Here is a 72089-nt window from a genome sequence, read left to right on the forward strand (position 1 = left end):
AAAAAATTCTCTGAAAACAGTATTGTCTTATAATAGAGGTCGTATTTTATGCAAAAGCGTTTCTGCACCTCTCTTTCTCCATGAATCCACTTGTAATATTCTGACTTCTTGGAATACTTCCACAAAAGGGCAGGGCCATGGCATGGACCATGGGGATGTCCCCGTTACGCCAATCGAGGGAGAGAGTGTGTGTGTGAAGTACCTGGATAATGGAGCTGATACCAGCAAGATGTGGCTGAAGAAAGCAGACAGAAAAAGAAGACAGGAGAACAGGAAGAAGCAGAGCTGGGAAAAGGAGATATGGGCATGGAAGCGGTTGGCGAAGAAGGTAGGGAGACACAAAAAGAGAGAGTGAATGAGAGTGTGAGAAAGCAAAATCAGTGATTTTGATTTTTTTTCCTAGTAGGGTATTCAGGCCTTTTCTTTTTTTCAGATGAAAAAGTTTAGGGTGTCGTCTTATAATTAAGCAAATACAGTAACTGCATTATAATATTTGTTGCATGAGAGAAACTGCCGCCATCACCAGCAATGTAATAAAAGAGGAGGATAACTTAATGATGAAGAACAGTTATGCAGATTCCAAGAACTATACGTTGAGATGGCCGCTCCCCTGGCATACGCTTGAAGTGGATTTCTAATAATTATATAGGTGTACCTATTTTTAATCTGTAATAGCATTACACACTTATTACATGCTCTGAGTTATATAATGTAAAAATGTAAGAAAATTAAAGATAGCACAAACTCAATAAATAATATTGTGACAGAATGACCTGTCATACAGGGGCCCAAGGTACTCAGAGATGGCTCCAGCCTGGCTGCCAAACAGGCAGGAACTCCATCGTTAAACTAATCCCATTAACAGGATTGCTGCCAGGGGGGTATTCAGTAGCTAAAGGGGATTGAAGGTTGGGTTGTCTACATGTACCTGTTTATCAATGTTGATTTATGTTAATGAAGTTCTGTGGATATATGAGTCTATGTTTTACAACAATAAACTGTTCATTCCTGCTGTACTCAATTCAAGGTAGTTGTGTCTACTTATTGGGTACTCATAGCAGGGTTCCAAGGTGCGCATGCTGACTGGTGCTGGAAGTGATTCCGGGGACAACAGGAGGATACATGTGGGTGATCTCTGGGAGTTACTACAGCTCTCTTGGTGAACCCGTTACAAATATGTTCATTCATAAATTTGAAATCTACACTCTAAATTACATCTGAGGGCCCCAAAGTGGTCTTAGACAGGAATGAATAGAGAGATCATGAAACATATGTAGTCTCTTCAGGTCTTAGATACATTTCTTGCACATCGGGCTGTAGATCTCAAACATGGTTCTTCTCCAGGACTGTCCTTTTCTTTGTAAACGCGTGGCTAATAATTGAGGTGTATATACCATAGATCATGTATCAGGGAATGAAAAGGAACTTTGGCATAATTTGATTAGAAGAAGCTGTTTTAAAGATTAATCCAAATACTAGCACTGCTTATGAAGTCTTTGGTTGATATATTTCATTTTTTTGTAAATAAAACTGACCAACACTGAAAATACACATACTGTATAAAAATACCCAAACATATTACCAAGAGTGTAATTTGATGCGGGTATTAATCAACCAATTTTACAACCTATCAAGAGTAAACCCTATTCATATGAATAGAACTCAACCAATCATATCCCCATTGGACAGGAGCCTTGTTTTCATTACCCTTACATTATCATTGAAGCTTATATCATGTGACTGAACATAATGAGTTACATGACTGCAATCATAAAATAATTATATTTCATCACATCGTCTATGTTTCTTCACCAAACGATAGTAAGGTGGCTATGTGATACTACATAACATTAGATTATTGTTTTATGGCCTTTCAGCAGCAACATAATTAAATGTGCTATTTGGGAGTGAATTGTACTGACAGTGTCCATTTTAAGGGATCTTATAGCATGCGTCACATTGATGGAAGATTAAAGAGTACACCTACAATTAAACAGCAGTGCCTTTTCACAATACCAGAGCCCAACTTGTTAACTCATCTTTAGAGCAATAAAGGATTCGGAAACATCAGCTACCAGTAAACATTCAAGACCGTGATCATGGAAAATGAGATGCTAAGTTTACTGAACAAAGATCCCATTAAGCAGAAAATGGAGAAAGGTGAAAGGAGGTATCATTTCACTGTCATGGCCCAAGAAAGATAAACATATCGACCTTGCTGGCAGGTGTTATGTGACGGCAAGCATAATACAAAGTGCTGGAGCTATTATAGAGAATGAAAGCATGTGCTGTAGCGTTCATAACCCATTTGTGGTCATTTAAAGAAGAAGGAATCCAGAGTGCAATATGATATTTGAGTCCTTTGTCCTGCCAGCAATATAAAAAACCTGTACCAGCAGTTCGGTGTGCTTGTTAGATCATGAGATGTGTTGGACTCATTGGTGCCTGAATCCTTCTGGCTAAACAGAGATTACATTGTTTCTGATCAAGTTAGTATTCAACATGCGACTGACCAAACCCTTTGTTTAGCCTGGAAGCTAAACCGCCCCTTCAGGTTTTTAAGGTGAGGTACACCTTAATGTATAGGTGGGGTGATTTAAATACTTTACCAAGTAAGTAGTAACAATAATAAAACAAATATTGGGACCATTATCATTAGCACAGATAAGAATATATATGTGTATATATTCTACATTTTGCTAGCCCCCTTTTCTATTTCTTCCCCTGGTATCAGCAATGACGGCCTCAGACATGGTGGAAGATTTATTTCTGCTAATTTTTCCAAAGGACTTTCGGTAGGGAAAATAGTGCTGGTTACGTCTAATAGTTCAGGTAACCTCAATAATATGAATGAAAATATTGTTCTTTCTACCAGCACATACAATTATAAATGTTGACCTTATACTATTACTTTTTCATTATTTCCCTTTTATTTACTTGCTGAAATGAAACAGTGAAAAGTCACACTTTTTCTAGTGAATTCTGAAAAAATTTGGTCGGCGGTCCCAATTTGAGCATTTTATCCCCATTTTCACTCCTGTGCGAGAACTGTATCCTGCTTGTGGCAATTCTTCTAAATGTTTTAAGGATATTACTCTTCATAACCTGTACTTATTTAAACCTGTTCCTTTATTAAATGTATACATAGTTTAATGGTATAGACTTAACATATCCCAATACATTTGATAGACATGCCCCATATGCAAATCAAATTTTCCCCTCTGCATCCTGATTAAAGCAGTTCAATGGTTATAACTTGACAATTATGTTAACAGCATTGCAATAAACATTGCAATAAAGCAACATTCATTTAGACTGAAATCTTTCTTACGCACATACATTAATTGTCTTCACATACATTTCAGCATTTTAAACATTTCAAATGCAATGAAGGATCAATACTCATTAGGTGGCACTACAACTTTATATATTAATACATATTCGTAGAGATCACTGTGGACTGTGGTGTGTCTTTCAAAATATTGTAATAAAAGGTATGTGATATCATCAATGATGGCATCCCAGGTGGAACTAGGAATAAAAAGGTCTGAGTGCAATTCAACACCCTCCCCCCCGTTTTCTGTGTATTTTTGCCTGTAATTCAGTATTTTTAAATAAGACACACTTTGACATGATTCAGGGAAGGGTTTGGGCATTCAATAGTATTTGGAATTATTTTTCAAATTCTGTATTTAGTTATAAAAGCGTTAAACTCAGCAGAGTTGGCGGGACCATGAAATGCTTAACATTAGGCTTAAAGTCAGATTACGTAACCAGCAGTACTGGACTGGGTATTAAATTCAACCCTAATAATTTAATGCCAGTTGCCAATAAATGACATACGTGGAGCCGTCTGCTTACATTCCACGGAATAAAAGACTGGATGTGCGACACGAGCGACAGTAAAGGTAAGAGAGCAGTGCCTTTGGGCACAGGCCCAGCAGGCATGGTAACCAGTAACCCATATTTTAAGAGACCATGTCTTAAAATGTTTTTACCTTTACATGTTTTATATTATGAAAGCTGTGTACATTTGCAAATCCATTTCCAAGCTACTCGTCGTTACAGACCACCTGGTTTCATAATATAAAAGATGATGGTGTGAGATTTTTGGAGAAATTTCTTCAAACAGGTTCTTTTACACACATATATATATCCTTATATTTCCTTTTCTTATTTGGATAGACAAATAAAAGAAGCATAGAATCTCCTTTGGTTTGACAAAATGTTGCCATTAGCCTTTTTTGTATTAATCTCCATTAAGATAAAGTGCTGCTTCACTCTCTATCACACACCACCAGATGAACATGGGCTGTGAGTATACTCCATTGAATACAAATATTTATATCCATACAACTATGTAAGACAGAGTCCGATTGGTTTGATCCCATAAAGAAATGAAAGCAGGTAGAATGAATTGAGATTTGTAGCCCTTAATGATGAATGTTGTAAAGAAGGTTTCAGTCCTGGATGGCAGCGACGAGTTACTGAAAACAATAACTTTTACAAATATACTGTGTTTCTTTTTTTCATAAAATGAATGTATATATACACACATATTCATTTTTTGATTTTATGAAACAAGGAACAGAAGAAACGCATTGTCTCCGTCCAAACCAGGCTGCCTTCTACTTCATAATAATGAGATTATCCGGTGAAATGAGCACACTGTTATTTTTGCCTAGGCGAGGTGTATTGCTTCTTCCTTGAAAGGACTGGAGGTCATAACACAGTGACAGGGCGAAGCTGTTCCAGCTGGTTTTCCAAGGCTATCCTTTCCTGATGAACTTCCTGAAAGTTGCCAAAACGATAACACACAATTCACATTTACAAGTATTATGCAAGAGAAACACTCATCCAAACAAACTGTATTTGGAATAAGTATGAACGTTGTATACATATTTGTATTGAATCTGACGTAAAGAGTGGAATCCACTCCAAGAGGTATGTATATGCCAAAAGAGTCAAAATAATGGGAAAGGGATGTCCAAAAGTCTATGGAATTCAACTTAAATAAAACCTTCTTGGCTGCTCTATGTGATGAGTAAATGCATTTGGACAGAGACCAGAAGTGTCCTGTTAGATACAGATGCATATCTTGTGTTAATGAAAAAAGTTAATACATATTTTTGTATAGAGTTGGCTGCTGAAAGTTTGTTAGCTAAAACCTGAATGATTTTGTAGATCTATCATTTTATAGTATCCATCATTGTAGTGTTGCTGTCATGAGTAAGCCATGTGGAAAAATGGTATGAAGTAAGAAAATATGTATTGAAACGAGCATACCGCGTTAAAGTTGAACCATAAAAATCTGGTGTAGGAATCTAGCCCAAAGTATGAAAACTTTTACGTACATACTTGGGAATATTATAAAATACTATCTCACAAAAAAGAAAGTTTTTCCAGAGTTTCTCCGTGATTCCGCAGATGTTAACATAAGTCAAAACAGATTTACTGTGTGACTTTGCCTGTTTTTTTTTGTGTAGACCACAGATTATGCATGTGTTTCATAATACTCTAAAGCTGCTTAATGCAAACTGGTGATAAAAAAAACATGGTTATGGCTGCATGGAAATTGTACGTTTTCCAATTTCAACATTTTGTGCACAGTTGTTCCAGGCTTCAAAATGTATGAAACACTAGCACACAACGTGTTAAATGCATACATGCCATCAGATTTCTTTGTCTCTTTCAAGACTGTTTAAGTAAGATTTTCAATGCATTCCTCACCTTCAGTTGTTGCTGAAGTTCACTATTCAACCTGGCAAGAACAGCATTTGCCTCTTTGTTTTTCCGGATGGCTGTCTGGATTGCTTTCTTCTGCTTGGAAGGGTGCCTGTAAGGAAGATAAGCCCGTAAAGACCAGATCAAAGATAGTTGCAGTTTTACATAACACCAAAAGACCACACACCCATCAAAATATATGTCAATAATTATAATTCATCATGTTCGTTTCACAAATGTTATGGCGCTGTTATGGCGATGAATATGATAATGGGAAAGAAGTGTTTTCCTATAGCTTTGCAAATGTTAACATTAGATCCCATAAGGCTAGTGAATAATGTTCCTTGCGAAATTAGATCATGATTTTTGTGAAGATTACTAAGAAGAGCACTCTATACTTAGTGGCAGATTGTTTAGATGAGCTCATTTCCTAGTCTGAAGCACTGCGCTCCCTCCTCTAAAAGTAACATAACTTCACTATTTCTGTTCCAGAAACTAGTCTTATGCACACTAGCTATTCAATTGGTAATGCAGTGTGGCATCATTGTGTATGTCCATGGACAGTGTGGCAATTAGGTTGTCCCAAGTCTCCTTAGATTTGTGGGAATGACATAATTCAAATGTTGGAACTTTACTACAGTCTATACTAGTTATAGAACAACCCTTGTCTACAGAACTCACCAACCTCAATATAAACCCTACTGATGGGTTCTGTGGGACGGTTTATCAGACCTTTTGTGCTAACCATGGGTCATACTAACTACTTTCACTTTGGTCATTTAAACCACTGAATTGTGTTGTCTTCCTTTGCATCCCCACTCGAGTGTCAGAGGAGAATGTCCTCCAATTACCTATTAGATCTTCCACTGACAAACACAAGACCACACTGGAAACGAATGAATACATAATTGCAAAGATCAAAGCACGGCATTACCTACCGGATTGTGCTGTTTTAGATAAAGTAATCAGTATGAAGGCGCTTACCAAGGTGCTAAAACTGCTTTGTAGCTTAAATGATACAGCATTAGGTCATGTTTTCTTGGTGCAATAAGCTATTCAGTGCAAGCTCTGTTGCACATGTTGCTGAGGAAGCTGGATTCATTTGCAATGCCTTTTGGGTGTTTTAATCACTGTGATTTGCCTCCGTCAGCACACTGGGTTAACACATTCTGACTGTGATGCAATATCTATTCATTGTAAATATGCTTTGCACACGTTTAATGGGGCATCGCACTTTAGCCAATGCCTGCAGCCTCAGGGATATAAACTGTGTCTATTTCCTAGAATAGGGATATATGTGTTAATCAGGCTCTTTGTCCGTAGGATTTCACTAGGTTGCAGGCAGATGAGGATGTGCGCTTGCTGTTGTGTTCAGCTGGAATTGCCGGTCAGCATATCCACCATTGCTTGCTGATGCCTGAGTGATGGCTTCCATAAATTGTGAATATAGTAAGAAATGGAAGCTTGGCATTTCTTCCAAACTTAGTAAGAAAAAAAACACTCTTGGATCACCAACCACTAAATTAAATTATTTGTTTTTTGTCTGGTGGTTAAGGGTAGACCACACCAATTTCTGGTTCTAGCTTGGCTTCGCTTAACATCATGGGGCAATTCCACAGCAGCTACAGGTTCACTTGCCAGCTTTTCTCAATTAGCTAATACCCTTCAAAACATTAACCCTTCAATAGCACTCATGTTTGTGGTCATGTCAGTGTACACACACAAGGTTTTCAATACAGTTTACATGTAATCTGGGAGGCCTTTATATAAATACACCCAAAGCACTTAGCCTTAGCCATCCAACCATTCATTCTAACTCCATTCTAATGGTTTGCAACAGATGTGGTGAGTGGAATCCCCTTCATCTGGGAATGCAAAAATGTACATTGCAGTGCTTCGTGTAGTTAGGATGTGGAGGTGTACTCTCACATGTGCTGCATTTGTCACAACAACCGAGATATTACATATACTCAAGTCTGGTAATTACAGAACTGACAGCGTGGCATATTGTTTAGTGTGTGTAAACAACAGAATTAAATGTAGTCAACAGTCTTTCACTGTGGTGCCAGTGACAGAAGGATTCCCTTCTGGCAGTTGCATATGATAGCCTACGTAAAATCATGCTAATTCAATATTTATTGTAGCTTGGCAAGTATGCAGAGTGTATTTCTCTTGAAAACGTCCACAATGCTGTAAAACGGTCTTCCATTCCATGTAGAAGCAAAGGCACTTCTCTGGGCTAATCAGCAGCATTGCAATACTGTATTAAGGTTTTTTTTTATGTTTTTCCCATCACTATCCTATTAGCATAATAGTTAAAATGAATCTAAAAGCAGCTGCCTTGATTACTACGTAGGCCTCATACTAAAGATGACTATATTTAACTGAATACAGTTTGTTTCCATCTGCTTATAGTGATGCCATCTGATTTCATCCATACCATACATCTAACATTTCAGCTAATAATAATAATGTATGTATATATCTTTGCCAATGGTATGGATACAATAGGATGAAGCCACTCCAGCCATGCAGTACCACCACCCATACACCGTGAAATGATTGTTTGGAGAAGCAAATGACCCACAACTTTTGCATATAATTAGGATGCATGCTTCACGTCCGGATAACAGTACTTTTGAACCATGGGGTGAGACTTCACGGAAGAAGCGGATGATGAGATCACACTCGATGCAGATGACAGGTCGTGGTTTTCTATTACTTGACTTTCCGGATGGAATTTTCGTCGTAGGGGTTTGGCGGGTGGCTGGTTAAGCAGGATTTCCTTTCGATAAAAGAAAAAATATATATTTATATTAATCAATGAGAAGAATATATAATTTATATTTATTTTATTTAATCTGGACCAGATTCTTATTTTACACACCCGGCATGTGTCTAGTAACCCCACGTTTTAAGAGTGACGTAGGAGGAAAAAAAGCACGGAGTGTACTTCTACCTTTTTTCTACCCATACCGTTCCAATTTATGACAGTTTCCCCATAACTTTTGAGGCTATGGTGTATACCAGTAGCATACCTAAGGGGGGGTAGGGGTTTGCAGTCAGACTGTTTGGGGGCAGTGGTGGCATGGGCAGGCTGCTAAAGGGGCAGAGGTGGCACGGGCAGGCTTCTAAAGGGGCAGACGTGGAACAGGAAGGCAGTTTCAGGGGCAAAGGTGGCACAGGCAGGCTGCTAAAGGGGCAGCGGTGACACAGTCAGGCTGTTTCAGTGGCAGAGGTGGTACAGGCAAGCTGTTTTAGCGGCAGAGGTAGCTTACTGTATAGTGATAGGGGTTATGCTGCACTACTGTTAATGTCTGACTCAGTAATAGGAGTTATGATGTTCCCTATTTGTTCATAAAATTTTATTAATTTAAACTTATTTTATTTATTTTTAAGTTAGTAATTTATTATTTATTTTTTGACAATATTTTTTTTCTTTTGTTTAAGAGTTGTCACATACAGGATCCGCCCCGGGTGTCAAATACTCTAGGTATGCCCCTGTGTTTACCTCACATACCACCTGCTCTGTTCACTCTATTCATCATTTCTAATGTCTGTCAGACCTGGGGTGTGGTAGAAATCAGCGTTATAGATAGCTGCAGTATGATGTCAAAGGGTTGGGAAATCGGTGAAGAGTAGAGAGGGGTAGAGAAGTGTAACCAGAACCGAGGCAGGGGAGTCTGCCCCCTGCCCATAGAATATACTAACCCAACATTAGTTAATTTTAAAACTAGCTTTGTTTGCACATTGATCAAACATCTGCATTTCCCCCAAATTCACTTGCTACCAATTACATTTTCAGTAAAATTGAAATATTCTCAACTTAAATGCAACCACCAGTACAGGTGGTAGATCAAGCTAAAGTTGTTTTGGATGTCTGGACAATAGTCTGCAGGGTAGTTTTTAGAAATGTTGTCTAATAGCAATATATAATTTATACAGTTGCATAATTATTTCAGTGTATATATTCTACATACTTCCGGAAACAACATGGAACAGTCTGGCCCTTACTGATACATCAATTCCACAAAAGAGTGCAATCACAAGTCAAAAGCATGACTTAGCATGTGCTACAGAGTTATTACAGGATTGCCAAAAAAGTAAATCATCCCACTCTTTCCATTGATCAAGACAAACACAGTGACTGGGCTGAGATTGACCATGGAATTTGCTCATAACTCAATAACTTACTTATGCCCCTGCCAAAACCACAATCTGCAATAAGCTCTTCATTTTAATAGCCCAACAGTTTAATGATATAAATGCAGCTATACTTAGCATGAGATGACTGACCAGCTCCACTGACTTACTAGGATTACTAAGCAAGTCCCTTGTGCATCCTTTCCCATACATACTAGTAACTTACCTCAGAGCTGCTACTGATGTAGGATTTTTAGAAAAGTACAAAACTATTTACTGAGAAAATGGATTTTGTTATTGCAAATATCAAAAGTTTATTTAAAGTTTTATTACTGTGCAGCTGTGGTGAAATAGATTTTTTAAGTTAAAGTGATCATTTCATGCATATATATAAATTATTAGTATTGCATAATAGCGCTATTTATATCTCTAAGATGGGTACTTGCTTTTAAAGAACACATACAATAAAAAATGTTCACGTTAAATAAGGGAATTCTTTTGATTAAGTTTTGTTAATTAGTTCCTCAGAACACTCACATATCATTTAATAAACATCCCCTGCTGCTATAGCAATGAAGCGTTTTAACCTACCAATGTCTATTCTTTGTGTTGCATGACTTATTGGTTTTGGATGAAATATGACATGAATTATTAAGTAGAACTATTAAGTAGAATAGGGATAAGGGATCATAAACTTCAGAATTTTGTGTTAGATGCCTTGTCCTCAAAGTATCTTGGGTAAAATGGTGGTTCAAAAAAAGAAACAAAATGTGGTAACTAAAGACCTGGAAAGAGATATTTGAAGAATTTGAATTATCCTTGAAATGTAACATTATGTCCAAAGAGCACACGTTTCTCATGTACACCGACCAAGCAATTAGCCACTTCATTCATACACTTCATAGTCAGAAACCGGATCGGTACCATATACAACATCTCCTGAGGACAATGCATCAAATAAGCATGGAACCCTTTGAAACTCAATACAACGCTAGGGTGTTAACTTACTTTGACTTGTCAATACTGGTACACATTTCACTCAAACATAGGCCATCTTGTGCAAGTGAATTATAATCACTGAAATCTATCCCCTAGTCTAATAATTGAATCACGCTCCTGAGAATTCCTCACAGACCCTAAAAAAAGCGCTGTTACCAGATTAAACTGAAATACTGATATACTGTGCACATAATGTAGCTTTTGGCTTGCTAACATGTAAATAGCTCAAGTAGCGGGTGGGCACGAGTCCAGTTTTTACTAATGGAAAGGAAAGATAACACCAGAAGCAAAATATTGTATAAACTTCTTGTGGTCTTTTTTTATATAGAAATATGTATTGTCAATACCTCAGTCTGTATTGTTAGATCAGGATGATGGCTCCGAGACCAAGTATGTATTTCACTCTGATACTTCCAAATAATCTATGACTTGATGAACTGAAACTTGACATGCAATAATATATTTTAATGAAGACAATAAGGAAAATGACTACAACTTCTACCATTCTAAAACTCAAATGAGAGTATAGTAAATACTATATATTGCAAAACTCAACAGTTATATACTAGTAATAAGCAATAGTAATTTTCTACATTACCCTTACACATATGAAATAGGTAACTATTCAGTTTGGTAGCCAGAATCAGGAATAATCCAAGAAGCTCTAAAGTCTACAGTATAAAGTTCAGCTGAAAACCCATATACCCAACTATCTATCTATCTATCTATCTATCTATCTATCTATCTATCTATCTATCTATCTATCTATCTATCTATCTATCTCCAAAGAAAACTGAACAAAGAGAATATAAATTGTGCCAAGCTGCCAGTGTTGAGTTCTGCTCTGTTAGAATGAATTCAGATCAGACATTGGTGTCTTTTTATTCTTAAAACAAATCAAAATCTAGTTAATCAAAGATGGCTCACCATAGACATATGATGTGAAGAACCTGTAATGAAAGCTTAATTGTCTATTATCTGTTTTCATGTGCTTTTTCTAGTTTTGATGTTTAACCAAGAAGTCATAACGATAAACAGTTTACACAATCAATGCAAGGATATCAGCACCACTGGTATCAGCATTCTTGATTATTATATTGTCTCTACTTCTGGTACCATATTGTACCACTGGCTTAGAGACAATACTGCTTATCAGGTTGCCCATGTCCTTATCCATGGGTGTCCAGAGGAACTACAGAGGAAATTCAAAGAGGCCCACTGGAGCAGCAGCAGGGGAAGGAGAAAAAGTAGGCTGTTAAGTATAGGTTAACTAGACATTGAGGGGAGAAAAAACACGTTGCAGTCAGGGGGATTTAGCAAAATGCTTTTTTTTAATTGTGTGCACCCCCTGCTGTCAGAGTGGTTTAGTCTACTTTGTTCCCTTCCCTCTAGCTAGTTTCATCCCCTTCAATCTGGCAGCTGCTCCTTCACAGGCACAGGCACAGTTTGCATGCAGCAGACACAAGGTAGTTTATTTCAAACATGTATTAATACTCCAGCTGCTGAGACTACATTTTGTTAAAAAAATGACTTTTTTTTCACTTTTATTTGAAAAATCTTTTACTGCAAAAACTAATGAAAAAACCTGCTAAATAGAAATACCCAATGTTTTTATGTTTTATGCAAGTTATTGGGCAATAATTACAAGTAGCGTGTTGCTATTTCAAAACCATTTCCCCCCAAAATCTGGTCATTCTGTCTCATGTGCTATTTCGGGTATCTTTGAAGCTGACAATGCAATTTACCCCATCAAACTATATATTTTTGAAATCTAGCCACCCCAGGGTATTTCAGATGCTGGTAGTTTAACTCTTTCCATACACTAATTCTACTTTGCCAAACTTTGCCAAACTTTTTTTGCACTTCAGGTATGAATTTACCGCTCCTGGTTTATGTCCCTGTCAAACAACACCCCTAATATATGTTCAGTAACATCTCCTGAGTACAGCGATACCCCCCATGCATGGGTTTGTCAGGTTATATGGGAGGTAAAGGGCCACGTTTGTGAGGTGTGCATTTTTTGGCATTTGGACATCTGGTCAGTCTGTGCCCATGTCCCATATTTGGGACATCTTTGAAGCTGGCCAATTCAAAAACGCAGCGGCAATGCAGGTAATTAACAGGAGCCCTGTTACATGCAGTGCATCATGACCCTGTAAATGTACGGGCTTTGCTGTGAATGGGGTTCAGCATCATATGAAAGTGAGTACTCAACAACTGCAGTGCCAAAGGCTAGCTTTTATATCATTATGGGTTGGCACAGAATTTGGTTAGCTCAACATCATGAAAAATGTAATAACAATTTGAGTGCCACATGCAAAACTAACAAGTGTATTTTGGTTCCAAGCCTTTATGTCCCTTTTTACTACCCTCTAACTACCCTATTTTTGTAATCAGAATCTATTCTGTGCATAACAGAGCTATGTTACTCTAAATAACAACTGACTGCAACTTGATGATATCGAGCCCAAACATTATCAGTTGATTATTATGAGAATAGTAACTGTGGATTGGGCTATGGGGGCTACACTAAGTCTACAGTATAAACACTAGCTTTTTTGTTTGTTGACTGCATCTCCCATGATATACAGTCAGCCATTACTGGCTGAACGCCATAGGAACGACAAGGACAAACAAGTATAGCCTTTGATAAGCCGGTGCAGGAGCTGACCAGTGGTAAGTATATAATGTGCAACTCCTAAAAGAAAAATAGCTGAGGTGGACAATGGGGCAAATGTATAGAACTCTGCGGAGAACTCTGCAGAGAACTCTGCAGAATCCTCCATGCATTTGCTGGAAGGACACAATGGAAATGTAAAGTGACACATTAGTGATCACATGCACTGGCAGATAGAGAAGAGCATTCTTATATTACCTTTTTGGCCGGGCTACTGCTTTCCTCCGTCTGCGGCATGGGTTTATTTGTCTGTACATGCAATTCATTGTCTGTACCCCGCTCACCCTGTCAAAACAAATGAGATTTTTGATTGCAGAAAATGATCAGGCACTCTTAGTTAACAATGTGACAGTATATTTGATACATACAAAACATATACACTGTACTAATTATACTATGGAATATTTTGAATCATTTTATGAAACAAAGCATAAAAAGCTGAATCTGTCCTTTTTGGATAAGTATTCATTATATTACACGCTACGGACTTATATGTGTCATTATTATTTTAACCACAGTATGTGACCACAGTTAAGGAAGAAGGAGTCACACTAGGGTACTGGTAAATGGACAAATATGCATGCAAATCTCAGCTGCACATCAGTTATCCATCAGGAACTCGTTCTTAGGGTTAGTGTGCGGGCACCTTCCATCAAGAACACAAATATCCGTCTGGGGATCATTACTTTGCCAACTTTGCAAACAACAAGGGGCATCCTCTAAAGTCAGAGAAAAGGAGATTTCATCAGGGCAGTGAAGACTACTGCCAAGTGATGTGATTTTGGTGGATTTAGTTAATAGTTTCATGAAAAAGTTAAATGCATTTCTAGGAAACACATGCATTCAGGGGTACATTTTAAAAATCAGCATTTATAACGCTGACCCAGGAAAATCTGATTGCCTTGGTGTCAAGAAAACATTTTTAATTCTTTGTGGCAATATTGGAATAATCACAGTTTTTTTGCTTTTGTCAATGGATGTGAGTAGTCAGAAGGTAATGGACTTTGTGTCTTTTTCAACCTCAGTAGCTGCTGTAACTTTGAAACCAGACTGCTTGAAGAAAATGTGAAAGCAATCCATATGTTATATTTTTGCAGAACCTCATTGATTTTCTTGTTATTAGCAGAGACGAACAGACTAGCTGTCAAGCAAGTTACAGCAAGTTTCATATTAACAGTTATTGATTTTGTTCCCTTAGTGTGATCAAGAGAACAAAAGGATTATTTTCCACAGAGGTAACTGTGATTTACATATTGCATTTTACATGACAACCTGACATTCTACATTCTCAGTTGTATAAAAGTTATAATAAATATTAATAAAAAACATATAAAGTTATTACCCTATCAGATAAATAATATAGGTATGGCGTCCCATTGAACACTGCAGTCTTTCAAAATAATAGGTTTTGATACTTTATACTTTTCTCTCATTAGGAGAAAATCTAAAAACAACCTTTAGTTTTTAGAGGAAAAAAACAGATAATTCATCACGTCTATTTTACGTTGAAAAGTGTTTGTAAGTCATTGTAAGACTTTCAATCAGAGCCATTATTGATGTGCAAGTATGCTGATATTAATTTTGATAAATAAAATGGATATTGATGTATTGAGCCAATGTAGAAAAATATGTAAAGTTACATGTTACAGGTCTCGTTTTGCATCTGAAGATTACATTTACATATTTTTAAAATGGCCCAATAAAAAATACTACATAATCCAGTATTTAACCAGCAAGTCTAACTATGAACGCAATCATTATTTCATGTTCGATATAGAACATCAATTTAAGTTTTCTGGCATTCTATAAATCCTAATTATAACATTAAAGGATACTAATGGAATCGGACAGACAAAATTACTGTAACAAAATTACTATAACAAAGACAATGGATAACATATGCTAAACTGAACAAAACTGGGGGTAGAATTGAATGTAAAATACCCACTGGACGCACTACTGTGGAATATTATTAAGATCACACAGCGAAGGAATAAATCAGCCTTATTTCAATATCTTCCGTCTAAATAGTTTTATAATATCCTTTAGTGTAGTATAATATTCTAAGCATGTCCTTCAAGTGCCATCTAGTGGAAATAACAAATGTGATATATGAACACACTGCATTGCAATGTCCAGCAACATACTGACCTCTAACCTTTCTGCCTTCTTTACTATTAATTGCCATGGGTGGTTGGCTGGAAGGATATGCATAGTTTGACTTGGTGGATATGCCACACTTGGAATAAGCAATGAGGATAACTTCAATAGGGGACTTATTTTCTCGTAGCTGATTTTAAATGTATGCATGTTTTAAATATACTGGTTTAACTCTATCAGCCTATAATATGCAGCACCTTTCCTTCTGTCTTTTTAAGGTCTAGAAAAATGGCTCATATTATAAAGAGTAATCATGGACTAAAACCTTTAAACCAGCCATTTTCACCAACAAAACAATAGAATGTTCTATTACTTTTTTTTACTTTAGCATTTTCCACCAGAATTTCTCTGTATGAAGAGTTGTGGGACTTTTTCAACTTGCTATTATTGAGTAGAAAACATGTAAACTAAATATAAAAATAAAACACATTAATCCACTTTTTTTCTGTTCCAGAAAACAAAACCTTTACTGCCAATTTTTGCAATTACAGGATTATTACAGGCTTCAATCGATTTATAAATAAGCCAGATGTTCACCAAAGTCAGTTTCGATAACGTGCTTATCTTTGACGCCTCGCAGGTCCAAGGGGGATCTAAGGATTCTGAATCACTGGTATCTGGTGGAATGGGTCTTATTTATGTCACATTATGTCACTGATAACTCATGATATTAGGACATTAAAATAAAATTAAAGTGAGCAATTTAAAGAAAGGAAGCAATATGTTAATTGCAGCCTTCTCTCAAATATAAGCCAACAAATTGATTATAAGGTCATCTGATACAAAATAGTTTCAAGCAATTAAATGAAATTGGAGTATAACAGCAGTCTGAGCTGTCTGGAAAGAAGAAAGCAGACACTTAGAAGTCATATTTATGCCCTTTGTAGTCTTATGCTATTTAAAAAAATTTAGGTCTGCTGTTTGAGTTATTGTTTTTTGGTTTAACAAATAATTTCTTGCAGCCTGATCAGTAAATATATTTGATAAGTTGCTACTACAGCTAATGTGTTGTGTAATTTTCATAAAATCAGCTATTTTTTCCAGTACATACATATACAGACATGCATACATATATTTTACATTTTGCTGAAGGGAATATATAAGGTTTTACCCTCATACCCCATGCACATGTGTGGAAGCTCTCACATGGTACTTTAATATAGATTCCTCTATAGTGGGGGTGTCAGGGACATTATATTATATTATGTAATTAATGTAATTAACCCCATTAAAATCTTTAGTTATTGGATTTTGAAAATTAGACATATCTTATTTAACACCTCCCTGGCTGCCCCCCACTGAAAGCAGGAAGCATTTTTAAGTAAGCTTCCTGTACACGTCTAGCAGCTGTAATATGACCTTACTGAACTCAGTGGCAAGAAGGCACAATCCACACATGAAGACCAGCGGTAAACCAGAATTAAAGGTCAACATCACACAACTCAAGTAAAAGCAAGGCCAGACTGGCCAAAGATCTTGCAAGCAGCAGGCAAGGCAGTGTTGGTCAAATTTGGATGCACAGAACAGTGTAGTGGTTCTGAAGGATTTAAATAGGCTACCAAATCCAAAAGGGGGCAAGCTACACATCTGATGGGCTTCCTTCATTTCAAGGATGACATACTGCAGTTCAGAATCTGCATCTTTGATGCCTTCAACCACCTGAGGCAGCCGAGAAGATGGGTTCTGGAGACATACACAATGAAAGCTGATGTTCAACTAGTGTTCATGCAACTGGTTGCCATGACCTCATTAGAAGTACTACTCAGCGTGTTCAGGAGGCATACTTAGGTATGTTATCCACTTCCTGGGTTCAGCAGAGGCAGCTGGGTGCAGAGTTACATCAGACAGAAGTCATTTTGGAATTCCAATAACTTAAGAACATATGAACCAATAGGCATGAATAAAATGCACTGGAGTTTTTTGGGGTACTAGACTATTACGTTACTTGAAATAAGATTATTAAAAGAATGATGAGTTTGACACAAATATACCAGCAAATATGTTCATAAAAGTTGTGAACAAGGCTAACATACACAGCCATTCCACCTCACACGGATACTGTCTTATGAAAGGATATCCTTCTGTCTTTTTAAGGATAAAGGTATTTGCACTGGAGAAGTATTTTCTCCACGTGAATACAGATAGGTCTTCAAACATGCCAATCACGAAGGTACAGCACAGGTGTAGTAATTATAGCAATGAGTTAATAAGATAATGGCTGGCAAGCTGATACCTGCCTTACATGGGCTACAACTGGACAGGTGCCAAATCCAATAACCAAGTAGTGGAAATCCATCCTTACAAACTATGTGAACAGCTTGTTGTCGCTTTTAGCAACACCATGAAATGAGCTAGAGTCTTAAATCTCTGAGTTTCAGGTGTCTATGTAATTTATTTCGGAGGCCACAATGGTGTACGTATTTCACAACTACCCACTGAAAGTGGTACTCCCACACACATATTTTGAAGTCAGTTATTATTCACAGAATATGATTTTATATTTTCATACGACTATTTAGATTTTACAAGTGTTTTCATGTTTTACAAAGGGATTTGAATGTGTTTTTTGGCACAAAAAAAAATAAAAATATATTTATACATGGGATGTGTTTCTTTTATGATGTTACTTGTTACACTTTTTTCGTTCATATATTGTTTTCATAATTGGCTTTACTAAGCCAGGAAGTATCAACCCTCTCCTGATTATAAATGACTAATTCTGCAAAAGGAAATCATCTAACTCATTCATCCCAGTTTCTGGGCTTTTATTTGGATCACCTTGGTGCTCTCCTGTCACACACACCGTACTGTGATTTCTCTTACAATAAGCAAAGTGATGCTTGCTAAAAGCCCTATCAAAACTATATTACAATAGCTAATGTACTAATGTACAAAGCAAAGATGTGTCTTTGATAAAAAGGAGAAAAGTGCTCACACAGGTGAAATTAAATGTATACATGTGCTTTGAGGGCTATATTATTGTGTGGACTTTCATGTTACCTGGGTCACACAAGGCCTTGGTGGCAGAGCAGGTGGTGGTGCTTGAATCCAACCAGCCCGTGCAGCTGTGTAAAACAAAAAGCATTCACTAAGTAATTTCTCACAACAAAGGGTACATCTACCGCCAAAGGATAAGCATTGAAGCATGAATGGAAATCAACCTCCCCCATTACCACACATTACCGCAAGAAACATACACACAAGCACTCATTTCATCACGTAAAATAAATGCTTGTTCCTTAAAATTTCCGTAGTCTTGACTGGTTTCCTTTCACCTATAGCCTAATCATTGGCTGGAAGAGACCTCTCTTTCCCCAGATGCTTTCTGCTAACACAATAATAAATGATAACAGAGACTACTGAAGAAATCTTTATATTCACACCCTTTGATGTCTAAGAAGGGTGTATCTTAAACATATTGTCTTGGAATGCCTAGGAATATGACTTTAAGGTTTCTGCTTTTACTGTAAAGTAAAAGCACGTATCGTTTGACCGTACCTACCAGAACCATACAGCTACATCTTTTCTCTTTATTTACCTACATAGACTTGAATTTTCATAAATAATTATATATATATATATATATATATATAGCTATGTTAAATGACTGGAGATAAAACTGAAAGGTTATCATCAAAATACACTAGTATTCAATAAGTGTTCTTCATCAAAACTTGGTGCAGCCACCTGGAGAACTGTGCTGGATAATTCTATTCAAATCCAAGGAAGAAGCTCTTGAGTGGGTTTTCTGTGGCCTCGGTGGTGGAGTTGGAGGATCTTCTACTTTCTTCATAGTTGCTTCTATTGATGTGCTTGAATATGACCTGATGAACAGGAAACCAATTAAACATACATTTATAAGACAAATAATTTTTTTTAAAAGAAATTTTTATTCATATAACAACAAATAAGAGACTAGTTTCTAATATAAAATGGGTAATGTAGAAGTAATACTGAATATAAGGCACAGTCATTAAACTGAAAGGACTATAAATGTGGCTTTTCATACAATGAACATTTTGTCATCACTATTAATGAGTTAATTGTTGGAATAAGCTATATGCAAATAGTGCTTCAGGATAAATGTATACCTGCAGAATGCCCAAGTTACTTGTATCACACGACACCAACCTATTACCTAGCTCTTATGCGTTACATTTAGATGTCAACATGGTGCCCATTTTTATAACTGCTTTTTGGCTGGTTCAAATGTTGCTCCTGTTAGGTTTTGCCAAATGGTAAAAACAGAAAGAAGCAAAACTATTCGGGCCGGATCCATTGGCAAGTTTTCTTCTTTACCAATGAGCAGCAGAACACTGCAAAGTGGACATGCACAGTCGCAGCTTAAGTACCAGTCATAATGCCTGGTGTGTCCACATAAGAAGGTTTCTAGGCACAATGTCACATCACAGGTTTAATCTGGCCACTAATAAAACAGATAAAGTGAATCTGCAGTGTGACCAAGTTTAACAGCCACATCTGTAAGAGATCATTTTGTATGTTTGAAACATCTGCAATAAATATATGTTGTCATTAAAATAGAGAAGCATTGAAGAAGGCTTAATAGCTTTACCTTGATCTTGGTCTTGTTTTAGGGGTGCAAAAATCCTGATGAACAGCTAAAAAAAGATTTTTAATAAATTGAAGTTTGCATAACAAGACAACTAGGATGCCACCATGGAAAGAAAATATTTCCTGAGAAAAAAAAAAGATGACCAGGGACAAATCTTACTTTGGGTAAAGAAGGGATCATTTAAGCCTTGGGGCCAATATAGGTTAAAAAGCCTGACTGTGTTTTTTGAGTCAACAGATATACAGTCATGTGAAAAAGAAAGTACACCCTCTTTGAATGATATGGTTTACATATAAGGACAAAAAGTTTTAGCAGTTTACTAGTCTGAAGCATCCAGGTGTGTTTACACAATGCAAGGAGGAACTAGATCAGCAGCAGTCTTACAGAAGCAATTGTTGTTGACTATCAATCCGGGAAGAGTTATAAGGCCATTTCCAAAATGTGAGGGCAGCTAAACCTCGGCTGAAACTAGGTCATGCAACAAGACAATGATCCCAAACACAGCAGCAAACCTACAACAGAATGGCTGAAAAATCAAGGTATTGCAACGGCCTAGAAGTCCAGACCTCAACCTTATTGAAATGCTGTGGTGGGACCTTAACAGAGCTGTGTATAAATAAATGCCCACAAACCTTAATGAACTGAAGCAGAGTGTGCCAAAATTCATCCATAAGATGTGAGAGACTGCTAAAATCATACAGAAAATAGTTACTTTAAGTTATTGCTGCTAAAGGTGGTTCTACAGGCTATTGGACCATAAGGTGTACTTAGTTATTCACACGTAGCTTCTCCATTTTGGCTTTATTTTGTTGAATGAATCATGACATGTAGTAACCTGTTCAGTTGTTGTTGTTTTTAATTGGAGGTTGTATTTACCAAATTTTTACAGATTATTGTTATTATGTCCTGATATGTAAAACCATAGAGGGTGTACTTTTCTCACACGTCTGTATTCCCTCATAAGGACTGCACTTTACTGTTTTACTGTTGGAAGTGGAGCTAATGAGAAAACCTACTTAGACATGTTACATCAGTGCACAAGATTAAAATAATGTACTAGCACTGGAATTAGTCAACACAGCTAATCTTCTTACTCTGAAGTAATAGAATGAATGAGACGTAATTATGATTTGCATTTGCCTGACCTATTTTTTGCATGTTGCCAAAAGATTATTTATTCTTTGGTCTTGTGAGGATAGGCAACAGTGCACTGCCTGTTAAGTAGAAATGTTGTTGATTTTCTCAAAGTGAAGATTTGAGAAAATCAACACATTCATTTGAAAATAGGAAATGATGAGATATTAAATGTGGGTATTGTTTTAACAAATGTTAAAATATAAGAATGTTGTCTATTTTATTTATATTATTAATTCTATTACTTAATATTGAATGCTATATGAAGCTACCAATGAAAAGCAATTTATCACAAGCACTTGTAGTTTAATTTAAAAAATCCCATTTTATTCAACTGATTTGAGCCCAAGATCAAGAACTGGGGCATCTTTGAATGCAGTGCAGACTTTTGTTTGATTAATTGTACATTATACAGGGTCAGCTCGGCCATTCTTGCAGGATAATTTTACTGGTTTAATTAGAAAATAAACCCCATCATTTTTAAAATATCATATGTATTTTTGGAAGCATGTGTGCAAGTGAGATTTAAATTATCGGTGTGGGATTAAAAATAAGAAACCTACAGGGGTGTCTCCTTAATTTATTTACTGAGAAAACAGATTATTAAAATCCCATTAATACTGTAAAATTACTTTGCGGGATAAAGATGGGATCAGGGGATTATCAAGTAAATCCTCCTGTAAATTTTGAGAGTAAAGATGTTTACTAAGACTGGTCTGGCATATATCAAATGCACAATTTTTTACGTAATGACCCATTTCACAAAACCATTACGAAGCGTAATGGTTTAAAGGCAAACCATATCTTTACAGATCCCTGAGATACCCCACTGGTATCAAGACCTACTAGATGATGAGTGCTTTACCACTTTCCTTGCTCTTTAATCATTTTTAGCCTCAGGAAAACTCAAGAAAAGTGTGTAGTACAGAGGCAGACCTAAAGGTCAGAGTACCATGTAGCCAATTTTTTTGCTTAATAAAAAAAGTTTATATCATATGTGCATAAAAATCTATAGCGGTCCACATGTAAATTAAAGGGAAACCCCAGTCATCAAATGCACTTTCCTGCCACTGATCGGCAAGCCAGGTTTCAAAGGCTCTCCTTTTGTGAGTGAAATACTACAAGAGGGGCGGATAATATATTGATATATAATTTCACGACAATACTTTTGTGCATGAGAAAGACCTAACAGCAATCTTTTCTCTTTCATCAAAAGTAAGTTTATATAGCAGGGGCGTCCAACCAGCGGCCCTCCAGCTGCTGCAGGACTACATCTCCCATCCTCCTCAGCCAGCCCCTTAGCTGAAAGAGCATTATGGGAGATGTAGCCCTGCAGCAGCTGGAGGGATGCAGGTTGGACACCCCTGGTATATAGTATTATATTATATTATATATGCACACCCTCATATAGTTTAAGGTTCGAGTTCAGCTCAAATGATAATATTTTGTGTACTTTATCCAAAATGCCGTTTCATATCAGATATCAAGTAAAATAATGTTACTTGTATAACATTTTTTTTAGAAAATATATGGCAGACACACCCGTGGTCACAAGGATATGTGTGTTTTCATCTTAACTTACTAGTCTTAAAAGTCTGGAAACCCTTTTGGTCCACTTGCACAATTTGTAATGCTGGATTTACCTTTGACGCTGCAAGACAACCAAAATGCACAAAATATCACTAGGAGGAAGCCAATCCAGACTAAGATGCACATTGCTAGTCTGGAAAAAATACTGTTAATTTTAACATGAACTGTCCCAATAATACAGTATCACAAAGCATCATTCCTCAAAAGCATTAACTGCTGCTTAACCTTTGGGCTTCTGTTCACTAACAATTGCAATGTGAGAATAAAGGGTTAACTAAAATGCTTCACCGAAGCATAGCTTGTATGCACTTGCATGCCACACAGCCAGAACATGGTTAAGAAAAGGTGACAGGAGGCTTGTGGAACCATCAGCCTGGCTATACAATACCACTCTTAACATAAAATGTGGGGAAAGGTGTGGAGAAGCCAGAACCCTTTATTTCCTGCATGGTAGAAGAGAGAGGAGCGCGGCTACCCACTGAGCATACTTAATATGCACTGCTATATATCAGTAACAATAGTATTATTATTACTATACTTCCAACCATTTAGAAATCCTAGGAGGAGGAACTTGGAGGAGCCACCATAAGGTTCTCTAGAGACAAATTGTAAGATGTGACTTTTTTTAATCTAATTGACAGTGGGGTGACTCGACATACAGAAGAGAAGCAACTGGCCACCACAAAATGGAGAGTTCGTCACTTCTAGAAATGCATTGTTAATATCACTGTTTTACCTTGTAAGTCATTGTTGGCCGAGTCTCGTGTCAGTGCATTAAGGTCCGGAGTTGCAGCCGATGCCTGCTGTTTGGAGAAAAGGAAATCAATTACATCTCCACAACACAATGCAACAGATATACAACAATTTTACACAGTCTATGCATCTACAAAATATTAAAACAATATATATTTACTGCATCTTAAGTGTCAAAATACATGTATGAACGTCGTGTTCATCTAATATTGTATGAGAAACAACAAAGTGTATTTTAAAGGCTCTCTGGAAAGTATAAATGCATTTGTATGTGTTTTAGAAAAATATGTATATAAAGACTAACATTTATGCAATAAAATGTAGAAATAAAATGTAAATCTATAAATAACACTGTAAGTGAAATGAAGCAGAATTTGGCATTAGCGTATTTTAGACATCTTTATGTTACAAGTAATACAGACACAAAAACCTGTCTGTTGCTAAAAGATTTTATGTAGCACTCTTAAAAGGTACACACATAATCATTAGTAGAAGCTTTATGAGTTCATGCATTAAGCAATGATGTATGCTTTGGCAAAGGGAAAACAGAGAAACATCAATTATTACTGACTAGTTCAGCATTGCTGGTTTCCACATCAAAGAGAATCAGAGGCTCGGAGTTGGCAGGATCCTCGCAGACAGTTTCTAGCTGATTTAAAAAGAAATATTTCAGAGGGAAAAAAAGCATTTAACACCCAATGCTTCATTATTCTCAGCAAAACCACAATGTCCTTTTAGCAACAGGAATGATACGTTAATATGTCAGAGGTCAACAGGAATGATAAGTTAATATGTCAGAGGTCAACAGGTCACAACTTATCTTTGTATGCATATACAGAGAAAAATAATATCCAGTTAACTGGAACATTTTTGCAGGAGTAATAATAATTAATAATTTGCTTGCGTAAATAAATGACAAACAATAGTTGTCAAGCAATTGACCGATAGGCATTGAGTATGATGTAATATGCACCATAGAGTTTGAGAGATCACATATATTGGGTATGTTTATTAAGGGTTCATGAGGACACAGATGCTGGAGGTAATATGAGGCTGAGGAGGACAGTGAGATGTTGCGTGTCATATAAAAAAGGAAGGTTGATGAGGACAGTGACATGTTGGTGATGATCTAATAAGGGTTCATGAGGACAGTGAGGTTGTGGGTGTCATGTAATAAGGTCAAAAGAAGACAAAGATTTGGGGTGTGATATAGTGATATTTCATGAGGACAGTGAGGTATAGGGAGTGACAAAAGTGTTGAGGAGGATAAATTAGTAATAGGGAGGGAGACTTCAAAGATCACACAAAGGGAGGTAGGTTACTTGTTATCTGGAACTTGTTTCCACATGTACACATCCAGATATTGGACCGTCTGACATAGCAGGAATAACATTTTGATTGCCTAATACATGTATCACCCATATCGAAATCTGACATGTGTGCTGAATTAACAGTGGAGCAACTAGTAGAAGACACTGAACCCAAGCAAATTTTAGGGTCTTTGAAATGTTATAGGCGATGACAATCTAGTACACATGATATAGTAAGATGTAATGCCAAATCATGCCAAACCCCATTACATAAAGATATTGGTATATAATGGCAGATTGATGCCCAGATAAAAAGATCTGGGCAATTTATTTTTACATAGTGATGTACACACAGTTCCGCTAAACTGCTCTTTCATCTCATAATATTTATGAGATGAATAGCTTAATAGCTTAATATTAGGCCTTACCTCTTTCCAGTTCTGGCAAACTGTGCCTGCACCACAGTAAGGTTCATATACACCATCCGTAGTGGGCTTTAAAGACACTGTAAATGAATGATTGCATTGTTATTATTATTATGATGCACTGAAAAGTGGTCAAGTTACCCCTGTCCAGAAAATATGTGTTAAAATACCTACATATTTAATAGGTTACTGCATTTGTGTGATAAGTAGATGTAGCATACATTAGTTACAGTGCACTGGTCACAATGGACAGTGGTATTTTCTAGAACAAGCAAATCCTAGCGCAGGTTATTTAGGTTTTATTTATGACTTAGGGCATGGATGTTGGGCTGCTCCTGCTTGTACTAATACTCAGTAGTAGTAGTAGTATCAATAAATACATGTACTTTAGAGAAAGCCTCTTTCTTATGACATCCACCAGGCAGATCCTCTACCACTATGAGCCATCAGACACTATCTCTAGACTGAGGGTTGCAAGAAGTACCTTTTGTTCTTCCACTGTATTTACATTGCCTTTCCTTTAATTTTAACTCTCTTGTTCAACATTGTGGTAAGTGCTTAATCTACTGTAAAATAAGTACCAAAATAAAAGGAATAATGCAACCCTACCATTTTCATATTTAAGTCCAGCATTTGTATGATGCATATAACTATAAGAATTAGAAAACCAATAATGTGACAAATTAATTCAATCTAATTTACTGGACTATTTTCTACTATGACATACATATGGCCTACAGCACAACCTTTGCGCTGGCAAATATTTTTATTTAGTGGTGTCTTACAGATGGCAGAAAGCATATGTCTAACAAACTCCAGGGCATGTAATCCATACTTGTTGCTATTTATATTTATTAAATACTGTGCTTTCCTGGATGCAGACTAAATGTTGGGTAAAAAAACAGGCATTTAAAGGGTGTTCGATCGTGGATATTTGCCTCTCCTTGCAGCAGTGATTCCTTTCTCCTGGCTGATGTTCTAAGGGTTTTTTCTAATGATAGAAGCGACACTCCTATCTGAGTTATGTTGTATGTCATGTATTTAGTTTATATCATTAAATACCCATCTTTAGAGTGTAAGAATTTTAGTTTTTTTGCTTCTCTTGCCTTTGTCTACCAGGTGAGGATTAATCTTGAAGATAAATATTTACCAAAATGTTTTTTTTTCCTAGCCACTTTTACATCAAAAAGACAACTCAACTCTTTTGAGGGAGATGCTTCCTGAGGGGTGAATAGCCACACGAGACATGTTAACCATGAGAGACTAAGGGGTTAGTCACAAAGAAGGGCCTTTCCTGAAAAGGCTAAATGATGATGTTGGTTTTTTTTACCCCTGGGTCAGTTTATTATTATTCAATATTATTTACCTGATGAAAGGATTTCAGACAACAGAGGGTGAGGTAGTGTTTCTGGCAGCTCAAAGCCATTTTTTCTAGCAACAATGAGGTGAAAGGCAGCACAAAATTCAGAGAGGATCAGTGCACCATCACAGTCCACATCACTAAGATCCCTGCATTGAGGAACACAAGGTTACCTGACAAGTCTATCAGAACACAGGGAAACAATGAAATTGATCATTTATATGAGTCCACAAACTTAGCCTGTGCTAAACGCACAGTTAATTTACGACACACTTGTGAAAATTTGCTAAGGGTTCAGTCCTTCTTTATTTCAAAGAGTAGGAAAGTTAGGCCTGACCAGGTTGTGGTGGTCTCCTGCGTTTTGCACAACTTGGTATCAAGATGCTTGCCATGGTACTTGTTTAAGTGTAAAGTATCAAGTCACCCTGGGGAGTTAGGCCCTCAACATTGGCCTAATTAAAACTCTTTGATCCACATGAGATGAAAAGCTTCTGGAGGCTATTCCTGGACCAATAAGCCACTTAGTGAATAAAATAAACTAATGTTTACAAATATATGTTGAAACCCATGAGCATCATGTAAGGTTATCTGTGGATGGAATGCAATGGATATAGGCGCTTATTGGGCAATGAGGTAGATTACAACATTTTGCCTGACCCAGCGTGTATTTTGTAAATTCAGGTCCTTGGTTTGCACTCTGCAAAATACAAGTTATTTTTGTATCTCACAAGTTAAGCAGTTTAATTTTGCGTGAATTTCTCATGCAAATGTCACACTTCAGAGCTTATATTACAACCTCATAATAATATTACATCGCAGATCCTGGAAAGCATTTTATTCTGGTGGTATTCAGATCTTCGATTTCAGATGATTGGTATGGATAATCAGAAACTCAAGCATGGTTTTTTTTTGACACAAAAGTAAATAAAACTTGTGTGTGTACATATGTATATAAAAATGTACATATGCTGGAATTGAGATAAAAACTGTCTGCTGCATGTGACTACTTATTTTTATGTCATATCAGGATCTAATTTTTGGGGTGAATTAACTTTTTTCTGCTCAAATTGTTAAAGATCAAAGTTAAAGATCACCAACTGGTAGGTCTTGTAGGGAAAAGAAGCATTTATGGGCTATCCCATTACATTCATCTGCTATATGTGTTAGCAGATATCACCTTGGAAGCTGGGCCTGACCACAGCTACATTTAATGCAATACTGGTTATCTACCACTAGTGGGCATACAAATTCCAGATGATTTTTGCTAGATGGGGATGGGTGCAAGAAAATGTCATGCTGTCTTAAATTCTGAAATAAACTCCTCTAATAACTAAACAAACATTATAAGTATGTTCTGATGTGCTTGTTCACAAGGTGTGTTCTACTAATAAATATGATGCTACATAACTGAGTACTGTAAAACCTATAATGGTGATGAACATGTAACCATTTAATTTCTATGCAGCGTGTGACCGTACTAAATTACTAGTCTGTTTGTAGACTACCAGCCTGAGCAGTGGGCTTGTAAGACATTTCAATCAATACTGGATGACATATATTCTATTTTTTAAAAAAAAATTAAATACATATAATAGGAAGAGCATATGAGAGAAAAAAAAAACATTTTTTTAATAAATATTGAAAAAAGGAGTGGATAAAAAGACATATGGCTTACCAAATATGTGAAAGCTCAGAAATGGGAAGTTTGGATTTGGTAAAAAAGTCCCTTGCAATTGAACCTATAGATGAAATAAAAGAATGCATTTAATATGGACCCTTCCAGCTAATTCTAAACGGTACATCAGTATTTGAGGTCTCTAAATAAAAATGTTTCCAATTTTGCTGTCAGTCCACCACAATGGATCTCACTCTTGTATACTGCCTTATTATTTACAGCTTTCCCAAGTTGTCCTGAGATCCGAGAAACTGTTATGTACCCCAATGTGTATAAAGGTTCTCAAGGAAAGCATAGGTATGTTATGGCTTGTCATAGAACTTCCAATAGTTTAATTAAACTAATTTAACATCAATTATCAAGAAAGTGTAGGCAATTAAGTTTCCAGACATAAATATTATTGATATATGGAATGCTAAATACTACTTGGTAATAATATTAATATTTAATATTGTTAAAATGTAATTAATCGAATTATATTTTTCCTGTGACAACCAGAATATTAATTTTTAGCTGAATTTAAAAATGAAAAACAGCAAAAACAAAATGCTTCCTTTGTGTCAGGCCCCAATTAGGCTGCGGAGCTGCTTCTATCTAGTTTCCCCTGTCTCGCTACAGTTCCCCTGTTTCGCTACAGGTCCCCTGTCTCACTACAGTTCTGCCTTTGCTGTAATCCTGGATTTCTGGATTTCCCTGTGCTCTACCATTTACTTCTGATGCTTTGTTTCGGTCTTGCTCTTAGCTTCAGCTTGTGTTTCCTTTATATGATTTGCCCCACCCGTTTGTTATGTTTGTCTCAGTCAGCAGTCTAAAGGTACGTCCTTCTCGGTTCTGTGTTTAGATTTAATGTTTAGTTTCAGCTTATTAGTAATTCAGTAGGCAGGGTTTAGTGCTAGGACCCACCGAATATTGGAGTACTTTGGCCACAAGATGCGACTAAATCTCCAATTGCTATCATATAGTCCTAGGCTAGTCCTGTATTTATCTGTGTCAGTCTTTTATGTACCTTTGCCCTCTTTTCCCTGAATCATCTGAGGATTTTGGTTCCTCGCTCCTCTCCTCATGTCCCAGTTAAGATATCGTTGCTCTAAGGAGAAGCGTCTGAGGATCTCAGCTCCTCACTCTATCCCCTGAGTTCCTTGCCTTGTTCCCTGTCCTTTGTTGTGTCCTGTACCATGCTCGCTCGGTTTCTGCTTTTACTCTGCTTAGGTTCCCTACTCCCAGCCTGCAGCATCCTGCTCATTTCTCTCTTGAGCTATGTCATAGGCTAGGTGCCCGCAGGATATCACTTTGTTTTGTTCTGGACAACATTCCATGCTATGTCAGGGCCCTGATTGTGGCTGCACTACCTTAGGTGCTCAACACCCTTGAGAGTGCAGTTGCCCTGCACCAGGCCCTGTCCAACTCCGCTACTGCGCAATAACTCCTGAATTCCATCAATGGGCGCTCTGGGTCATTACAGTCGTGTTCCTGACACTTTGCAGTTGATTAAATAATGTATTTGTAAAATTTGTTAAACAAAAAAAAAACTGTGGGTCTCCCCCCAGAATAATGATTCAGGCATTTTAAAGCTTGTTTCTGAAATATTATGCATGTTAGAAACTTGGCTTATGTGTTTTTGTAAATGTAGATTTCATTTAAGCCTTTACGTACATTTACACTTTTTAAAACAAACTTTTAAAATGTTAACATGTATAAACTAAGAATGCAACGTTTACAATCACATTTAAAAAAAAAAAAACATACATACATTCAATGAATAAGTGAGGAATAAGTGTCACACTTGTATAGATCTATCACTTCACCCTCTATGTGTCTCCTCAGAACAATTATGGTCCTAAGCACCAACTTATCGTTATATGGTAGTGCCACCCCTGAGTTTCTTGATGAATTACAAAATAATTTACCGGAGATGAAGGATTTCAGATTGGGCTGTAGGGTTTTGAACTGGTTAGTGTAATACTCCCGCTGTTCCTCTGTTATCCTCCAGGGGTCATCTGTGTAATTACTTGAACTGTCCTGGACTTCTTTTTCAACAGAGAATGACTGTTGTTAAAAAATAAATTTCATTTTAACAATTCCTTCCACAAATAAATCACAAGCAAATTTGTGAATTAATAAAGATGCCGTATTACATTATATCTGCACCAACACCAGAAAATATCTTCATTCTTCATGAGGCATGTTTATTTATAATATAAAACAAGAAATGAGACCTGGCATATATTATTTCAAACACATCTATACTAAGTTTATAGTTCATAGTTATATGAGTAAACATATTATTATCATAATAACAAAATAGTTATATGGATGAACATAATATTAACACAATAACACAGTACTTAGTGATATGGGTAAACATATTAACAAAATAACATTTGCATGCCACAATACCAGTCACAACTATGATTTCACTTTGACTGCAAAAAATACAGAACAACTATGTATGTTCCCCCTCCCCCTTTTAATTAATTTGTGAATGAAAAGGGGAGAAATTATCAGAAAGGGGAGAGAGTGAGATAGTGTGTTTGTGTTTTGAAAGTGTTTGTATGTTAGGGCAAGCAAATGTGTGGATGCAGGGGCAAGTGTAAGCCAGGATGTCTATGTGTAAGGGCAACTGTGAATGTGTGTATGTATTTATGGGCAGGCATGTGTGTTTTTGGGCAGGCATTTGTAAGGGTAGTTTATATGGGCATTTTTGACAGTCTACCCATTATTGTTACTATTTTGGGCCTAAATGACATAGATTAAATAAAGCATGCGCCTGAGGCAGACTAAGAGGAGCCATGAAACTCTGAGAGGAGACTCCTGTGGATACAATCTGGGTTCTGGGAAGTCCTTTGTATGCAATCGAGGTGCTGCACAAATCCTATGTGTGCAACGGGTGCTAGGGAAAGTCCTGTGGGTGCAATCTGGGTGCTGTTACATTTGCAACTGGAAAAACATTTGCACAACATAAGATTTCTGCGCACACCAACTCACTCAGCAACTCCTAAACAGTAGAGGGAACATTGGTGGCAATTGCCAGAATTATTCCTAAACACATATATGAACATGATGGCAAACCATTAACTCAGTGTGTACGTTCTCAGAGTCTACTCCTCAGGAAACACTAATCGTCCAAGAGTCAGGTATATTAGAACATACAGGGCTGGTTCCTAAGTCCTTGTGGGCTGTTTAAGTAACACCAACTGGGTAAATATATAAACCTATATAACCTGACCTACGTTTTTCATTTCTAAAATCATGTAAGGTAACATACACAAGGCTGCTTTTTAATGTAAGTGTTGTTTTTGTTGCACTGCCGATGGATCTGTCTTGCCAACACAATTTGCAGTTTCTCCCACAATAAAAAATAGGCGGTTAGTATGAGTACTCTTATCCATTTACATAATTGTAAAATAGTAATCCCATCAAGATAATGGGGAGGCATCCGACAAGTTCCTTATAGTAAACTGTAATTCTGCTGTTCCATTATTAGGCTAAATTTCATGTGCAAAAAACGATTACTCAGTACAGTGCTTCAAAACCGACAGGATAAAACAAACAGGAAAGCGGGTGTTTTAACACCATTTACAAAGTATCCTAAATAGAAACTGTGCAACACAGATTTCAGGAAGCTACTAACCAAACAATGCAAAGGAGATAAATTAAAAGGACTGTGTTCACAATTAGTCCAGAAGAACAATAGTTTGCTGACAACACCTTATTAACTCTTTGAGTGCTAGAAACATAGTACCAAGGGAAGAATTCTCAGTTTTTTACGGATGCAATTTACACACAAAAAAGGTGAGATTAGCACAGCCAAAAAAGAGCAGTTCTTAAATAGCCTGCGCTACTACAGATCACTCCTTAAGAGAGCCCCTCAATGGCAAACATCCACCACACAAAGTATAAAACATTCCAAGATGTACGTTTCAGCCTCCATGAGCCTCATCAATGAGGTGAGGTTGGTATCCTTCTAGGCACTGCTAGGGAGCTAGCGGCATCCTTTGTTATACCTTGTTTTATCAGTTCTGCTACTTTAATGTGATCATAGGCAAACATGGGGTTTTATAATTGTAGTTGCAAATCCCTTCACTGCTGGTAAAAATAATATTTATAAAGATTAGAAACAAGGCATATTTTGGGATTGGAAAAATGAGAAATTCCAGCGCAACATGGTAAACATGCTGCAATCACCATAGCAACCACTGGAATGTTTGGCCATTGCTCTTCAATGTACCAAAATGTTGTCCTAAACATACCTGCTTCTTGCTCAGTCTATCCTAGACTATCACTATGTAGCCCTTAAATAAGATACTTCCAACAAGGGAGAAAATAAAACTTAAAAAACAGAGACATGCAAGACTGCACAAACAAATTTATCTTTGGTTGTTTTGAAAAAAAAAACAAAACAAAATATATAACACTACTGTAAACTATTGCACATATATTAACACATAACAAAAAATTTTAATTTAAAAGAAACACTCATGTTAGATAATAAACACATTATGGAGGAAGTAAAAACTCAGATCAATGCTTTAAATAACTGGTACTCACAAATTCACTAATGCCTACTGGCATTTGTACTCAGAAGAAAATCATTGTCAGATTGCATATACCCAACTGCAGGAGAGATGGGTTGGTGCAGGTTTTAAAAGAATTAAGCTTATCACATGCACATGGCATGGAAAAGTGAGGTGGAGGCACAGAATGCCATCCATTGTTTATTATAAATAATAAATTCAATAATATATATTATTAACAAAATCAGTGTTTGTTAATTTAACTCTTTATATTGCTGTATTTTAGCTACATTTTGTGAGTTTGAGACGAGGGCATGCGTGTTTTCGTTCTAGTAATAAAATTTAACGTTGCTGGCACCCACAAAAAACGAATACGTTTGACAGACAATATTCTCAGCGAATGCTATCCAGTCCTGTCATAACACAACTGCCATAATAGAATGCACAGAAAATGAATACACCGCTCACCTCCTGTCCACCCTGCATATTAGTGAAGGTGCAAATGGTGCCAAGGTTAGCAACCCCAGCCAAGTCTGGAAGTAGACTGAGTGTTTGATGTCTTAATGAAGAGAACAGAGAGAGCATACAATACTAAAACAATAATAAAAATCAGCGTGATAGGCCTTATTTTAGATGTTTTCTGTACATATAATTGCACAAAAAAATTGAAAAAACAAAACAAAATATCTGTTATGCGGTAGGCTGGCAACAAGCCTTGTAACAGACACTGGCGACCTCATTCTCTGCCTAACCTGTTGATGACTGACAGGAAAGCATCAGTTACAGTGTTGTTGTAATGTACTACCTTCAGAGTAATTGTCCTGTTGTACCAGATCTAACATCCTGCCTAAAGTTATTAATGTTATGCATCAAAGTATTTAGTATTTTGCTACAATCACACAGTTGTTTATATCTCAATAGCTCATCTAAAATCCCATGTTTTAACATAATGCTACAAACTGTTTCGGTTTTAAAAAAAAAAGACATTTTGTAACCTTTTAGTACTCAAAGTGATTTTGTTTCAGTACACTCATTAAAGTAGAATTGCAACTGGCACAACTTTTAGAGTGGCAGTTCCATTTTAAGCAATGTATTAAAAAAATACGACACTGGGTATGCATAAATATTTCACTCGTCGACTATCGTGAGCTTCTCTTACTAAGCTTGTAGTCTATAATACATTGTGGGTTAATTTAGATCAGTTATAGAGGTGACCTTGATAGAAATGACTCCATTAGAACCAGGATCTGTACATTTGGCACGACAAATGCTTGCATAAGTATAGAACACTAGAAAAGACGCACTTTTGTGTTGCGCTGCATCAAGCAGCACAGAGACACTGTCTCTGCATACGCACAGCCCTGCATTTACCGCAAGGACATAGTTGTTGACAAGGTTCCTTTGAGCTGCATTATCACGCTAGAATAAAATTTAATAAAACTGCCAATGTTTGTGGTTCTGTTTGTCAATCATTGTCATTGTGTTGGAGATTTTAAAACAAAGGTAAATGATTGCAGTTTAAGATTCTTGTGCCATTTCAACATTTTTATATTCATGCAAAATTGTATGCACTGCTATCATGATGTGTGTATATATAACAAACATACATGGGGTTCTTCTAAACTCAACCTGGCTTAGGTTATAGACGGAGAGTAAGATGTGAATACACTTTGGTTTGACTGTGGCTCATTATTCACATCTTATATTGAGCCTAACCAGACAGTGGGCTTACTTAGGCCTTTGCTTGCCATACCTATGCTATGAACGTATTGTATTTTTTCGTAAGATAAGTTTTGTAAGTTGATTTTATTGTTTTTATGTTGAAGCTCTAAAATATCGTAAGGTTATAGCGCTAAATTAACAAAAAATCGAGTTGCAAGTTTCATGGCGAGGTGAAAAAGTGGTACTGCAGTTCAATTTGCATACTAGGAAATAGTTCGGCATTGCACAATATAGAAATGGGCAGACAAATGTACCAAGATAATCAATGGAATGGCCATACCTTGTTTATTACAGTATCACTCAGACTGAACATGAGATAACATTCTGCTTATAGAGCATCCTATAATGCAGCAGAGAAGGATCTAAAATATGGTAACTGTTACCATTCCACCTTTTGGCATAACTAAATTATATTACAAGTTTACGCCAAGAAAGATCGGGATCTGTGGCAGGATCTGAACCAGTTGTAAAGTTCTTTCTCTTCTCCTCGCTCACCCTTATACAGGCTACCCAAAGCAATCATCAACAATCAGCAACATGACAGTAAGGAAGAGATAAATTAATGAGGAGAAATAAAGATTCATACAAAGAGTAACGCAAGTAACAAAATGTTAGTATTTTTAATTATTTGTAATCTAGCTAAATATTCTACTATGTAGAACATTTGACTTAGATTTGCTTGCTGTGGTTGACATAAATCTACATTAATTTATGGGTAGTCTCATAGACAACTAAACACAAACCATAAAGCTACAAAAAGTGAAAATGAATCCACTGTAATGAGATGATTGGTTGCAAGGACAAGATAATCAAGCTGACAATAATGGGTTTCAAACCGCCAGGATGGACACATTTCCCTTCACTCGGAAAGACAAAAAGAGAGTTTTCTATATTTTCGTGTGACCAGCAGATTTAATAAATAAACATGAGTAAATGTTACCTCTGTTATGAGGAATACAAGGATTCCTTCACAATTATATTTAAATATATATATGATTTTTACACTATATATTTTACTTCTCATTTTCACATATATTAATAGTATAGACAAGACTTATTAATTTATATTTTTTCCTATCTTAAATTCCTAGGGCGCTGTGCTACTGTTTTACACTAACCAAAGTGGCATAAAATGACGGAATTCTAAGGATCTGACATATTTTCTTTTATGTGAGCACACATATAAAATGAGCAATTGATGAGGGGCATCAGTCTTCCCAGGTACACTTAAGGAACACCAGGATCTGCATTACGTATGTTCATATTCTTACAAAAGAAAAAAGTAATACTTAAATATAATACTCAATAAAAAGACAAGAATTGTGTTTGCCAGAACCTAGGTATACCTACAACCTGGGTGCAGAGTATTATTTAAAAGTCAGCAACAGTATTAGCACATGTCATTTCAATGGCAAGAACGGATTTTACTCAATACACAAGTTCCTTTCTTAAATGGTACAAATTATTTCAAGGTACATTTTTAGTCAGGCTTTTCAACATTGGTATAACAAAAAATCCACTGCCAGAAGTGTTAATCTGCAATATTTGTATTGTAAATATTTAGAATTTCATTTAGAAGGCTGCAGGCTATGGAAGAAATAATTATGTTTACACTGATACTGATCACAATATAATATTTAATAATAGAAAATGTTCTTAAAAAATGTGCAGAACATTTTTTTTCCCTAATAAATCTTCTGTTTCAAGTATTTTTAAAGTATGTTGGTTAAATTGTTTCATGTTTGACTAGCAGGAACATTTGTATGCATCATAATTAAAAAAAAAATCAGGGAAAACACATTTTTTTACATGAATACACTGTATGTATTATATCAACCATTGCATTGGTGAGATGACCACTGGGAAGCAGAATTCTATTAACAGTTAAATTTCACTGCAAAAACTCAAATCATTTAAACCTTTGTAAAATGGGCAGAAAATCCCATTTCAATATTTTTTTTACCCGATACTCATTTTAAGCTTATTTTTTTTAAAAAAAAACTTTTAGTATGCTATTGTATGCTTCCTGATCCAAGACATTCTCCTAGAGCAACCTGTGGTCTGTGGTTAGCTGATGATTAAGTATAATAATTGTGGCAAGTAGAGGTGATGAATGTATTACAAGATATTGAAGCAAGCATAGAAAATACCAGCATGTTGATGATGCAATTTAAATCTAATCTTCTTCAACACCCTCCCTGCTTTATTGGTCTCTTAGCCTTTACAATTACATACAGAGAATTCCTAGATAGGTATACAATAGAAAATAACATATACTCAGGTGCTGCATTTTTTACCAGCGAGGACTGTGGTTCTAAGCAGACATCCTATAAATATACATACAGCGCACGTCTTTCTTGCCCACATCAGATCTCCGCAGTGTGACTGTTATATATGTGGCTGTTTTCATGTCCTTACCCGGCTAAGTGAAGACTGCAGAGGTGCAGGTTGGTTTCCATAGTTCAGCGACAACTGTCCATCCTGCTGAAGTAGTGCAGATTGTCTAGTCTCGTATGCTGCTGCTGCTGCTGCAGAGAGGGAATAATAAAGACGAATCGGTCATGTGACTCAGAGGCTGCTGTTGCATGGTTACAAGCCTGCGAGTGGTAATTAACTGAATTTAAAGCAATACCAGGCTGCTAAAAGTCAACCAGCTTAACCAGTTTGCTGCTGGGTATTTGAATTAACAAATAAAGAAATGAAGAAAGCTATATACCTCTAGTTTGTTATCCAGGAATTACCGTATATAGAAATACCACATTACTGTATGATATTCATCTTTCCCTGAAGAACAACAAGGGTCCATCTACTTACTGATCTAGAGCTTTTCAATATTTAACTTTAGTACCAAATGGTTGCACTAAACAATGATTTAAAGAGCATTACCATATTTTCACAATACTCAGATTTGCTTTGGACAAAGAGAATTAGCAAATTGCTTTAACATATTATAAACAGCAAGACAGAGTCATACATATATTGGGTGACACGGCTTCTAAAGGTCATTACACAAAGTCTGAAGCGTAGCAGTCATGAGGTTTTTGGGCAACTCATACAAAAACACCCATCTGATGGGACTTTCCACCTAATATCTAGGTGAATAATAGGTCAATGCTCACAGATCCAATATTGTTCGCTGGGTGTCAAACGCAATGGTGTTTTTATCACACTTCTAGGATGCAAGCCAGGCACCCCTGCAAAGGATCGTGAGAATTCAACTGGATGGTAAACCATTTAGGTGAACCATGTAACTCCCGGACCAGAACACAGATCGCAGCCACATACATTTCTTGCAGTTAAAAGGGAGACACCAATATTTTGATATCATAAAAAAATCTTATAATGTACTAGGAATCCATGAAAATACAAAGATGGCATCCCGAAACAATAGTGCATTCCCACATATGGCATTTCAAAGCATCTCACAGGAACAGAACTATTTGCAAAAGTTAATTGAATTGCGCCTTCTACCGAAAAGAGTTGAAGTTGATTTACGTGGGGTATAGTTGATACACTCTTTCATCACTATGGGTCATCTGCATTTTTCAGGGATCTTTGAAGTAGCATCACTTGAGTGATAGCAAGCAAAATGAAATGGAGATGCTAAGGATTTGGGCTAAAGAAGTACCGGTATATATTTTACTACAAAATAATGTCCATGCGTATAACAATGCACTCACTATCCCAAACAAGGTTTTTTGTTTTTTTTTTAAAAAAAGGATTCACTTCTGTGACTAAAGATGAACTTTTAGTGCAGATTAGTTTGGTTAAGTAGATGGTGCTTGGTTTTCCACCTGTTCTTTCCTGATACTGAATATGGTTTCTTCTACCTGAGGTATGGTGTTATCTTTCTTTCAATCTCTCAAGCTTGGACTCACTCCAAGCTTGAAAGGGAAAGCCACTGAAATAATGTCTCTTAAAAAAATGTTTTGTACTCTAGAACAAATATAAATCTAGATATATCTGGATGAAACGATCCTTCTCAGTAGATGATTGCTACTTTAACTAAAAGTAAAACCTTGTGATAGTATCTTAAACAATGCTAATGCGTGAGCAGGTCAAATGTAATTTTATAGAGAGGCCAAAGGCAAAGTTCTGAGCAGCCATGTTAAAATTGTAATTTGGGTTAACAAAGACCAGCGTCAAATGCCAGGCCATCTATTATCTGTGGTATGAAAGAAAAACTGACTGTAACGTAAGGAACCATTGAAAGAACCATGAAATATGTTTGCATTCAGCATATTGGTCAGATAAAGAAATGCTATATTAACTAGATTAATTACTCTTATTATAAAGAAAAGACCCCAAGACAGGGCATTTTATATTTTGGTTAAACAAATAAACATTTCATAGAAGACAGTCGAATGATGTCAGAAATATATGGTAAGTACATAGTGATGGACTGTTTGATCTACTGAAAACTATTTCTTGTTGCCAGATATACAATAAGCATGATAGCATCTAAACAATATCTTGTGGAATTTCAGACAAATTGTGTGCTACATTGAAGATAATAAAAAATAGTACTTGAAAAACTTGCCCTGGTAAGTTCATTAACCTTTGTATATATAAGCAGACAGAAACTTATTACAAAACTTAGGTACTACTTAGAAACCCCTTTTGGATAATGCCAAGGCAAATTAAACATATTATAAAATTTATAATCAAAATTAAAAGGACTGTTAATCTATTACATGAAGCAATGTTTTCCTTGCATGTGTAAGGATGCGTGCTTTGCTCAAGGTCACAATGACAATCATCTGTTCCTTAGCAGGTCTAAGAATTAGGTATGTACAACCTCAGATGAACAACAACACGTGGTATATTACACTGTGTCATGATTTAATCTACAATAATAAAGCCAAAATGGAGAAGCCATGTGTGAAAAACTAAGTACACCTTTACTGCTTCCATAGGAATTAAGATACTAAGTAGCAGACAGGTGCTGGTAATCAAATGCCCTTGATTAATTGATCACCACCAAGTCTAACCACCTCTATAAAAGCTGACATTTTAGCAGTTTGCTAGTCTAGGGCATTCAGGTGTGTGTTAACACAATGCCAAGGAGGAAAGACATCATAATGAAGAGACAAGGCTAGCCATGCCTCAAGGAACAGTAAATTGACCCAGAGATTAAGAAAGGAGTTGCCAGGAAGTCATTTTTCACTGGTTCTCTGTGTAATGGGCAGCTTGAACATGCAAGCTGAGCAGCAGCTGAGTGCAACAAGGTGGCTCTTTGGGTTAAGGTGAGCAGGTGGGTAAGCATCCGTACTGACTCATTCCCCGCCAGTTACTACAACTCCCAACATTGGAGTCCCAGTTTGAACACCTGAAATGTTGTGTTTCAAAGTATAATGTACACCTAGCTACAAGTTGTTCCAACTATTTAATGTGATTGTAGTAACACTGAAAGATAGATGGTTAATTATATTCAAAAAAAACTCACCACCGTGTTAAAGTTACTACAGAAAAGAGAAAGGTCTTATAGGGCATTTGGAATCACTTTATAAGCTTTTGGTTATTTAACAGTGACCTATCTATTACACATTTTATACAATAATTCAGTTACTTTGACAAGTTTTCAGAAGATTGGGGAGGTTTCATTTACTAGTCTACACTCAATTTTTTTTTTTTTTTTAAAAACTTCATTTAGTGTTTTCTGAGTACTGCAAAAACATGCTATCCCATCTCCTGTTTTAGGCTTTGTCTGTTTTTATACCATTGTAAATTGTTTGTACTGACTGCAGGAAGGAAGTGAGCTGTGTAACCCTGTTGAACTGACACCAAGTGTTCTGAACACTCTGTTGTATTTTTCCATATGTTTCAGACTATATTGGGCAGAAGTTGTATACTAAGAACTATTAACTTGAAAAAAGAGGTTAATAATAAATAGAACTTCAAGAACAATTCACCGAGTTATTTACAGTAGCTTGTAAGCTAGTGTTTTTTTTCCACTCCTCAAGAAAAATTATATGTTTTTCCATACATAATAGTCCCTCTATGTAACTCTCATGCCTTAAACCGGAATATCAGGTTCTGAAAATGTCTTGGGCACAGGGGCATTTTCTAGAGGCGTCATTCTGGAGATGACTACTCTTTACAACAAATATACCTGCCTTACCTGAATAGAAGCCTCGCAACAGCACAGAGCTCCATTAATGTGGGTTTCTTTTTTTTTTTTTTTTTAAGGTTTTGCCACTTGCCCATTTTTCCCACAGCCTGCAAAAGCGGGTCATTGGGGCAGCTACACAGGACAGTACCTGAAAATCAGGACTGTGTCGCAAAAAACTTGAATATTGGGAAGTAAGAATAAGGCATACTGTACAGTATAACATATCTGAAGCTGAATATTAAAAAAGTAGCCAAAGCGCTACAGATTATGTTTTTAAGCATTCCTGATGCTTCACAATGCTTCATTGAACATGGAAGAAAATGATACACCTTGAGATACAAGCACTCATTCTGTAAAACACAGAGAAAAACCGGTAAACTGTTCAGAATTAGCTGCTGCGGCCATATAAGTATTACACATATTAAAACGTAGAATGGAAAACAAGTTATTTTATCTACCCCCTGGGAAGCATTTTTTGTGTATGCTTCTTATAATTATTTTACATGTTACAAGTAGGAATTTCCAGGAGTGCTGCATTTTAAGCTCCGTGACTTCACCATGCAAAACAATTAACTAAACTCTCCGAGCTTCTTCTACAAGAAAGTGTGAGCTTGCCTTGTATATTGCATAGTTAAATGTGTGAAATTTTGTGACACCTCGCTGATTCAACTATACATTATACAGGTCCAGCTCAGCCTCTCTCACTCAGTCTGGGAGACTCTCTAGCAACTACACCTGTGAATGCCCACTTCTGTAGTATAACTCCAGTGTCGTCTTTTTTTTTAAATAATTAATATCCTCCTACAATGGATGTTATAAAATGTGACACTGAAAACAGAAGATGGTAAAAAGACAACAGAATAGAAATAGTTAAGCAATGTATTTCATCTCAGCTCTTACATGTGTTGCAAAATTCATTAATAAATCATTTCAATTCAATTTTAATGCATAGTGTATGTGATCTATGGGAAAAAAAAGCATTTCATTTTTTATGATTTAGGCTTGTGTATTTACATGTATATGCTATAATAACAGCAAGAAGAACATTCTTGTATTCACTCAATTAGAATGTAACCTTGTAACAAGGTAGACTTTCATATGTCATCTGCAAAACATTTAGTAGGACATTTAATATATATATATTTTATTTACTAATAGTTTGTAAGTAAATCCTTCAAGTAAACTTCAAAACTTTAGATTTTGTTTATTTGTTCAAGGATTGGTTAGGTTCTACTAAGTATATGGTAACAAATGAAAAGTTATTTTAGCAGCATATATTACCCACCCTGTCCAGCCAAATATTTTAATAGTCCCTTTTTAAGGAAAGCTTTGGCTCAGAGGAAACCTTGACAAAATAAGGTGTTCGCTAATACAGGAATTTGTAACAGAGTTTACTATTTCAACTACCTCCATCATGCATAGATAATCCACATTAGTTTAACCCCTTTAATGCCACTCTGCCTCCTGAAATGCCTTATACCTCCCTATATGCCACTCTGCCCCATAATATGCCTTTTAGCCCCCTAAATGCCAGAGTGGCATATAGGGGTATAAGGCATTTCTGGAGGCAGAGTGGCACATAGGGGGTCAAAAGGCATATCATGGGGCACAGTGGCATTTAGAGGGTTAAACGGCATATCATGGGGCACAGTGGCATTTAGAGGGTTAAAAGGCATATCATGGGGCATAGTGGCATATAGGGGGTATAAGGCATTTCTGAGGCAGAGTGGCAGATGTGCATAACTGGGGGGCAGGTTGGAAGAAAAGGAAATAAAAACAAAATATTTTTCTCAATCATAGCTTTTATTTTTTAAAAAAAAATAGTTCACATAGTTTACATGAATTAACATTTACTGGTAAAACTTTTTCCTATAGGGTCGTCTTATATTCAGGCTTTTTCTTTTTTTTCCTAAATTAATATTCAGATTTTGGGGGGTCGTCTTATAATCAGGGCATCTTATAATCGAGCAAATACGGTATGTATATGTTTGCATATATGTATATTTATGGATATGTCCTTGTGTGTGTAAGCATGGGTATGTATTTGTGTGTGTGTGAGCAGTGAAGGGGTTTTAGTGTACTTTGTGTGTATGTGTGTGTGCATGCATGTGTACTTGTGTGTGAGCATGCATGTGAACTTGTGTAAGTGTGTGTGATCATGCATGTGTACTTGTGTGTGTGTGTAAGCATGCATGTGTACTTGTGTGTGTTAGCATGCATGTGAACTTGTGTGTGTGAGCATGCATGTGTACGTGTGTGTGTGTGAGCATGCATGTGAACTTGTGTGTGTGTGAGCATGTATGTGTACGTGTGTGAGCTTGTGTGTAAGCATGCATATGTACGTGTGTGTGAGCATGCATGTGTACTTGTGTGTGAGAGTATGGTGTGTACTTGTGTGTATGTATGTATGTATCAGCATGGATGTATCAGCATGGATGTGTAATTTTGTAAGTTGGTGTTAGTGAGTGTGTGTAAGTGTGTATCATTTCTGTAAGTGTGTTTAAATATGTTGTATGTTGGAAGGGGACAAGGGGCAATGATGGCACAGACTAGCTGTTGAAGTTGGGGGGTTCGGGACAATTTTTCGTACCAGGGCCCCGTGGTTTCTAGTTATGCCCCTTGATGTAAACATTTATTCCAGATGACATTAACATGTTATCCTAGTCAACATGATAGATAAACATAGCTTAACTAATAGACATGATTCTAGTAACAGAATTAGATGCAATTACATAATCTGGTAAAGATGTAATTACCGCAGGAAATTGTATAAATGCTTCCATGTCAGAATCAAATTAAAGGCCAGGTGGTACTGACACAAAAATATTACAGAAATATCTCACAATCAATATTCAGCCTGGCTACAAGGCATATACAAATGACACGAAACAATATATAATTTATTTGGAGTGTAATCTAGCAGAGCAATGAACTCCACTTAGTACTGTTCTGAATGAACAAATACAAATCAAGAAAGAGTGACAAAAAACAAAACAACTACACCAACATCAATACGCACACTGTTTACTTGTGTATATGTTTCTTATATCAAAGTCACCAGACTACAGGTTCATTAAATATTCATTAATTTTCGTTGACTATATTTTTTTTTAATTTAAAACATGAAATAGTACTTGAAATGGAGAAAGTTGATGTCTTTGTAGTTAATTGGTTAAGAATATGTGTATGTTACTAGAGACAATTTGATGGCTAAAGAGTATCTATGTATTATTTATGAATAATAAAATGAAATAAAAAAAGTGAATGTGCATTGGGTGGAAGGAATTTACACACTCCCTACAAGAAAACCCTGACAAAACAACAGAAACTGTGCTTATGTACAATGAAAAGCATGCAATAATATATCTCACCAACATTGTGCGAGCTTGCACTGCCTTGAGATACCCCATGTCCACAGCTTTGGGGTGCAGCAGAAGATACTTTTTGGAGGGACACCACAACGATCTTGCCATCTAACTTTTAGAGGAGAAATAATGATTAGTAAATGTGACAATATAGCATAGGAAATCTACTATAAACTCAAATGACCAGATCATCATTATCATCAAATCTCAGTTATAATATGAACCCACTCAAAATGTTTTGATCTAGGAAAATAATAAATGTGTGCTTTTATCATGAAGCACACACAACTTAAGATGTGGTGGGGTAAAGGTAATGGACCCCCCAATTAAAATTAAGGGGGTAGCAGAGGCAAATATCAGAAGACTAAAATATCTTCCCACAAATAACCTTTCACCTGTGGACCAACCTTCACTGAGAGACACCCAATTACGGTGGTCCAGAGTAGGAAACGGCAGGTGCAAAAAATCAGACCACTGCTGCTTAATTCCCATCCCAAAGAATATCACTACAAAGCAACAATGAAATCTAAACTCCTCAGACAGCCCTATCAGAGCTGTCTTATGTAATGCCAGATCAAGGATCAAGGAACAAGACTGCTGTGATTGCTGACCTTATTGAATCAGTTGATCTTTCTTGCAATACTGAAACGTGGCTGGATGACAATGCAGGCTCCATCTTGGAAGCAGCAGTTTCAAGCAATTATTCAGTGCACCATTATTGTAGACCCAACCACAAGATAGGAATAGCAATCTGTATCAACATTCTAGACCACTATCAATTAATACACCATTGAATGCATAGCTGCCAGTATTTCCACAGTGAAAGAGTTTAGGATACTATTAATATACAGGCCTCCAGGTAATGGAAAGGGATTCATAGAGGAACTCTCACAGCTGGTGACATTACTATTCCTGGAACACCCAAGATGGCTAATTCTGGGGGACTTTAATGCCTGGATTGATGACACCCTTTCCCATCTTGGGCAAAACCTTCTCTGCATGATAAGCACTCTTGGCTTCACAAAAACTGTCACCTCTGACACTCACAAAAGAGGCTACACAATTCTATTGGTCAACGGCAGGGAGCTCCTCTCCCAGAGAATAGAGTTGCTCGTGCAGACCTTTAAATCCGGGAGCGGGGAGACCAGTGGTCTCCCCAGGCTGAGTTTGGGCACCAGGATTACCGCAATAACCCTGTATTAACCCCTTCTGGAAAAATAAACAGAAGAAAAAAAACAAACACGAATATTGTACACGAATATTCGCCCAAACCGAACACAGGAACAAACACGAAGAATTGGCCGGCGCCCAAGTCTAGTGTTAATCAGTGTTTATATATATATGTGTGGGTTAGTATATGGCTTTGGATGCTGTGTTTGTACGTGGTGTATGGTGTTTTTGTGTATATGTACTAGAGTGTGGTTTGAGCACGTGTAAGCATTTGGTATTAGCATGGCTGTGGGTGTCAGCATATTGTGTTAGAGTGTGTGTTACTGTGTGGTGTTAACATGTATGTGTGAATGTATAGTGTTAGTGTTGCTGTAAGGTGTCTGTCAGCATATAGTGTTAGCATGTGTGCCTGTTACTGTATGGTGTTAGAGCGTGTGAGTGTATGTTAATGTGTTGTGTTAGCATGAGTGTCTATGTTTGTTAGTACTTGGTTTAAGCACGTTTGTGTCAGGGTATGATGTTAGTGTGTGTGTCACCAAATCAGGAGCCTAGGCTTCTTGGTGCTTGGGAGATGGAAAGCGGAGGAAAGAGTGTATATGTATGTATGTATGTGCATTAGATTGAGTGGGTGAGTTTGCAACTTAGTCGGTGTGCCTGTTATTGTTTGGAAACCTGCTGGCCCAATCCCTGTGAGTCATGGGCGGAGGGCTTCACAATGGGGGTTAAAATAAGGCACAAGAAAAGTGGTGTTTAATGAACGGGCAGGGAAATGGTGTTGTTTGGACACAAGCTAAAAACAAAAGAGATCCTAGTTATGCATATAACATCATCATCATATTAATTTGAATGGGAACGGATGGTATTTTGTTCATTATGTATGTAGTTGTCCCAAGGTTATACAAATGACACAGCTGCTTAATTTACTTAACATTGTAATGGGACATTAAGACTGAATATGCTGTCTCAGCTTTAAGCTAGATTTCTTGGCTTTGCACATTTTAAATATGCTGTGAGCTCATTTAATTTACATTTTAAAGTACTTAAAATGTGCTTTAACCTTTGGATCTACCTTTTTTACAAGGCATTTGTACTGCAGGAAACTAGTTTAGATGGACTGGTTTTTCAGGAATTATGTACACAGAAGATAGTGTTATGATACCCTCTGGATGGTACGGTTTGCACCTACACCAGCTGTATGTTGAGTGCCCAGGCACTCTGATCCTGCCGGCCAAGGGATAGTGAAGAGGTTTGTGAGGCCCAGCTGTAATGACAGGTAGTCTTCAGACAGGATCCAGGACTATTCAGTAATGCATAAGTGTTATAGCCTAGGGACCTAGAAAAGCTTAAAGTCAAAGGCCAACCTGGGTTACAACATTTTAAAACTTTGATTTCTATCGATTTACATGTGAGGACATAATAACAATCATCTGTTCCTTAGCAGGTCTACAAATTAGTTAAATACAACCTCAGATGAACACATGACATATTATACTGTGTCATGATTTATTCAACAAAAAGTAAGCCAAAATGCAGCGAAAAACTGTGCGCCATATGTTAAAAGCCAAGCACACCTTATGATTCGATAGTTTGGAGAACCAACTTTAGCAGCATTCACTTGAAGTAATCGTTTTCTGTATGATTTTATCAGTCTCTCACATCGTTGTGAAGACATTTTGGCCCACTCTTTTTTACGATGTTGCTTCAGTTAATTGAGTGCATTTGTTTAAGCACAGATCTCTTGAGATCCCACCACAGCATTTCAATAAGGTTGAGGTCTGGACATTGACTGGGCCACTGCAACTCTTTGCTTTTTCAGCCATTTCGTTGCAGATTTGCTGATGTGCTTGGGATCATTGTTCTGTTGCATAGCCCAATTTCGGCCAAGCTTTAGCTGTCGGACAGATGACCTCACATTTAACTCTAGAATACTTTGGTATACAGAGGAGTTCATGGTCGACTCAATGACTGCAAGGTTTCCAGGTCCTGTGGCCTCCACCACTGTGTTTGACAGTTGGTATGAGTTATTTGTGCTGATATGCTGTGTTTGGTTTTCGCCAAACATCTCCATTTTGGTCTCATCTGTCCAAAGGACATAGTTCCAGAAGTCTTGTGGTTTGTTCTGATGCAACTTTGCAAACCTAAGCCGTGCTGCCATGTTATTTTAAGAGAGATGAGGCTTTCTCTGGGTAACCCTTCAAAACAAACCATACTTGTTCAGTCTTCTTCTAATTGTACTGTCATGAACTTAAACATTTAACATGCTAACTGAGGCCTGTAGAGTCTGAGATGTAACTCTGAGCATTGCATGGTCTGACCTTGGGGTGAATTTGCTGGAAAGTAGACTCCTGGGAAAATTGGCGACCGACTTGAATGTTATCCACTTTTGAATAAACTTTCTCACTATAGAATAATCGACTTTAAATTGTTTGGAAATTGACTTATAACCCTTCACAGGTTGATGGGCAGAAGCAATTGTTTCTATAAGATCATTGCTGATGCCTTGGCATTGTGTTGACACATACCTGAATGCTCCAGAGTAGTAAAATGCTGAAACTACAACTTTTATAGAGGTGGTTACACTTGCTGATGATCAATTAATCAAGAACATTTGATTAGCAGCATCTATCTGCTACCTAGCATCTTAAATCCTATGGAAGTAGTAAGGGTGTACCTAGTTTTTCGCACATTGTTTCTCCATTTTGGCTTTATTTTTGTTGAATAAATCATGACATAGTGTAATATGTAATGTGTTGTTCGTCTGAGGTTGTATTTAATTATTTTTTAGATGACTAGATGATTGTTTTTATTACCTGATGTGTAAAACCATTGAATTCAAATAGGCTGCACTTTCCTTTTCACACAACTGAAGAAAATGGGACTACCAGAACACCAAACCTGGGAAGAAAGTAATTTGTGCACATAGGACAAAGCCAATATCATACATGATGATTCAAATTTACAGATATCAGTGCACCCGCAGTAATCACTTAGCTGGCTTGATTTATTGACAGACAATCAAAAATTGGGCTTTTAAATGGTTTCTTCTATGTCATATGTGCAAACCTCATAATCTCTGTGGAGAAATGTACTTGAACAGCCATATTCAAACAAAAGTGCTGAATATGCATGGACAGTCAAGATGGTTAAATTACGCCCCCGACAGATGGTGTCTATCTCAAGTAGATGTCCAAGGAGGCAGAGGTGGGATGTTACATGGGGAAAAGACACCCTGCATTATCAAGTAGAGACTTGTGCTCTGTAATGTGCCTATGTCTTGGGAAAGTGAACTATGCGAATAAAGAGCAAAAGAGGTCCACAAACAAAGAGAAAAAGATACATAGAAACACAGCAACACACAGCAAAGTGAAATATGTTCCAAGAGACATACATAGTGCAGAGAAAGAGTCACAAACAAAAGAACAGATGGTCAAACAGCTACAATTTTCAGTTAAATAAATGTGACAAAGAAACCTGGTTTGCTATGCAGTACATTTAGTGTTTCATAAATATGTAAACCGTGTTCACATGTTTTTTTTCCAAGGTTTGTAGTCTGATAGTACACCTTACTCGCAAGAGTATTTTAGTTTAATATGTAAGCCATTCCAAAAAAATGTTACAGGTTATAGTCACTGTTCGCTTTAGAATAAAGAACATTATGCTCTGTACCCATTGACTTTTCTGCCAATTATCATATTACAGCCCACTTCATCAATCTTATGCCTTATTAGAATAAGTTATTGATCATATTTTAATAAATGGCAACAATTATAGCTTTTTGTAGCTGAGAAAATAAAATAATAAAATTAATTTCCTTTGTAATTTATAATTCAGATTTTTAACACTATGCACAACTTCTTCCACATTCCTTGCTTGCAATTTAGAGTGCTGCTACAGGCTGGATGAGGCTACGTGCTGTATGTAAGTATGCTTCCCAACTGTCTCGCTTTGCGTGGGACAGTCCCAATTTTGCCACACTTTCCCGCTGTCCAGCTGAGCTCTACCTCTGTCCTGCTTTTCAGAACAGAGGTAGAGGTTGGCGGGTCAGAGGGATTCTGGACCACAAATTTGCCCTTTTTTACCTGTTTTTCTCCTTCAATACACTTTGTAGGACCTTTCTCTTTTGTGCCATGCTTTGCTCCAGGTACTTCTATGTTCTCTGGTTGAATTCCATATTTTACCTCATCGCTTTTCATAGAAAAGAACCGAGGAAGGGGTAATTCTGTATGAATAGACATAATAGAAACCAAACGTATGCATACGTATCTTCTGGTCAGCATTCATAATTGCCCATCTGGGATATAATCTTTTAATATAACATATTCAAAATAAATAATAATAAAAAATATATATCTATATATACACACACACATATACATACATGTATATATATATATATATATATATATATATACATACATAACATACATAACCTTCCTTTAAAAAAAAAAAGTGAATAAACCTTGTTTACACACACACACTGATGCAACCTCTTGCCAATTCTAAGCACTGAAATAGAAGCACATCAGACAGAAGCATGTGTTGGTTTCTTACCGCTCTGAATGCTCTCGAGTCGCACAGGGAGGCCAGATTGTGCTGCAGCAATTAATTTTAGAGAAATAAAAAACTGAGTCGGGCCAAAGAAACCCACATGTTTTGCACCACACAGTTCTGTGATCTAGGAGACAAAAACATACATAAGAAAATATTTTTTTAGGTCAAACCTGCATAAATTACTTTTTCTACAGCTAAAAGGCAGGACATGTGAAAAAAGGAAAATGTGCTTCTTAATGCTCCATGATGTTCTGATGTTGTGCATAGATGTGAAGTCTTATTCATCCACCAAATTAATTTGTTCCTGCTGCTGCTAGGGTGAAGGTTCTAGCTTCTATCCTTACAGATAATGCTTAGTGGGAGGAAGTACCGTATTTGCTCGATTATAAGAAGAGGTTTTTTTCAGAGCGAATGCTTATAATCAGACCTCAAATAGGTCTGACTATGATCTGGACTAAGATCCAGATCCCTCGCAGCGCTGCAGGGGACCTGGATCCTCCCGTCTTATGCCCCCCCCAACTTAGCGGTGCTTCTGACTCCCTGGTGTGTAGCCGGGGCAGCCTGTAGACGTCTACGCGATTCGCGTAGACAACTTCTGCTGCAGCCGGAAGGAGGTGCGGTTAGCAGCGGGGGTTGTCTGCGTCCATTGTGCAGACATTCCCCGGCTGTCAGAGATCAGAATTCCCCGCCCAATGCGGGGAATTCTCTCTGACACCCGGAGGGTGTAAAGCCATTGGCTTTGAGCCCTCACTGAATTGAATGTAAACAGATCAAAGATTGTAGACCTTCTCTGTAATGCTAAAGGTCTTCTAACAGGTAGCCCCACAGCTGTTGATGAACTAACAATCATCCTGCAATTTCTCACGGTTTCTAGCTGTTACTGCCAGTAGAGTGTCCTTATAGTTTGTTATTCAGAAAACAGACACACCATTTTAACTTAAAGTCACATAGAATTCAAGCTACACCAGTTTCCAACTACAGCTTTAAATAAAACACACATGCCATAACTGATACATTGTTCTAAAATATTGTTTCAGAAATACCATATTTCCAAAAAATATAATGCCTATAATATACCACACCTCTTTTCTAGTCCTTGGGTAAATTGAAATTAAGAAAAGTTAACCCCATTCACTACCAATGAAGTACCAGGTACATCACAGAAAGATTTCCTTACAGGACTATTGACATACTGTGCCTGGTAGGTCATGGGCAGTGGCGTATTTAAACTGGGCACTGCTCTAGGCCTCCTCCTCTGCAGTAAGCAACCTGATGCATTAAACAGCCCTGCACATGGATATGACGTCATGGAGCCTATGTTGAGCAGGCACAACCTCCATAGCTTAAGTAGGCTGGTAAGAGAGATCACAGATCTCCCCTGTAAGCGACCCACTGTGCAGCAGCGCATTGGGGGCTTAGTACCCTCGGTTTTGTAGTAGGGGATATCCACAGCCCTAGGCCTGCCATCCTAGGTCTAGTAGTTGGTCTAGGGCTGGATACCTCACTAGACATCAGGGTCACCATCGGAGATCTTGGGACCGAGTACATCTTTAATGCTTGGGCTCCCATACCCCTCCCATCAGTCTATCAAGCTGCCCCACCCATCATTCAGTTGTAAGATCCTTTTATAGGCATTGCTTATAAGAACAAGGGCAAGTCTAGCATTAGTGGGTGTTTGGGCGCATTATTTATTCAAAGCCCTCTATAACTAAAAAGCATACATACTAGCATTAATACCCACTCACTCTACCACGGTAAACTTAAATACATTCTTTATCATGCGTCTCCTCTCCCCCTTGAATGCACCACAAACCCTACGCTCACCCCTGACACTCCGACACCATACCCTACTGACACACAAACTCACAATAACACACACATACACTTATGCTATCACCACTTACACAATATATACTGTATATATACATACACACAGTAACATACTTACAAACACAGTAAAATACTTACACACACTAGCATATTTCACACATACTAACAAGCTTACACACATTAACACACATATGAACATACACAAACAGAGCAACATTTTAACATATGTACACACACATACTAACATACTTGCACACTCACATATAGTAACATACCTACACACACAGTATCATACTTACACGAACATACATATACTAACATACACGCACAACAGTAACATAATTAGACTGACACTCTTACTTTTTACACACACATACTAACATACAGTCAGGTAAGAGGGCAGGGCAGCCTGTCCCCCCTACTCGGCAAGGCCATTGTACACGATGGCGTCCTTGTTAGACATGTGTTAATACGGATCCATGTTGCCACAATCACAGGGTCACAGTTTTTGTTGACCGCTCCATGACTGGAGCAGTCAGTCTACAGCAGATTCTCTGCACTTCCATTCATGTGATCACTTTCACAGTGAATCACATGCACAAATACAGTCAAATACAAGACATTGCAAAAACATAAGGGTAAAATAGCCCTGGTTATTAAGGGGTTAAAGGTTGTTGGATCCAGTGAGCAGGGCCCTCTTTAATTTATTGGTCGTCTCTGTAGATTATAGTTTTTAACGTCACATACACTGTTGCGTACATTGTTGGAGATAAAATTAATGATAATAATAAAATTAAGCAGATTTGAAATCTAACATTTTTGCACAGCAGTTTTTTTATGCATTGTAGAAATCACACCTATAATAAAACAAGAAAGTGCACTAACTATTTATTTACTTAAATAATTTTAGTGTCTAGCTACCTATAACACTATGAACCTCTTTCTGAATTAAGAGCAGATATGAAGAATTTAAGATTTTAAGATTATTATTATTACTAACCACCAAATGTAAATTGCTTGGTGAAGCAGAGGAATTTATTTAACCTTTACAACCAATAAAGGAAGAATTAAAGAAAAAAAGTAATTAATTGGGGTTATGGAAGGTGTACATAAAAGACTTAGGTAAACCTTACAAAGACCCCTCTGAATAAACTGTGACTGGATAAACAGGAAGGAATTGATTCTATTTAATTTTATAAAGGGTAGACACCATGGTTAAGCCATCTGGCAGAATTCCAAAATATTATTAGAACTTGCACTGCAACAAATTTCAGACCAGTGGAAAAAGAAAACTGATTTCCTACTAGCACTGCAAAATGATTAAACTTTAGAATTGGGACACAGAGAGATTTACGTTCCAGCTGTACTCAGCACGCACACTTACAGATCATTAGGAGGGTGAAGTTGTCAATGCACTTATTACCTTGTAGGTCTTCCAGTAATACCCAGAAAGACTAACACACATGGTGTTATCTGCAGCAGCAGATACTTTGTGTGGTTCAGGTTTACATATTGAAAGAGAGTTACTCCCTAACTTATACCATTAAGAATAATTAGGTATAAAGTGATTCTGTTGCAAAGTTTGAAAAGTGGTCAACCAACCAACCAACCAATGTAACAGCTAAACGTTCACTTTTTTGGTAGGGTGAAAGCATTATTTTTCAAACTTTGCGCCATATACATTTTTATGCAGAAGACCCAATGTCTCTCCCGGAGATTGAATTTCCTAAACTGGAGTACCTGGGAAGCAGTCTTTCACCACAGTAAGCCAGTCTTATATAATAATTCATTCCATTAATAAAAAGTAAAACCCCAATCTCCCTGAGCGGATTGTGGGTCCTATATCCACCAAGGTTTATTTTATAACCCACTGCCCCTGCGTTAATAAGAGGCTCACATTTTGGGTTTTTTTTAAATATACATTACTTCTCTTTATTTTCAATGTTAAGGGGGTGGAAATGGAAGCACTGAAGGAAAGTTGATTGTTTATTCAAGCGCACATGTGAGTTTGCTTTAGTGAATATGCAAGCGCAACGTTAACTTGCCAATTCGCATTCACTTGCAGTTTAGTGAGTAGACCCCACTGTTCATTTATTTTTCATGATACACACGTCTCACATGTTACCATTTAGCACATGTAAAGCGCTGCCCTTGTAGCACTTAGGATGTATAACTCCTTTCTATGAGTTTATATATCCCACATGCTGCATGGCACCAGTTACATGGTAACATGTGAAGTATGTGTCCTGTAAAAAAAAAACAGCTGATATGGTCATCCTAGTAGAGTAGTTTAGTTCTCATTCACCCTGTACACTCTGACTGTTATAGGCTGCGTGATGCCATGATAAGAGTTGGGCTAAATTGCTATTGGCTTCAGGCAGTCAGACCTGTTTGGAAGCATTTTTAATATCGCAGAAACATAGATCTAAGTGGACTTAAAAGATAACCAGGCTATGTTGTTTTAAATGAACTCCTGTTGTTGATTAAGCCATCTGTGCTTGTTACCTAGTCAGTTCCATAACACTGCATAATAAACCATTGTTAAAACAAACATATTCTAAAAACAGCAGTTTTGAAGCTGCCGCGCACCACCCCCGTCTTGATCCCTTTTTTTGCACCACTATTGTCTGCTGAAAGGGAAAAAGGAAAATCCAAATGGGGGACGATTCTGCAGAATCTCTCCATAGACTTGCAAAGGAGAACAAACAAAAATGTAATGGGACCACTCATTTATCATATGCATTAAATTGTATATTGTAACTGGACTTTCTCTCCCTAGCACCCCTAAAGCTCAAATGTTCTACTTTGGTCCATGGTCAAATGTTGGGAGGCATGCCTTTTTTTTAAAGAGGTGCTGAGGAGGTATTATTTCCCTTTCTATAAAAGATAAAGAAACGTATATAAAGGCACAAAATAATATATTGTCCAATGAAAGAAAACAAAAATGCACCCGTTGAGCAAGCAAGACCACATTTTTGTAAACAATCCTTAAAACATTCTGAGCAGTTATAAAAGAGGAACATCAGAGGAGGAAAGAGAGACACAGGGATTTTGTCCCTACAGGATGATCTGCCCCTATTAAAGAGTTAATTTGTCTGTCACAGATTCGGAACCTGTCTCCCTAGGGATAATATGCCAATGCTCGGCAACCCCCATGACTCAGGCAGCCCAGGTAGTTGCCTACTAAAGAATTCCCATTTCACTGAACCCCTGAAAATAATCTGCAGTATTTAATTCTCGATATTGATTGTAAGCACAGACAGTTCATAAATCTCACCGAGCCATAGATCCTTCTTTTACTCACACCCAGGGATTTGATTTGGAAAATAAAAAGGTTTTAAGGCTTTAAATGTCAGATTTATTACAACATTTGGAATACTAAAAATGATTTATTAATACTTTATTATATAATGTTCCCACTACAAAACAATCAACTTGAAAGATTTACGACCAAATTTTCTATATATTTTTGGATAATTTCCTTTGAATGATGTTTGCAGAATATGCCATGAACTCTGTGGGCAGAAGAGAAAAAACAATTCATGCTTATGGTATACAGAGTTTTATTCAACTATTTATCTATATATGTATTTAAAAGGTAAGCATATCCAAGGTTATTAATTATAATCAGTTTATTACAGATACTCCTGTTAAAAACCTTTTTAATGTATCCATTCTAAGTATCAACAAAACTTTTTGCCTTCATAAGCACAAATTTGCATTTGTTTATTACCTTGGGAAGAAAAACCAACAAATGGATCTGGATAAACCTGTTTATGATGGACTAACTCCCATGTGAGTAATTGGTATTTATGTCATCTATTATCCATACAATTTGTAAAAGTGGAGTCATTTGGGGAGGGGGCAGTTTAAAAGCTCTTCTGTGTTTATAGGAAGAAAGGCTTGCTCAAATACTTGACATTAGATTCATAAAACAACAACAGTTTTATGAGTAGGCTCCTATAGATCACCTAAAGTATACTATGCAAGCATATCCCTTACTTAGAGTGCAGTGAAGAGCCACACTCTCAAAACATTCTCTCATATTTCCCAGCCTGCTTCCACATACAAATTGTGTCACTTATTACTTTTAAGCTTTCGAAGACCATTAAATCAGTGATAATCTAATAAATTGGTCATGTGCACCTGATAGTTTCATGAAGTTATGAGAAACTGCATTGTATGTAACTTTTTACTTTAACAAAAACATTAGATGACTGCATTCAGAATGGACAAGAGATGGACAAGGATCTCAGCAGCAAAACAATGTTTGTCAACCATTTATACTTATATACAGGGAAGAATCGTAATAGAAATAAAGTCAAGTGTATCAGGTAGGGCATTTGTACTTTGGCTTATAGCTATCTGGTCCACAGCTTGACTTTCTTCATGAACACTATGGGAGCTGCTGGAGCCATGGTTGGCTTTCTCCAGTTATTCTCCAATAAGCCTAATGTCTAACTTGGCTTGTGCCACACCACTGTCCAGTCCTTCCGCCTCTAATTTTGTCTTCATTCCTTAGAAATCAACTGTATAATGGGGAATAATTCATAGCTGAGGCAGACAAAGTGCTAACAATCACTGGGGTTGACAATAAAAAACATCTGCAAGTTTCTTCTTTAGTAAATTAACTCTTTGTGCGTTCCTTTTCTTGTCTGAATGCAACTTCAACTAATTGTGGAAGAGATAAAGTCCCATAAACAAAACTGATTCAACCTGCACCACCAAGATATATAACTATGGAACCACTGACCTTCTCAAGTTCTTTATTGTTATTTAAGGAAGTAGGATTATTGGTAGATACCATTTTTCCAGATTATACAACCTAACAGTCCCATATCTGCAGCCTACCTGGTAAATGTAAACCAACCTGGTGTATAATGTCTGCAGGTAGCTGCGCTGCCTTGAAGAGCTCCCCCACTTTGCTACTGCCAGCTGCCAGTGTTGGAGATCCTTCCACTTGACACAAGCAGAAAAGCTCTGAATAATATTTCTGTTCATTCTCACTGAGAGGGAGCTGCAGCCCTCCGATCACTTGAGGAGACGGTAATCCAGGGGATCCTGTATCCATGAAGCTGCTCTTGATAGCTCCAGCATAGGCAACTGAAACCAGCAAAACACAGGACTCCCTTACTGTGCCCTCTCAGCGAGAAGCAAAGCACTGGGTTAGGGAGGTGTGACTGCAGCTGCTTGAAACATCCTCTCTGCAGTGCTAGGGTTTATTACACTGCCAGTTCTTCTCAGCTCTCTGCTCACACCTAGTGGTCACTGGAATACTACACGTCACTACTTTTCAGCTGTTCCCATAACCCACTCCAAATGCAAAGGAAAATAATATTAATTTCCTATCAAGTCTATTCACTACAGTTTTAATTGATTCTTATAATGTACAAGACAAGTAGTTTAATTATCGACCGTGCAATAAAATGTAAAATGGTGTTTTCCATTGTAAGATGTTAGAGTGGCTATGTGTGTGTATGTATGTGTAAGCGTAGAGGTGCCCCTGACCATCATCATACCCATCCACATAATAATTTGTTTCCGTTTCCCACCACAATCATTATCCCCAACCACCATATTCATACCCCCACCATCATCATACTCACCACCATAATTTCCATCCCTCACCATTATCACACCACTTAAGGCACACATATTTACACACACACTAATTCGTAAACACAAACGTATTGTACATACTTATGCTACACACACACTCCCTCTAACACACATACTTATGCTCATTTACATAAACATTTATGCTTACACACACATTTACATATACACACTCATGCTAACACAAGCACACTCACGCTAACACACTTACACACATTCATGCTTACACACATTTACAAATACACACCCATGTTATCAGACACATCTTCGAACACATACACTTTTACACTCATGTTAACAGACACACCTATACATACACACCCAGGCTAACACACACTTACACTCATACATATATACTCACTGACTTACTCACCTCTTACCTTCCTGGAGATTTCTTTCAGCTGCATCCATGCTTTCACTGTCATGTAACATTGTATTATGTGATTTTTAAGATAATGTGTCCCCTGTTGGCCTTGGATGGACGGTCTCAACATCAGTATCCTGGTAAGCCAGTCCGCCCTGGCATTACCTGAGAAGTGAGTTTCCTCAGGGCTCTTCTAGTTGTGAGTGTTTTGTTACCTTTTTTGTTTTTTAGTTTGCGCTGGGTACTTCAAAAATAGGCTATGGCCCTTTATGCTCTTACTGTATTCCGTTCACAAGGAAGATCATTATAGAGTGACTTTTTCTGGACTTTTTATACCTTTTATGTTATTTTACCAGTACTAGTGCTTCTGGTTTTATACATTTTGATTTTATACTCTTAACTACTATATAGCTGCATCTTGTATAAGATCCAGCATAGTACAAATAAATATACCTTTCATCATACCCATGTTGTGGACAGTCACTGTATGACACACTGTGCACCTATGAGCATTTAACCTCCGGTTCCATTTGGATTGAGGACTATACAGACAGGACCAGTTTGTGACCAGGAACTACGGATTTATCTATATCCACTTAAGTGTAAGTACCGTATTTGCTCGATTATAAGACAAGGTATTTTTCAGAGCAAATGCTCTGAAAAATACCCCTCGTCTTCTAATCGGGGTCGTCTTCTAATCAGACCTCAAACAGAGGTCTGATTATGAGACTAAGATCCAGATCCCCCGCACCGCTGCAGGGGGCCTGGATCCTCCTGTCTCCCCCCCCCCATTTAACACCCCCCCACACACACACACTTACCGGTGCTTCCTGCTGTATTGCCGGGCAGCGGGTTGACGTCTACGCGTTCCGCGTAGACAACGTCCGCTGCAGCCGGAAGGAGGTGTGGCTAGCAGCGGGAGTTGTCTGCGTCCGTCGCGCATACCTTCCCCGACTGTCAGAGATCAGAGTTCCCGGTGCGGGGGACTCTGATCTCTGACAGCCGGGGAAGGTATGCGCGACGGACGCAGACAAACCCCCAATGCCAACTCCACCTCCTTCCGGCTGCAGCGGAAGGAGACGTCAACCCGCTGCCTCGGCAATACAGCAGGAAATTGGAAGCACCGGTAAGTAAGTGTGTGTGTGTTAAATGGGGGCATAGGGCATTTCTGGAATGCCTTATACCCTTATATGCCACTCTGGCACTTAGGGGGTTAAAAGGCATATTATGGGGCAGAGTGGCATATAGGGAGGTATAAGGCATTTCAGGAGGCAGAGTGGCGTTAAGGGGGCATTTAATAGAGCACTCTGCCTCCTGAAATGCCTTATACCTCCCTATATGCCACTCTGCCCCATAATATGCCTTTTAACCCCCTAAATGCCAGAGTGGCATATAGGGGTATAAGGCATTTCTGGAGGCAGAGTGCTATATACAATGCCTTTTAACTCCCTTAATGCCACTCTGCCTCCTGAAATGCCTTATACCTCCCTATATGCCACTCTGCCCCATAATATGCCTTTTAACCCCCTAAATGCCAGAGTGGCATATAGGGGTATAAGGCATTTCTGGAGGCAGAGTGCTATATACAATGCCTTTTAACTCCCTTAATGCCACTCTGCCTCCTGGAATGCCTTATACCTCCCTATATGTCACTCTGCCCCATAATATGCATTTTAACCCCCTAAATGCCAGAATGGGATATAGGGGTATAAGGCATTTCTGGAGGCAGAGGGGCACATAGGGGGTCAAAAGGCATACCATGGGGCACAGTGGCATATAGAGGGTTAAAAGGCATATCATGGGCCACAGCGCCATATTGGTGTGGCAAGCCTGGGGGCAGATGTGCGTAACTGGGGGACAGGTTGGAAAATACAAGGAAATAAAAACAAAAAAAATATTTTTCTCAATCATAGCTTTTATTAAAAAAAATAGTTTACATGAATTAACATTTACTGGTAAAACTTTTTTCCTTTAGGGTCGTCTTATATTCAGGCTTTTTCTTTTTTTCCTAAGTTAATATTCAGATTTTGGGGGGTCGTCTTATAATCGAGCAAATACGGTACACTTCCACTCCTTGCGTGCTCTGCAAGTTAAACGTTAACACACTATCGGATCCTTTTTGTTCTTTTCCTTTGGATATACACTTCCGATGTGGATCCCTATGTGATCATTGCTACGCATAGAAATACAAGAAACACTGTGAGTGCAAAATTTGTGATACGCAGGGCAGATTATACCATACATCTACACTATATATTTTCTTCTCCTTTTTCTCCATTTTTATTTCGGATTTCTACCGAACGGAATACATGAGCGCCCCCTAGTGTACCCTGACCTAACCACTTCAACACCCGGAGAGGGTTTTTCTAAGGGTTGCAGCCGTGTTGTCTAACACAAAAAAGGAAAGTCCTTATATATTTTTTCACGTACTCTTCTCCTTTTACTGGTTTTCATATTTTTGTATACGTACACATTACCTGAGAAGTACCCTGATTACCAGGCTTGTTACAGCCTGTCAGGTATTGTTCAATTTAAAGTCCCACCACCTTTCCTAAAGTGTTTTTTTGTAATGAAGCATTAAGTATGTAAGTAATGACAGCCTTATTTTTGTCAATATGCAGCTTCACACAAGTGGCATCCAATGTCCCATACATACGTTCCATATTGCCGAAAAGGCTGCAATTCCAGCATCCCTGGTGATTCGGATATACAGGATGTTGAGAAAAATGTGGAATGCTCTCCTCGCTACAACCTTTCAAATCAGTATGCCATCCCCATCTGAAGTACCCCCAGCCTGTCATAAGAGGGGCCATGTAAATTGAACTCCATTATCTGCATTATCTGCAGCAGAATCTTCTTCTGACCAGCACTTTAAATTAACCGAGAAAGCTCAATATGCCTTTGACAAGCTGCACCACTGCTCCTTCCGGACTACCAGAAACCCTGCTACGTTGAACTTACATACTTCTCCGGAATTGCTGTTGGAGAGAACTACAATGTTGGAAATATAACTGATTGCCATTAAACCATCACTGGAGGAATGACAACAATTGAAGGTGCTAATCACCAGGCTATAGCGTACAACGGCCACAGCAACCAGAAATGATTGTGCAGTGCCCATACAGTAAACTCTGTCCTAAAGAAGTCAATGGGTACTTTTCTTTGCTAGATTCCAATTACTTATTACCTTTTATTCCAGTTTTTAGAATGGGAAGGCCTATGTTCTCTTCTACATGACTGCCATTGACTCTGTTACCCAGCTCACCGGTACTTTTACCTCAAGGGCATTTTATTTATTATTGGAGCTTAACCAACAGCACTCCCAAAACCCTTCTTCAACAAGCATTGATGTTTTTAACACTGCATCAAGGCTACTACTTCCATAGCAACTAAGTGTATGTTCGTTAGTGTGTGTCTGCATGTTTGTGTGTTAATGAGAGTGTCTGGGTGTTTGAGTGGGAGCAGTTGTATGTGTTAGTGTGAGTGTTTGGGTGTGCCTGTGGAACTGCATTGAAGATACACTAATGCTTAACTTAGGGTGAGTTCCACTAGGGTGTATGTGCCTGGGAGTGTAATTTGTTGTGTGTGTTTGTGCCTGGGTCTATTAGTGTTTGTGTCTGGGGGTGTATTTGCGTGTTTGAGTATTTTAGTGTCTGTGTGTCTTAGTGTGAGTGACTGGGTGTGTGTTAGTGTCTGGATATGTGTGTTAGTGTAAATGTCTGGGTGTGTGTTAGTGTGAGTGTGTTTGAATATCTGGGTGTGTGTTAATGTGAGTGGGTGTGTTTATGTGTCTGGGTTAGTGTTTGAATGGGTGTATGTTGGTGTGTGTCTGGGTGTGTTAGTGTGAGTATCTAGGTGTGTTTATGTTCCTGGGTATGTTATTGTGTGAGTGCATTGGTGTGTTAGTGTGAGTATCTGGGTTTGTGTTAGTGTCTGTATGTGTGCCAGTGTATGTGTGCATGTTAGTGTGAGTGTATGTGTCTAGGTTAGTGTCAGTGTCCGAATAGCAGTGTCTAGCTGTGTGTGTGTGTTAGTGAGAGTCTCAGTGTGTGTGTTTTTAACTGTGATTGTCAGGGTGTGTGTTAGTGTCAGGGTATGTGTGGGTTCAGGGCCGGCCTTTGGGGTGTGCGACCTGTGCGACCGCACAGGGCGCCACACTCCAGGGGGCGCCGCCGCGGGGTCTGCCGCCGCGGGGGGGGGATCTCCCTTGAACCCGGCTTAAAATCACTCAAGGGAGCCGGAGGTCTGTTAAAGACCTCCGATACTGCTCCCTTGTGATCCGCGCGGCAACAGCTGCTGTGCGCCGGGGTTTGTTGTCAGATCCCGGCGCACAACACTGAAGCCGCGCCCACCGCTGTCCGTGCCCTCTGACCCGGAAGAAGACAGAAGAACTGAAGAAGAAGAGGAGCGAAGAGAAGGAAAAGGAGCTGTAAGGAGAAAAGAGGAAAGGTAGGAAAGCATTTAGTGAGAGTGGATTGGTATATGTGTGGATTGGTGTATATGTGGATTAGTATATGTGTGGATTGGTATGTGTGTGGATTGGTATGTGTGTGGATTGGTATATATGTGTGGATTAGTGTATATGTGTGGATTGGTATACGTGTGGATTGGTATGTGTGTGGATTGGTATGTGTGTGGATTGGTATATGTGTGGATTAGTGTATATGTGTGGATTAGTGTATATGTGTGGATCAGTGTATATGTGTGGATTGGTGTGCGTGTGGATTGGTGTGCGTGTGGATTGGTGTGCATGTGGATTGGTGTGCGTGTGGATTGGTATGTGTGTGGATTGGTATACGTGTGGATTAGTATATGTGTGGATTGGTATACGTGTGGATTAGTATATGTGTGGATTGGTAAGTGTGTGAGAGTGATGGGTGTTATGCTGTACCATTTCCAATGTCTTTTTCATGATCTAATTACCGTATTTGCTCGATTATAAGACGACCCTGATTATAAGACGACCCCCCAAAATCTGAATATTAACTTAGGAAAAAAAGAAAAAGCCTGAATATAAGACGACCCTAAAGGAAAAAAGTTTTACCAGTAAATGTTAATTCATGTAAACTATTTTTTTTAATAAAAGCTATGATTGAGAAAAATATTTTTTTTGTTTTTATTTCCTTGTATTTTCCAACCTGCCCCCAGTTACGCACATCTGCCCCCAGGCTTGCCACACCAATATGGCACTGTGGCCCATGATATGCCTTTTAACCCTCTATATGCCACTGTGCCCCATGGTATGCCTTTTGACCCCCTATGTGCCACTCTGCCTCCAGAAATGCCTTATACCCCTATATCCCATTCTGGCATTTAGGGGGTTAAAATGCATATTATGGGGCAGAGTGGCATATAGGGAGGTATAAGGCATTCCAGGAGGCAGAGTGGCATTAAGGGAGTTAAAAGGCATTATATAGAGCACTCTGCCTCCAGAAATGCCTTATACCCCTATATGCCACTCTGGCATTTAGGGGGTTAAAAGGCATATTATGGGGCAGAGTGGCATATAGGGAGGTATAAGGCATTTCAGGAGGCAGAGTGCTCTATTAAATGCCCCCTTAACGCCACTCTGCCTCCTGAAATGCCTTATACCTCCCTATATGCCACTCTGCCCCATAATATGCCTTTTAACCCCCTAAGTGCCAGAGTGGCATATAGGGGTGTAAGGCATTCCAGAAATGTCCTACACACACACACACACACACACACACACACACACACACTTACTTACTTACCGGTGCTTCCAATTTCCTGCTGTATTGCCGGGGCAGCGGGTTGACGTCTCATTCCGCGGCAGCCGGGAGTAGGTGGAGTTGGCAGCGGGGGTTTGTATGCGTCCGTCGCAAATACCTTCCCCGGCTGTCAGCGATCAGGAACTCTGGAACTCTGATCTCTGACAGTCGGGGAAGGTATTTGCGACGGACGCATACAAACCCCCGCTGCCAACTTCACCTCCGGAAGCACCGGTAAGTGCGTGCGTGCGGGGGGGGGGGCGACGATAGGAGGATCCAGGTCCCCTGCAGCGGTGCGGGGGATCTGGACCTTAGTCTCCTAATCAGACCTCTATTTGAGGTCTGATTAGAAGACGACCCCGATTATAAGACGAGGGGTATTTTTCAGAGCATTTGCTCTGAAAAAAACCTCGTCTTATAATCGAGCAAATACGGTATGCTCTAAAAGTACATCATAACTCCCATCACTCTATACTGTTCCATACAGTGGCAGAGCTGGGAGGCAGAGGCCTTGCACCCCCACCGCAGGACTCCTGAAAGGTAAGTGAACTTCAAAGAGGGAAAGGGTAGATAGTTAGATGGGGGTAGATAGGGAGAAGGGAGTGAGACAGGGGAAAGGGGGTAGATAGGGAGAAGGGAGTGAGAATGGGTAGATAGGGCAGAAGGGACTGAGAAGGGGTAGATAGGGCAATCATACTCCTATCATGCCAAGTCTACGAGTACATCCTGGAATCTGGGCATGATAGGAATGTGATTGCTGTTAATCATATATATATATATATATTATATATATATATATATATATATATATAATATTATATATAATATTGTTATTTAATTGTTTTGTCCTATTTGGTGTGTTACTTACTTTAAATAAAAGTGTTAGATTTTTTTATGGTGTGGGGGGGTCATATTCGGTTTTGGCCAGGTAAATGCTGCACTTTCGGTTTCAGTCCAGAATTCGTTTCGGTGCATCCCTACTACTAAGCCAGACAATGAAGTGGTAGGCCTACACCACATCAATGTTTAGCGTAGTATATAGTGATTGGGGTTTTGTTACAAGTTTTGTTATTCCTTTCTTTTTTTGGGATGGGGGGGCGCCAGAGGAGTAGTCCGCACAGGGCGCCAGGACACCTAAGGCCGGCTCTGTGTGGGTTAATGTGTTATGTGGGTGTGTATTGTATGGGTATGTTAGTGTTTGGGTGTGTTAGTGTGGGTGTCAGGGTATGTCTGTCAGTTGGTGTTACTATGTGTGTATCAACATCTGGCTGTGTGTGTCTGTCAGTGTGTTAGTGGTAGTGTCGGGGGGTTGTTAGTGAGAGTGTCTAAGTTTGTGTGTTTTAGTCAGGGTGTAAGTTAGTGTCTGGGAATGCATGTGTGTGCCAGTGTGTGGGTAAATGTGTCAGAGTCCGTGTGTGTGTCAGTGTCTATGTTCGTATGAGTGCCTCTGTGTTAGAATAAGTGTGTGTTATGTCTCACCTATCTCTCTTCCTAATTGTTTTCACTCGTCCAAATCCCTTTTCTCTTCTTTTCCCTTCCCTCCTTTCTTTCTTGTTTTCCTTATACCCTCTCTCATTCCTCTTTTCTCTTGTTTCTTTCTTTTCTCTTTTTTTCTTCTTTTATGTTCCTCTCCTTTTCTTTCTCTCTTCTCTCCTTTCTTTTTTATCTCTTCTTTTCTATTGTCTCACTCTACCCACTCAAACATCTTTTGTTTTTTTTCTTTTCTGTCTCCTTTCTCTCTGCTTAAAAAAAATTCCCCAAATTATAACATCATGACCTGGCCACAGCCTTGTCACATCCCTGACCATGGCTCCCCTGAGCAAATATTCAAAGATTCTACACAAAATTGCTTTGTGAAAGTTGGCGATCTTACTTGCAAACTCATCAATGCAAGTATGCCAGCTTGGGCTTTAGTGAATAAGAGCAAGCCACTAAAGCAACAGTGCACTGTGGTGAACTGCAGTCCTGGCAATGAAAAAAGCCTGTCCATTCTATAGCCAACTAAGCCTCCTGGTGACAATTTATCACACTAAACAAACATAAGCATACTTTAAACCACACCTTCTAAATTCCTAACCAGCTATAGGTCAAACTAAAGTACTAAAGGTTATCTGTGTACGCAAACCATTAAATAAAATATTTCTATGGATAGCAAGTACCAGATGAACAAAACATATTTCACCATATACTACAATGATAGTTGGGGAAGAGATATGGAAGCTGGAACTGGGAACCTGACCTCATAGTACCAGATATGTGTTTTTATTTTTTGTATTCTGATGGATTGAATGCAATCGGTAGAGCAGGTAACATTTGACAAATACTTAACTTTAACAAGGCAGTTGTCTTCATGCTTCATTTTTCTAAAAAAAAAAAACAAGTCTGACGTGTTTGGGATCTCAATAGTTCTTTTTTAAAGGTCAAGAACGTTTGTATGGTATTGTTGCATTCTCCCCCAAAGCAAACATTCTATAGAACCCATGCAACCTCATGTTATATTAGTTGTCAGAGGCTAGAAAATACTCACTTGGCAGATGTCTTGATACAAAATCTGTTCCAAAAGTGGACTCTGGAAGAAAATTTGAAGGAATCGGTGCAGTGATGGGTCTCTGTGGAAATGTCTGGCTGTTTCTAGGTACACTGGCTCTTACTTTTGCAGGTAAATGTTTTGAAGACTTGGTTTCTACATATAATATAAAGGCTGAAAGGGGTTAACGAAAACTGAAATTCTGCAGTGTTAATTGAATATACCAATGTCATATTTTGCCTCTCCAATGGAGAAATGTTAGAACAAGAGGCTATAGTTTAAAACGGGAGGGTCAAAATTTTGATGTAATGTAAGAAAGTTGTAGAAGAGGGTAGAAGATAAATAGAAGCTAATACAGTTAGGGAATTTAAACAGGCATGGGGCAGACATTAAACGTTCCTCACTATAGGAAACCTGACCTGACCAAAGACTGATCGGGAAAAAGATGCAGACTAGATGGGCTGAATGGTTCTTATTTGCTATCAAATTCTACGTTTTTATCTTTCCTAACACATTAATAGCTAGCACAACCAGACAATTAAACATAAGCCAAGTTGCACACAAATTCAAGCTCTTTTACCAACCAGGGGTTGTTTAGAGGTGTGTTTGTAATTAAATGCAACATCATTCCAAATAATGAATTGAATGAGCACATCCAGTCACAGAAATAATTTATCATGTAAAATGCAATCTCCTTCCTATTTTTTCCAGGAACACTTTATTGTCACGTAATATAAAAGGAGACATTTATTGCCATAGAAACTATAAAAGAGTTATTTTTTAATGATTTTTTTATTCCATCAACAAATAACAATACATTTAAGTATTACACATAACATATAGACAAAACATGAATTGATGTGCACTTTATGATTTCTTTATTCCTTTGTTTCCAAAAGGAGCATCAATAGGAGAGGCTAAAGTTATTACCTTGTTCTTTATTTTAGCAGTCAGATATCTGTGCAGAGAGATAAAAGTTTTTTAAAAAAAGTTTTAGTTGTTCCTATATGGTCAGACCTTCAAATCTTCTAAATTGTATTTGCGTAACATACTAGAAAGCTCAATTGATGTTTTGTCTAAGCGGAACAGTATCTAATAACATTTATGGTTGCATGTCTTGAATATAGATAACCTATGCCGCTAAAGATTAAAAAAAACAACAACTTGTATGCCTACTCCTGGATCCCTGGTTGGGTCTTTGGAAGACCATTTTTTTGCGTGGGCTCCTTTAGTTCCTACGGAGGACTCTCTTTGGAAGAAGGAAATGCCTTATGTACCTGGGAACAGTGATGGCTAAGTCCAAACACTCAACCTGCAGTTGTAATAACTGCGTCACTCTAGGAAGATGCTATGCTTACTATGTACTAGGGCTAACGTAAAAGCTGCTGTAGGCTTTATGTCGTGAATTTGGACAGAGATGAGTAGTACAAGCTACCAGCTGGGAAGAGTAACCCATACCACTCTTTAAAACTAAATGTCTTAGAATGCAGCAGCTAACACCTCAATGCTCAACCTTCTCCTAAACCTTCTGTGATACATTCATATCCCTCGGACGCAGTTCTCTGTGAGAATGTTTCACAGTGTCGATTAACTAAAGAAATACACCTTTTTTCCTAATCTTTGTAAAATTCAAAGAGGGGTGTAGCTAAAGGTGCGGTTAAATGCCGGACGTTACCAAGACCTTTTATGTCACTTAGTGACTTACTGGTAGCTATTTATGTTAATGTGTAACACATTTAGAAAAAGAATAATGCATTCTATTTTTAACACAGCGACCAACATCCACCGGCTGTGAGTATCCAGGCGGTGGATGCACATATGTTTATTAGGTTAGATGCTTATTGAGCTTAGGTGTTTCACTCACATCCATTTCTAACAGATATTTCTAACATTGGCAGCAGAATGGGTCATACTAAGGGATGCCACTTTTGCCACAAGTCAGTTTGTGAATTTTCTGCCCTGTTAGATCTGCCCTGGTCCACTGTAAGTTCTATTATCGTGAAGTCGAAATGTCTAGTAGTAGCAACAGCTCAGCCACAAAGCGGTAGACCATACACACTCTCACGGAGGGGGCTGATGAGTGCTAAATCATGCAGAGTGTAAAAATTCTCTGTCCACTGTAGCGTCCTTTTTACAGAGTTCCAAACTGCTTCTGTAAGGAAAAACAGCACAAGCACTGTGAGCCAGGAGCTTCTTCAAATGGGCTTCTATGGCCGAGCAGCTGCACACACGTTAAAGGTGACAATGCAGAAAGCCAACCGTTGGGTTGTAAGCACATCACCACTGTACTCTGAAGTAGTGGAAACAGTGTTTCCACTATCCACTATCTGGAATTCTGGGTTTGGCAGATGCCAAGAGAACGCTACCTACCAGAATGCATAGCACCAACTGTAAAGTTTGGTGGAAGAGGTGTGGGGCTGTTTTCCAAGGCTTCTTAGTACCAGTGAAGGGTAATTTTAATACCTTGACATACATTTTAGACAATTGTATGCATCCAACTTAGTGGCACCATTTTAGGGAGGGCCCTTTCCTTTTCCAGCGTGCCCCTGTGCTCAAAGTAAGGTTAATAAATGTTTTTTCAAGGGTTGAAAAAGATCCTGTAGTTGGATTGAAATGTTGCAATGTGGTTTCATTGTTTTATTTCAATTTTGTTGTTTTGGATCAGATGGAGTCCTGTTCGGGCACAAAGAGTTTGAGTGCTGCCTAACATGTTTCAAACACAAACCCAGAAAGACACACACAAATCCAGACACATGAAAGGATACATTTGTCACGGAAGGGTTAATAACAAGCTTGGGGAAACATTATGTTTTTTGAATTACTGAGGAATAGTTTTTACATGTCATTGTTGAATACAATTAGCACTATCATTTTGTATTTATTTATGTGTTTGTCTGTTTTCTGTCAATCCGCAATTGACAGCGGCATTTTAATTACAATTTGCATTTTGCTTATCAATTGATAATTGTCCAGTATGCTGTCTGCTTTTATGTTCTGTTTGATTTATTCGTAACCGTCCTCTTTGTTTTGTGTTTCAGATGTTCCTTATTATGTTCCACAAATCACTACTAAGCCACTTCTAGGAAAGCTAACACTCTCAGGCTTTGTGCTGGAACAACCGCAATGTATCTTCAACCAGTATTCTGGTAATGACATCTGGCTGGTTGTTGCTCTAAATAGTGGTATGTAGAAATGCAATGTCAATGTATTGACTAGAACATAGACTGCCCCATTTATGAGCTACACACATCCAACATAGTTGGAAAGCTGATGTATAGAACGTTGGGAAACATTCACATTATAGGCCACACCAGCATGTTAAGGAATATTTATATAATTGTTCCTTGCAGGCTGATACTCTACACTATGCTTTTCATATATGTCCTCAATTTTGGACATATTTGGAGAAAACTTAATAGTCAACACTGTTTGGTCTATTCACTAAGAAGTTGTGTTTTTAGTCAAATTAAGGATTAACGTGAATGACCAAACTCTACAAAGTCACAAGCATCGGCAGACCAAGGTCAGGTATATATCATAAAAACCCATAATGGTGTCTGTCTATATCTCTTCCATGTTAACACTTGCAAAACAACCCATATATTCACTTTAATACAAGTTGTTTGCAAGTGCCTGCAACTTTAAATTTTGCGAGTTTGTGGCAAGGTCATGCAAAGACTTGTATGTTTAATGAAAATGCTCATGTCCTTTTCTGAAACATGCAAAATTTAGCTAAACCATCACCCCCAATATAATTAAATGATAAATATTTTTGTCCAACATACATGCAGTTTAGTGAATAGATCCCCTTAACACAAAGGTTAGGTTTAGCTTACTTATTTTGTGCGTGTTCCTTTCATCTTGAAGTTTGAATTTATTTTCCAAATTTGTTACAGTTGTTCCAAAATTAAATTATACGCATCTGAGCACACCCAGTCCTTACTCAAGATTTGAAACCAATAAATTCTACCACATTCTCAAAACCCTTGGATCTGAATATCCTTGTTCTGACACATCTGTGAAGACTGCTGCAATGCTTGAGGTTGGCTCGGCGTCCAGCTGCACCAACGTTACTTTCTGTAATGGAGCACTATCAAAAACTGGACCTTATAGGTAAGATAAGCAATTCAAATCTCTGTACTTACCAATGTAGTGCAATTAGTAATGCAGCAGACAAGCACCTTACGTTCCTTAAGAAATATCCAGAAATTTGGCACATTCATGATAATTTAAAAAATTGTGCAACGTGTTCTGCCTAATTTAATAAACATTCAGACAAGCCCTGTGTTGGGTTTGAGCAATTACAGTTCTTTGTAGATTATTCATTTTCTAACCTGCTCTAAATGTACCTTCCTTCTTCCCGTTTCTCCATCTGATGTCGATCACTGCCATTATTAACATGAGATATAAAGAATACAGTTTTCTGATTACATGTACATTCTCAAACTGTTGTTTGTAACATAATCACAGCTATTAAAGTCTAAGAGAAGAACAAGAACCGTTTAAGGTCTGAATTACCAAAAATGGGCAGACTAATGGTTGTTCAATTCTGTTTCTATGTAAATTAGATTTTCAAGTCAAAAGCACTTTAGTTAATCCCTTCATGACCAAGGGTACCCTAAAGACTGGACGTATTTTAACATCTTTACCACATCATTCACCTTTTGAAACCATAGAAATTCATATAGCACCATAATTATTTTTGTGATACAAGGTATTGGACCAAAGTATTACAGGTGTTCTTCATCTTTTTATTATTATTTTTATTTATTCTGCTCCCGATGCAACATGGATAGACATTACCCAAGGACTTCTATCTTGGGGACCCTAGTGATATCATGATGGTATCACAAGGGTACCATTTATTATTATTTTACTTTTATTGCATTTGTAATACTATTTTTTACTTTTTAAATGTAAAAAAAATTAGAAGCGCCCTCTGATCTCCTCTGAACTGGGGTATAGGTACCAGGTATATACCCCTCTGCTGCTCCCATTCATAAATATATGGGGGGGAAAAGTTACATTGAGAGCAAGGACCTCATGCAGAGCCTTCAATTCACTCTACCTCACCTCCTAAAAGCATGAAAAAAACTATGATTCCACTCTTTTCCCATAGGGGTGAGATGTGTAACTATCCGAAAACTCCTTTGGAGACCACATCCTATGCTTTGCTCCTTCTCCATCCCTGCCCTGTACCTAAATGTTGCTCCTGCAACCCATAGACAGAACCTGGTGACTATTCTTACCAATTACACCCCCACCCCCCTGAGGATAATATGAACAAATAAGTTAATCATTTTTAGTGAAGAAAAACAATGGTTGTGATTAAACATGATGAAGATGATATACTGTACACTATCGTTAAAAAGTTTGAGGCCACTTAGCCGTTTTCATGTTAGCTGTGCTAACAATTGCAAAAGGGTTTCTAATGATCAATTAATCTTTTAAACTTAAACTTGGGTTAGCAAACAACAGCTATTGGTTTAACAAATTTCTGTTTATATATAACATATGCTGACTAACTACATAATAGATACCAAAAATCCTAAAATACATGTATTCCTGTTTATTAGGTAAAATACTGTTTTACCATTCCATTAATGTGTATTTTTTTTAAAATAAATTTTTCTTTTAATCGGGTGCGGCCTATAATCGAGCCAATACAGTATATATATACAGAAAAATACTATTTTTGTAGCTATGCTATGTAGCAGATACAACAATAGTAGGTTTTCATGATTTGTTCCCTTTTTTTACTCCTGCTAATAAATATTTCTATTATATAGAATATATAATATATTATAATATCTAATATACTAATATTTTGTAATCAAAATTTTAATAACTTGAGCATGTAATTTTTGTGTTCCTAGAGTGAAATTTGTTGTGCTAAGTATGAACGGCACTGTCATGATCAATGAAACACGTTGGTCTGATTTAATTTCTTTGAAAACAGGTAAGGATAATAAATTATTTAAAAACATCCATTGATCTCCTAATAGATATATTGATTCTTTAAAAAATATATGTGGGAGACAAGCCACTGTAGACAGAAGGTGA

At 37.8% G+C, this 72089-nt stretch overlaps 2 protein-coding genes across 2 annotated transcripts in view; one reads left to right on the forward strand and one right to left on the reverse strand.

Annotated features, from left to right (window-relative positions):
- Positions 1-4211: 4211 nt before the first annotated feature.
- REPS2 (RALBP1 associated Eps domain containing 2) lies at positions 4212-56913 on the reverse strand. The gene is made up of 18 exons (XM_053455952.1): positions 56658-56913; positions 49958-50081; positions 49486-49625; positions 37178-37318; positions 30431-30569; positions 28524-28587; positions 26855-26997; positions 25492-25568; positions 24325-24402; positions 23737-23803; positions 22993-23061; positions 20277-20322; positions 19391-19527; positions 18704-18768; positions 13742-13828; positions 8361-8509; positions 5731-5836; positions 4212-4791 (listed from the first exon to the last, which is right to left on the reverse strand). Exons 1-18 carry the CDS (start codon positions 56856-56858, stop codon positions 4723-4725), a joined length of 1902 nt encoding a protein of 633 aa, XP_053311927.1. The 5' UTR covers positions 56859-56913; the 3' UTR covers positions 4212-4722.
- Positions 56914-65966: 9053 nt separating this feature from the next.
- The window catches only part of LOC128474892 (uroplakin-3b-like), a 9593-nt gene continuing 3470 nt past the window's right edge, over positions 65967-72089 (forward strand). Inside the window, exons 1-4 of the mRNA XM_053457310.1 lie at positions 65967-66158; positions 69065-69208; positions 69923-70139; positions 71903-71985. Of these exons, the coding sequence (XP_053313285.1) occupies positions 66101-66158; positions 69065-69208; positions 69923-70139; positions 71903-71985 (502 nt within the window). The 5' untranslated portion in view covers positions 65967-66100. The remainder of the gene's footprint in view (positions 66159-69064; positions 69209-69922; positions 70140-71902; positions 71986-72089) is intronic.

Source organism: Spea bombifrons, chromosome 2, assembly GCF_027358695.1.
Source record: "Spea bombifrons isolate aSpeBom1 chromosome 2, aSpeBom1.2.pri, whole genome shotgun sequence".
Lineage (NCBI taxonomy): Eukaryota > Metazoa > Chordata > Amphibia > Anura > Pelobatidae > Spea > Spea bombifrons.

What these genes read in the sequence shown, in the direction of transcription:
- REPS2 (XM_053455952.1), bottom strand. Translation starts at nt 56,858, where the DNA reads ATGGATACAGGATCCCCTGGATTACCGTCTCCTCAAGTGATCGGAGGG. An exon ending in GTATTGAAGGAGAAAAACAG is followed by an intron (nt 37,319 to 49,485) that starts GTAAAAAAGGGC and finishes TGAGTCACATGA; the next exon opens with CCGATTCGTCTTTATTATTC. An exon ending in TCTGAAATCCTTCATCTCCG is followed by an intron (nt 28,588 to 30,430) that starts GTAAATTATTTT and finishes TTTCATCTATAG; the next exon opens with GTTCAATTGCAAGGGACTTT.